Below are 72,089 nucleotides of genomic sequence, written 5' to 3' on the forward strand. Positions count from 1 at the left end.
CCTAGATCCTGAGACATGAATCTCACAAGTTTACTATCATTTACAGTCAGGCAATACTCTGAGCTCCTCAAGCCAGTAAAGTGTTGGTTTTTTTTTCAATGGACCAGATCCTCAGCTGGGGTAAATCACTGCTGTATCTTCAGAGGCCACCTTGTGATGAGGTGCTTTACCTGACCCAGGACAGACGTGAAGTGGAGTAAAGGCAAGGGGGCCAGATTCTCCTCTTATTTATGCTGGTGAAAATCAGGACTGACTCTACTGAAGCACTGGAGTTACACCCAGGTAAAGCTAGCCTTACAGGATAAGGATGAATAAATGATCGCTTCTGAAGCAGGTTTCTCCCATATGGCAGAGTTAATGTTGTTTTGGAGGGGTCTCCTGGGCCTCCTCTGGTTTTCCAAGTCAGCCACACCATCAGAAACCTTGCATTGGATATAGCTTCCTTCGGTGTCTGGCATTTGTGCTTGTTGGTGAGATGAAGTTGTGATGGGTTGGATCACAGAAACTGCCTGGGGGCTGCCATCTGATGTGCCAAAACTACTTCTGCCCCTGCTTTCCCTGCCAGCTTGGGACTCCAGCACCCTGTCTTATTGAACCAGATATGCCAGTCGGCTCCAACACAGATCCAGAGTGCCCCAAAGCTACAGACTTAATTGAAAGCAACTTAAGAGGTGTTCCTGTCTTTAACACTCAGATGCCCAACTCCCAATGGGGTCTAAACCCCAAATAAATTCGTTTTACCTTGTATAAGCTTTACTTCACTGATAAATTGTTCGCCCTCTATAACACTGATAGAGAGATATGCACAGCTGTTTGCCCCCCAGGTATTAATACATGCTCTGGGTTAATGAATAAGTAAAAAGTGATTTTATTAAATACAGACAGTAGGATTTAAGTGGTTCCAAGTAGTGATAGACAGAACAAAGTGAATTACCAAGCAAAACAAAACACACAAGTCTAAGCCTAGTACAGTAATAAAGCTGAGTACAGATACAATCTCACCCTCAGAGATGTTTCAATAAGTTTCTTTCACAGACTGGATGCTTTCCTAGTCTGGGCACAACCCTTTCCCCTGGTACAGCCCTTGTTCCAGCTCAGGTGGTAGCTAGGGGATTTCTCATGATTGCCGCTGCCTTTGTTCTGTTCCACTCACTTATATATCTTTTGCACAAGGCAGAAATCCTTCATCCCTCTGGGTTCCCACCCCTCTTCCTCAATGGAAAATCACCAGGTTAAAGATGGATTCTTGTTCAGGTGACATGATCACACGTCACTGTAAGACCCCAAGCCTTCATTCCTCCCAGCCTGACTCACAGGAAGGCTTGCCTGCAAACAGAGCCATCCACAGTGAATTGTCCTGGTTGATGGGAGCCATCAAGATTCCAAAACACCATTAATGGCCCACACTTTGCATAATTACAATAGGCCCTCAGAGTTATATTTCATATTTCTAGTTTCAGATACAAGAGTGACACACTGATACAAATAGGATGACCACACTCAATAGATTATAAGTTTTGTGATGATACCTTACAAGAGACCTTTTGCATGAAGCATATTTTAGTTACATTATATTCACACTCATCAGCATACTTTCATAAAATCATATGGAGTGCAACATCACAGAAGTGACTTGAGCACAACTTTTTGCTCTGCACCCTCTCCCCTGGAGCTGGACATGCTGCTACAAAGTCCCCAGCCCCTGGTAGTCTGTGAGCACAGGACCACAACCCAAATTCCCCATATGGCAATGAATTGTGTGTAAAGCTGCTTCACTTATTTAATAAAGTGCTCTTTTAAAAAAAGGAAACAGGGCTTCTACCCCAGAAATGCAGCACATGGTGAGTTTCAGCTGGTGGAAGTGAGTGTGATAACGGAGCAAGCACCCAAAGCCCACCTAACAATGGGACCTCATGCTCTTATTCTGGTGTGTTATTCTCTAGCACTCCAGCGCCACTATATGTTCCGCCAGCCTGTGTACAGACCACTGGCTTGTGTTTCCCTAGGCAGAACCTTAAGGAATCATGAGCGCAGATGGTGCCTTTCTATGTTAGGGACTGATCCAAAGCCTAAAGCCATCTCTACACTACAAAGTTTTGCCGACATAAGTTATGTCAGCATATAGCTGCCACAGTTAGTATCTCTCGTGAGTGTGTGTACTTGGATTCTTGTGTCGGCGCAGCGCGTACTCTCCATGAATGCTTGTGTTGATGCACAGTGCAGTGCACCATGGGTAAGTATCCCAGTGTGCAACCTGCTACCATCTAGCATGTTGTCTTTTGGGTAGTTTTGGTGGGGCAGGAATGGCTTGTGCATGGGTGATGGGGAGCAAGAGGTCAACTTCCCATAATGCAATGTTCTCCCTCCCATACTATCATCTCTATCCCATAGTCTCTCCATTGACTTTGGATCATGCCCTGAGTTAGTTGGAGCAACTGAAGTACTGGAGCTACCAGTGACATACTCTGTAGCACTCGAAAGTCAAACATAGGCCCCTCTACACAGACACATGGTGTGGCAGAACTAGAAAGGTGAAGAGAGGGGTGTCTGAAAACTCAGCTGCTAGGTGGGGATTCACAGGTTTGAGAGAAAAATTCTGCTCTCAGCTACACCCTTTATTTCATCAGTCTCCCATGGATGACTGCGAAATCAGGAGCAGGGCATTCACAAGTATCTCTCACCTCACCCTTTCACATTCAGGAGTGGAACTGGAGAAAGGATCAGGTTCCAGGAGGGACCTAAATTGGTGTGGGACTAGAGGCTCAGGAATACAAACGTGGGGTTGGCTGCTGGGAGACAAATAGCGAGCCTCAGTATTAACAGTGGCCTCTTAGAGGGTGAAGTCAATGGGAATTTTGCCATTGACTTCAGTGGGTCCACTATTCACTCCACATGTCTAATAAACCCTGTATCTTACAATTCTGCCTGCTTGCCATGACACTTATTGCTAATGAAACAGCAGGATTCTATGCTCCACTTGTCTCTATCTTCATTTTCTTTCAGGGAGTTCTATCTGTCTCCCCCTCCCATTCTAGTCTGATCACAGACTCTTTCTTCTCCCTCTGTTTCCTTCTCTCTCTCTCTCTCTCACACACACACACACATACTTTGGGAGGAATGTGTCCACAAGAGGTATTTTTACTTGGCAGACCAGGTAAACTTTCTGTTTTGGCTGCAGCCGGTGGAGCAGAGATCTCCTGTGTCAAGGTTTAGCTCTTTCCACCTGATTGAGAAGATTACTTCATCCGCTGAATGAGTCTGAGAGACATGATTACAGGGCCAAGGTGTGACATTATTGACATAAACTGCAACCACTGTGATATATTTGCAGCAAGTATTGTACAAAGGTTGTTGTGTGAGGTGTCTATAAAAAGGTTATGATTTGCTGGTTATGCTGTCCATGTGTGTGTATCATTGTGTAGTTGAAGTTATTAATACTGGCTAGGTACTTGTATCTCAATGTGTTTTGATTCTAAGTAGCCTCAGTGAAGCATTTGGTCAGCTTCTTGAGAAAGGACTATTCTCAGTAGGTGCCCAATCAAGAAACACTTAACTGATAATGAACTTTGGGAGATGCCAATCCACATCTGAGCTTTCCTGGGGACGTTTTAAAACTAACATGTAAAGAATGGCATCAGCCTGTAAAGAACTGAGTCGTGCATGGACATGTGACTTGCCCATGTGACTCCAAACTCCATCTTGCTGTGATTTTGCACAGGAGAACCAAGGGGTTTCCACCCACAAGAGACAGAATGTAAAAGGCCCTAGAAACCCCTCCATTTTGTCTTCAATCGTGCTTCTGACCTCTGGAGGAACCTTGCCACAAACTGAAGTTCTGAACAAAGGACTGAATGATCCATCCCAGCTGTGGATGTACTCTAGAGACTTGATTTGAACCTACAATTTATTCCACCACTGCTACAAGCCTGAACCAAGAACTTTGCCATTACTGTATGTAATTGATTCCATTTAACCAGTTTTAACTCTCATCTATAGTTCTTTCTTTTTATGAATAAACCTTTAGATTTTAGATTCTAAAGGATTGGCAACAGTGTGATTTGTGGGTAATATCTGACTTGTATATTGATTTGGGTCTGAGGTTTGGTCCTTTGGGATTCGGAGAACCTTTTTTCTTTTACTGGGATATTGGTTTTCATAACCATTTGTCCCCATAACGAGTGGCACTGGTGGTGATACTGGGAAACTAGAATGTTTAAGGAAATTGCTTGTGTGACTTACGGTTAGCCAGTGGGGTCAGACCGAAGTCCTTTCTGTTTTGCTGGTTTGGTGTGCCTTAGAAGTAAAGGAAACCCAGATTTGGTCTGTAACTGCCCTGCTCTAAGCAATTTGTCCTGACTTGATCCTCTCAGAAGTGTCCCACCGCAGGCAGCATCATTACACAAGGAATCAAGTGAACCTTGGAAGAAGAAATGCCAAGACAGACTGATGCCTTTGGGCTGAGTTCCTGTACCTTAAACCCATCAGTTTGGACTCAAATGTTAGCTTTATACAAAGGACAGACAAAGATAGTGAGGAATCAAGATACTAGGGTAGCAAATGTGTAGGCCCAGATTCTCTCTTGCCATAAGGCCCCTGTATGTTATTTTGTCAACTTTTAAGTGGCTGGAAAGAGGCTTACCTGGCCCCCACAGAATATCTCAATTGTAGCAAGTACTTCTGTGAGCAGCATGGAGCTGTCATAGTAGTTCTCTGTGGACCCTCCCCCTGACCCCAAAGAAAAGAGAGTGAAGGTGAGCTAGTGGCCTTGCTGGAGTGCAGTACGCTCTGGCTATTCTGTGCCACCATAACAGCATGTAAAGGACCACTACAAGACAGCATAATTTACAGAGATCCAGGGAAAGCTCTAAGTTGTGTCAGGGGTTGGCTGAGTCTCCAGCATGGCCCAGAAGTAAAGAGGCACAAAGGTGACTTAAAGACACTTCTCCACTCTTCTCTGCATTAAGGGACCTGGGCCTTGCTGTTTAGACCTGCTCTGCCTTGAGATTTTTAAAAGACCTGGCAATCTATATGGAAGAAGCGTATCGTGTTTTCAAGACATGTTCTAAAGTTTTACCCAGGACTGGTTCCAGGCACCAGACGAGAAAGCATGTGCCTGGGGCAGCACATTGAAAGGGGCGGCATTCTGGCCAGTCTTGGGGCGGCCAGCCCAGCCCTGCAGGGATGCGGACCCTGGCCCGGGGGGCGGGGCAGGAACTAGCGATCTGCGCTGCTCATCGTGCAGCCGGGCTCCCCGGGAGACACCACTCCCCACCGCCTGCACCAGCCTCCGCCTCTCGTGCCGCTCTGAGCCCAGCCTGGCCGAGCCACCTTTAAAGGAGTGGCTGAGCCACCACCTCCTCCAGCCCCTGGGCACCGGAAGGAGGGAGGCTTCTGTGGCAGCTCAGCGGGCAGCGGAGGGAGGGTTCTGCGGCGGCCGGCAGGCAGTGGTGTTAGGCACGGTTCTGTGGCACTCGGCAGACCCTGGAGGGAGGGTTCTGCGGCGGCCCGGCTGGCAGTGGAGGGGCGGGCCCCACTGATCGCGGCGCCGTTTGCACTGTGCCAAGCCCCGCTGCAATGCCGGCCTCGCGCAGAGGTTGCAGACCCGAGCCAGTGCTGCCTGTGTTAGGCAGTATTGCATCTGTATCAGTCCAGGGAGAGAAGGGCTAACCTCTAGGCGAAACTTTGGTGCTCTATGCACTGTAGTTGCATGATGGGGGGGCCTGCAATTTGTATATTTCTTGGGTCACAAAGGTCTCTCTCCCTTTGTCCATTCATTCATCACTGTGTGTGTCCAGTAAGATGGATTAACTCACTCTTTCCTCTTGTTGTGGAAACAAGTGAAACCTCTATTCCTTCCCAATGACGTGTTTGTATGTGTGCATTTGTCTATGAGACTGTTTCTGGTTTTAGGTGGTGCTAAATATGTTTGTGAATCCTTGCACGTACTAGTGGGTGGAATGTGTGCTAACGCAGCCTAACCACCACATACTGACAACTAGGTTGCACATGTTAAAATAACCCTCCCTACTCTTGCTGTCTCTCTTCTTCTACTCTCTCGCTTTCCCGTCGCTTGACAAAGTTGAAAGGGAACAAGCTCCAGTTATTAAAATAGCTCCAGTCTAGGCTCCTTGGTCTATTTCAGGAATCCTGAGGGCTAGTTCCATCTTGAAACAGATGAAATACAGAATCCTTGTGGAAACTGCAGCCGCAAAGGACTGTCATCCAAAACAAAACCAGTTCCCTGCTAACACAGAGCAACTCATTTTCACCCCATCCCCTCTCACTACTTAAAATAAAGCAGCAAAGAATCCTGTGTCACCTTATAGACTAACAGACGTTTTGGAGCATGAGCTTTCGTAGGTCAATACCCACTTCGTCAGATGCATGTAGTGGAAATTTCCAGGGGCAGGTATATATATGCAAGCAAGCTAAAGATAATGAGGTTAGTTCAATCAGGGAGGATGATGCCCTGTTCTAGCAGTTGAGGTGTGACAACCAAGGGAGGAGAAACTGGTTTTGTAGTTGGCAAGCCATTCACAGTCTTTGTTTAATCCTGAGCTGATGTGTCAATTTGCAGATGAGCTGAAGCTCAGCAGTTTCTCTTTGAAGTCTGGTCCTGAAGTTTTTGCTGCAGGATGGCCACCCTTAAGGTCTGCGTAGTGTGGCCAGGGAGTTGAAGTGTTCTCTACAGGTTTTTGTATATTGCCATTCCTAATATCTGATTTGTGTTCATGTATTCTTTTCCATGGAGACTGTCCAGTTTGGCCGATGTACATAGCAGAGGGCATTGCTGGCATATGATGGCGTATATTACATTAGTGGACATGCAGGTGAATGAACCGGTGATGATGTGGCTGATTCTGGTTAGGTCCTGTGATCGGTGTCGCTGGTGTAGATATGTGGCGAGTTGGCATCAAGGTTTGTTGCATTGATTGGTTCCTGAGCTGGAGTTACTATGGTGCGGTGTGCAGTTACTGGTGAGAATATGTTTCAGTTGGCAGTTGCTGTGGGCAAGGATTGGCCTGCCACCCAAGGCCTGTGAAAGTGTGGTCATTGTCCAGGATGGGTTAGATCCCTGTGATGCGTTGGAGGGATTTTAGCTGGGGACTGTATGTGATGGCCAGTGGAGTCCTGTTGGTTTCTTTCTTGGGTTTGTCTTGCAGTAGGAGGCTTCTGGTATGCGTCTGGCTCTGTTAATCTGTTTCCTTATTCCTCGTGGCGGTATTGTAGTTAGAATGCTTGGGGAGATTTGAGGTATTGGTCTCTGTCTGAGGGTTAGAACAGATCGGTTGCACCTCAGTGCTTAGCTGTAGACAATTGTCATGTGATGGCCCGGATGGAAGCTGTGAGGCATGAAGGTAGGCTAGCAGTCGGTAGGTTTTTGATATAGTGTGTCTTAATGTGACATCAAATATTTGCACCATGGTGTCTAGGAAGTGGACCTCTGTGTAGAATGGTCCAGGCTAGGTGTGGTGGGTGGAAGCAGTTGAAATCGTGTGGAATTTTTCCAGAGTCCTTCCCATGGGTCCAGATGATGAAGATGTCATTCAGTGTAGCGTAGGTGAGAAGGGCGTGAGTCGACAAGAGCTGAAGAAGCATTGTTCCAGGTCAGCCATAAAAATATTGGCATATTGTGGGCCATGCAGGTGGCCCATAGTGGTGCCACTGATCTGCGATAATATATTGTCATCAAATTTGAAATAGTTGTGTGTGAGGATAAAGGCACAGAGCTCAGCAGCCAGTTGTGCTGTAGCATCATCAGTACTGTTCTGATAGCCTTGTATTCCATCTGTGTGTGGGATGTTTGTGTAGAGTGCCTCTACATCCATTGTGGCTAGGATGGTGTTATCTGGAAGGTCACCAATGCAATGTAGTTTCCTCAGGAAATCAGTGGTGTCACGGAGAGATTAGCTGGGAGTGCTGGTGGCATAGCGGTCTGAGTAGAGAGTCACATAGTCAACGTCCTTCATGAGAGTGCCAATGCCCAAGATGATGGGGCATCTACAGACAACCTGCCAACCTGAAACATATTCTCACCAGTAACTGCCACACCACACCATAGTAACTCTAGCTCAGGAAACCAATCCATGCAACAAACCTCATGCTCAACTCTGCCCACATATCTACACCAGCGACACCATCACAGGACTAACCAGATTCAGCCACATCATCACCGGTTCATTCACCTGCATGTCCACTAATGTAATATACGCCATCATATGCCAGCAATGCCCCTCTGCTATGTACATCGGCCAAAACTGGACAGTCTCCATGGAAAAGAATTACATGAACACAAATCAGATATTAGAATGGCAATATACAAAACCTGTAGGAGAACACTTCAACCTCCTGGCCACACTACAGCAGACCTTAAGGTGGCCATCCCTGCAGCAAAAAACTTCAGGACCAGACTTCAAAGAGAAACTGCTGAGCTTCAGCTCATCTGCAAATTTGACACCATCAGCTCAGGTTAAACAAAGACTGTGAATGGCTTGCCAACTACAAAACCAGTTTCTCCTCCCTTGGTTGTCACACCTCAACTGCTAGAACAGGGCATCATCCTCCCTGATTGAACTAACCTCATTATCTTTAGCTTGCTTGCATATATATACCTGCCCCTGGAAATTTCCACTACATGCATCTGACGAAGTGGGTATTGACCTACGAAAGCTCATGCTCCAAAACGTCTGTTAGTCTATAAGGTGACACAGGATTCTTTGTTGCTTTTACAGATCCAGACTAACACGGCTACCCCTCTGATATTTAAAATAAAGTGTGGCTATTGCAGTTTTTTGTGTGTTACATTCTTTTGCTTATTCCGTGGTGAAACTACTGACAGTATTATGATCGCACAGACCCATGACATACTATCTGGAACTACCATCAAAATGACACCACTGCACAGCTTGTGCCTGGATTGATTTTTAAAAGGCCAGGTCCTCAGCTGGTGTAAATTAGCATAGCTTCATTGAAGTCAATGGGCCACATCCACAGCTAGTATAAATCAGTGTAGCTTCACTGATGTCCATGGAGTGAAGCCAATTTATACCAGCTGAGGGTCTGGCCATTGATTTCAGTGCAGCTGTTCTGATGTACACCAGCTGAGTCTCTGGCCCATAATGTTGAAATCAAAACACCCAGCATCCCATTAACTGAACCCTGGCTAGCTACCTGCTTCCGGTGTGCCTTCCCTTTCTTAGCCTTAATTTCTTAGGCCTTGTTCCAAATGCTGCTTCTACCTGAATCTGTCTGCTTTGCTGGAGAGGACTACAAGGAACATCGGACCTATCCACAAATGCCTCAAAATTGGTAGTGTAGTTAAACCCTCATGTTTGGCCTATGCTGTGTCTAAGTTTGTAAATATTTCCAAAAATCTCCATCTTTCTGATGGGAATGTGCTCTTCACCCTTAAGAAAGAGATTCAGTTGTAAATATTAAAGGTGTTTTAGCTCTCAAACCCCTGAAAAAGTACTAGTCACCTTTCCTCAAGAGAAATTTGATTACAGATTGCAAACTGCTTGTTCTCACAGTACTGTGAAAAGTGCCTTTAAGGCCGGATAGTTCAGCTACAAGAAAGATATGCAGACTGATTGCCCATGTGTCTGAACCTTGCTAGTTTGCATGTGAGCTCCCAGGGTTTGATTTGAATTGTATGATGACAGAAATGCTATGATCTGATGTTGTTGTAATGTTCCAGTTTAATGTCACTGTAGGTGGTTTGTTTGTTATAAAGAGACAAGCAGGATTAAGAGAGTGAAATGTGTCAGGATGCAGTAATTGTGAGCTTTGAACTTTCTAAGCAGAAATATCAAATATGTGGATTTCTTAGCATAAAGCCTACAAACCTTTCAAGAATGGTTTAAGGGTATCTTAAGTTACATAAATATCTAAACTGTGAGCCTTCTGCATCAGAGACTGCATTTCTTTTACTGGTCTGTACAATGCCAAGATCCCTGATGAGAAGGCTACTGCAATATATCTATATTAATAATACTAATATCTAAGAACTTGAGGGGTGAAAAAATATTATTTTTGTAAGTTTGTTGCTGTGCAACGGTAGAGCTGAGTGAAAATTGAAATTTCTATCCCAAGGGTGATTCTGGTATTTCAACATTTGTTTTAGTCCTGGATTGGGAGGAAAAGTTGAAATATCAAATCTTTTTGAAGAATGGGACATTCTGAAAAAAAATTCAGTTTGGAAATGACAAAACCGTTTATTAGAGAGACAAGGTGGGTGAGGTCATAACTTTTAGTGGATCAACTTCTGTGAGTGAGAGAGAGACAAGCTTATGCAGCTCTGTATAAGCTTGAAATCTTGTCTCTCTCACTGACAGAAGTTGGTCCACTAAAAGATACCACCTTACCCGCCTTGTTTCTCTCTCATCCTGGGACCAGCAAGGCTACCATGCTGCCTGAAGCAGTTAATTTCAATCAAAAAATGCTAACAAACTGTCAATGTTCCTGAACTGAAGTGTTTGGGTTTGGTCTGAATTTTTTAACTGAATTTTAGTGCTTCATTTTGAGTCAGTTCAACATTAAACTGCCTTTCTCTGTGGTGGCATGTTGCCTTATTGTAGTGTGGGTTGCCTCACACCCCCATACTTCCTATGAGCCAGACTGCCTGGCTGGACTACGTATCACATGATGTACTTGAAACTACGTGACTTCCATGAAGTACCATGCCACTCAGTCAGAGGAAGACTGCCATGCATTAATGATGTAGCAAGTCTAACTCATAGGTGAGAGTAGGGGCCTGGAATACCACATACATGAGGCATTGTGCCTTAGTAGGAAACACAAGTTAATGTTGAACTGACGCCAAGCATATTGAGTCAGTTCAACTACCCAAAATATTTAGATTCAAGTCAAACTGACTGGGAATGAAACATTTGTTTGGGATTTTCCAATGGAAAATTGAAAGATGTAGGTGCAAAATTGAAATTTTCCTGTGGAAAAATTTGATTTTGTGGAAAGTGTATTTTCCATTGGACAATCATTCTGGTGGAAAATTCCCAACAAGCTCAATGCAACCATCTGTTAGAAGGTTCATTTCTAAGTAAGAGGTAACACAGGTTTAATCAAATGCACAAAGGGGCCAGATCCAAAGACCATTGAAGTCAAAGGAAGTCATTCCATTGACCTCAATAGGCTTAGGATCAAGGCCTAAAGTTACTTGTATGTTTAACATGCAAGTATGTTTAACATGCATGTACAGTTTATGTTGTATCCCCTCCTCTACAGGCTAAGCCACATACAGGATACTTTTTCACACTGTTTCTTCACACAACTCATCAAACTTGTTGCCAGGGGATGTTGTGGAGGCCAAAAGTATAACTGGGTTAAAAAAAGAATTAGATAAGTTCATGGATGATAGGTCTATCAATGGCTATTAGCCAAGATGCTCAGGGATGCAACCCCATGCTCTAGGTGTCCCTAAACCTCTGACTGCCAGAAGCTGGGACTGGATGACCGGGCATGGATCACTCAATAATTGCCCTGTTCTGTTCATGCCCTCTGAAGCATCTGGCATTGGCCACTGTCGGAGACAGGTTACAAGGCTAGTGGGACCATTGGTCAGACCCAATATGGGTGTTCCTATGTTCTGCTGTCAGCTAACGGATTTACTCCATTAGCTCAAGTAATAAAGGTCAGTGCTTTGGTGCTGGAAGTCCCCTGTTCCAGTGTGGCTGATGAACTATGGTTGGGAAGTCCTGCCCCATAAAACTTAAATGGAATAATTTGCAATTTTAGAATCTTTGCATATCAGGTTAGTTGTAGAAACAACTCTTTATAGGTATATAAACTGTAAACACTCATTGAGTCAGATTCAAGGCTTCATCTTCCATGAACTGCAGCACAGAAGGTGCAAACCTCAGAGAAGGGGAGGCACAGCAGCCAGTTTTGCATCTCCTTTTCAGCTGGGGTCAACTGATTTGACTAACGTCTTCAGTGGAAGTCACTGAAGTTGATAGAGCCACATTGCTTTACATTCCTGCCCCACCATCACTCTTTCAGCAGCTATCCCCAGTAGACTGACTCTTCCCGAGTTCTCCTAACTTTGCCTTGCTGAGTGATGGAATCTGATCAACGCTAGTGTCACTGACATAAATGGCTCACTTCCCCTCATGCTCACACAATTATCTCCTCATTCCATAGCAACATTTCAGCATGTGGCTAACAACTATGAACTGACTATACAGATGAATTAGGTTGTTGGGCAGATCAGGATGAGCGTCTGATAGGGTGTGTGAGAGTCATCATCAGAATTTATAACATGAAGTTTGTCATCTAATTGGGTATTTAACCAGGCCTATGGGAGTAAAGTAGGATGGGTTGAGAGCTCTCAGTTTATCATTCTTGACACAGACATACAGACAAAACTTTGAGAACTATGTGAAAGGTATCTATAACTAGGGGTCTACCAAATTCATGGCCATGAAAATCACATCACGGACCATGAAATCTGGTCTTTGGTCTCTGGCCTCCCAGTTCTGAAGGCAGAGCGGAGAATGGCAGCTGATGGCTGTATGCCCAGCTCTGAAGGCAGTCCCGCTACCAGCAGCAGCCCAGAAGTAAGAATGGCAATACCATGCCACCCTTACTTCTATGCTGCTGCTGGCCATGGTGCTGCCTTCAGAGCTGGGCACCCAGCCAGCAACCACCATTCTCCTGCCTCCCAGCTTCAGGCAGCGCTGCCACCAGCAGCAATGCAAAAGTAAGGGTGGCAATACCATGACCCGCCTCAACAGGCTTGTAATCCTCTTTGGTCAGGCCCCCCAGTTTGAGAAATGCTGCGGAGAAATCACACACATTTCTTGGGTTTGTTATGGCTTAAATAGCAAATTTTGCAGATGTCTTATACATCCACAAAATTTTCAATCTATGCCATTACCCAGATCTCCTGAGTCTTAGTCCAGCTCCTTAGCCATAAAAGTATTCTGTGGTTCCTGTTCTGTGTGTCACAGACTGCAAATGTGCTCCTCTTAGTTTCCTTCTCCCATTCTTTGGTCCGTCAACAGACTGAAACAGGAAACCCTTGTCATTCAGTGAGTGAGCAGGCTGCTTTTAGATTTCTAACTCAGCATCCCAGACATGGCCCAAAGATACTCAAGATCATGTAATGACTGACATACTTGCACAGTGTGGTCTGGGCAGATTTCTTTGAAACTGGCTGCTTCTTGGGAGACTATCCATAGAGCTCATCAATCCACATATGTTGAGAGAGGTGAGAAAATACCATTCTTCTGATTTCTGTTTTTCAGGGGTAATGATTTACTCCTGTTCTGCAACCCCAATCTCTGGCAGAAGTAAATTATAATAAGGCAACAGATGATTCATTGACGTGACTTTTGGCATCTTAAAAATGCACTGTAGATGTTCTGATAAATTAGGTGTGTCACTGCTAAGGTATGTAAATTAGTCCTGGGATCTTGGGATCTCTGTTGTCATTGCACATGATGTATATTTGTTACTAAGAGAGGCTGGGTTGGAATTGCCAAAGGAAAATAAGCCATTATGAGGGTTTGAGGAGAGGCACTTACAAAATGACTCTAATTTTCCATCTCAGAGAGCCAGAAACATGAATGAGCACAAGCTTTACGGAGGAGGATCAGACCATTGTCACTAGTGGGGTAATGGAATGGAAAGCAGAAGGAGCAGATGAGGAAGCCACTGGAGGGTGAGTAAGGTTGTGACACTCTGCACCCCAGGGGAGCACCCTGTAACCCCCATATTCATCATTTGTATCTGTATGCAATATCACATTTAAAGCATGCTTTCTAAGGTATCATGGGAAAGGTTATGATCTGCTGAAACCCGCTCTTCCATCTAAATATGTGTATCCTTAAAGCATATAAAGTTATGAGATTGTGTTGTATGGTTGTCAATTAAACATGCTGTAAGTTGGGGGAAACAGCTCCCCAGAGACAACAGCAAGGAAAGTAACCAACACCCGGGTGGGTGTCAAATAACCATCAACAGCCATTGTCCAGCAAGGGAGCTACAATTCACTGACTCACATGCATAAGGCCACATCAGCGGGATTGCTCAGCTTTGCTTGGAGACTCAGCAGTGCCTGGACTTGTGTTCTCCAAGGACATGGACTAAGGGTATACATAGTGCACGTGCTTGGCCTTTCTCCTTCCCCCACCTACGCTGCAAGCAACAAGGACACTCAGAAAATTAAAGATTCCAACAGAGGAGACTGGCCCAGGTTTCAAGGGTGAAACCTGTGTACTATGAACTGCAATATCCAGTGGGGTTAGAAAAACTGCTTAATCTAGTTGTTGTCCAGTCTAATAGGGTTGAGAGTTTAGACTGCATCCTTATGTTTTCTTTTCTTTTGGAAACTAACTTCTTTTGGTATCTGACTTTTTGCCTATCACTTATAATCACTTAAACAAATGTATTGACTACAAAAGATAGATTTTAACTGTTTATCTTTACCAATGAGGCTGCCTGAAATGTTTGGTAAATCTGCTCAGGTTTACAAAGGTTGGTGTATATCCACTTTCCATTGACGAAGTAGTGAACCAATTAATACATTTGCATTGCTCATGAAAGGGTCTTGAGCAGTGCAAGACGGTATATCCCTAAGGTACAAAATTGGGAGCTGGAGGGATTTGGCTGGCACCTGTCTCTGCATGATTCATGAGTGGCTCTGGGAGCATCATGCAATTTAGCTGGGTGTGTGATTTCACATGTGGTTGTGCTGAGTGATAACAGCACCTGGATGGGTTTGGTGCTTGTCACTAGCAAAATATTGTGGGAGACAGGCCAGGCTGGAGAGTTAAGGGGGCACAGTGGTCCCATAGTCCCAGGCTGCACCCCACGGATCCCGTCACAAAGGTGACCTGGGTTCTATTCTCTGCTCTGCCACTGACCTGCTATGTGACTTGAGGCACATCACTGCTCCTCTGTTTCCCTTCACACTATTTGTGTATTTAGGCTGTAACCTCTTTTGGGGCAAGGACTGACTTTTCCTGTGTGTTCGCACATTAGGGAGGCCAACCACAAAGGAGCATTGAGCTGAGCTTTCTAGGATCTACTCTAATACAAATAATAGTCATGATTTTATTCTGATAGTGCTCCATGTCTTAATCAATATAAGGTTGAGTGAAGTGAGGGTGTTTACTCCTCTAAGAGTTTTTCCCCTTAAGGTCAGGAGAGTGGAGCAGGAACTCTAGGATCTCCTCTATTTTCCCGTCCTTTACCTTGTCAACCCTCAAAGGCCTTGTGCTGTTGAAATCCTCCTTCAGAAAGACTCAGTTGAACATTGTAGTAACCACAAAGAATTGAATATGCCAATCTACGCTGACGGATTTCCAGGCTACAGGCCTGAGGCCTTGGCTACACTGGCACTTTACAGCGCTGCAACTTTCTCGCTCAGGGGTGTGAAAAAACACACCCCTGAGTGCAGCAAGTTACGGCACTGCAAAGCGCCAGTGTAAACAGTGCCCCAGCGCTGGGAACGTGGCTCTCAGCGCTGCAAGCTGATCCCCACGGGGAGGTGGAGTACGTGCAGCACTGGGAGAGCTCTCCCCCAGTGCTGGCGCCGCGACCACACTCACACTTCAATGCGCTGCTGCGGGAGAGCTCCTGCGGCAGCGCTTTGGAGTTTTGAGTGTAGCTAAGCCCTTTGTGTCCCCTGCCTTGCAATCTGTAGACCCATTTACACCTGGGCAAAAGGAGAATTCACTTGGCATGTAGGTACATGAGATGACCAGGTGTCAGACAGTGGGCTATCAAATGGGGAAGGGAGAAGGAAATGCAGACATTTCAAACTGTGGGAGCAGCAGTGAGGATGCCTTATATGGAAAACTGTCAGGTTGCCTCCTCTGAAATGCTGCCTGGCAAGGACATGCCATTTCCTGCATGGATTTCAATCCAAGAGAAATATTTATTTTAAAAGATAACAAATGAATCCTAGTTGCATTATTGATAGTGACCTGGGAGCACACAGAGTCATTCAGGAAGAGTGTGGCCCATGCCCACATGTATGCCAATATGTGAGCGGTGTCTTCAGGGGAGGTATACACTGAGTGGATAACTTACTTGATTCACGGGAGAAATATAGACAGCAAAACAGGCATCAATCTCCCAATAGACTGCACTAAGATATAGGGCCAGATTTCCTAATGTCTTCAGCATCTACAACACTGCTCTACAGCCAAAATGCTTCTGAAATAAATGTAGTCAAACTTTACTAATTCTGGGTTACTGAGAACGAAAATGATGCTTAAAATTGTTGATTGGCTCTAGTCTAGCTGTTGGGCTCCAGACTACAGCAGTGGAATCTGGCAGGTGATGTTAGGGTTTCCATGTTCCGTGACCGTCAAAAGGATCTTGTCCCACTCTTCTTCATGGAAGGTGATCTTGTAGCCTGCAACAACATCGATGGTGTGATGGCAGCCCTCAACATCGTTCACGATCCAGATGAGTGGAGACTGTTCATTGATTCATCGAAGACGAGTCTTAAAGCTGTTTTGCTGCATAATGGCAATGTTTTGCCATCAATTCCAGTTGGTCATGCAGTCCATATGAAGGAAACCTATGACAACATGAAACAACTTTTGAGGTGCATAAACTATGACCAACATCAGTGGCAGCTTTGTGGCGATTTGAAGGTTGTTGCTCTCTTGCTTGATCTGCAGACTGGATACTCAAAGTACTGCTGTTTTCTCTGCGAATGGGATAGTCGTGCAAGAGATTCCCACTACATCAAGAAAGATTGGCCACTCCGACAGTCATTGGAGCCTGGGAGGAAAAGTGTTCAGCATCCACCACTTGTTGAATCAAGGAAGATTTTGTTACCACCCTTACACATCAAGCTGGGTCTGATGAAGAACTTTGTCAAGGCCATTGACAAAACACAAGCAGCTTTCAAGTACCTCCGTGGAAAATTTCCAAGGTTAAGTGAAGCTAAGATAAAGGAAGGTGTCTTTGTTGGTCCTCAGATTCGTGAACTTCTTCGAGATGATGCATTTGACCATGCACTGCGTGGCAAGGAAAAGACGGCATGGAAAGCCTTCCAGTTAGTGGCAATAAATTTTCTCGGAAACAACAAGGCAGACAACTACAGGTTGTTGGTGGAAAACCTCCTCAAGGCATACAAAAGCCTTGGTTGCAACATGTCACTAAAGATACATTTTTTGCACTCTCATCTAGATTTTTTTCCACCGAACTGCGGAGCAGTGAGCAACAAGCACGGCGAGCAATTTCACCAGGACATTGCAACAATGGAGAAACGCTATCAGGGCAAATGGAGCCCATCAATGCTTGCAGACTATTGCTGGACAGTGACAAGAGATGCTCCATTTAATGAATACAAGAGACAAGCCAAGAAGCGCCGAGTAGACACTGAATAGGACTAAACTATGTACATAATAGTTTTTTGCCTTTTGTTTCATAATAAATTTTATTTATATAACCCTTTTGCTGATTTTTAAAGTGTTACATAAACAGGACAGGTGAAATATTATCATGTAAAGCAACCATAAACACATGAAAAGACCTAGGTTTACAATTTATGATTAAAACTCTACTATCTACACAATATACATAGACATAAAATGTAAAAACTTAAATATCTTAGAAACGGTAGCCAATCAGTTGTTTTAATTGTCATATTTGAATTCAGCACATCAAAATACATAATAAATACCACATTTTATCTCTGAAGCAGATGACTTCTCAAAAATTGTAGACCGGTGAATTGAGTGAGATCCTCATTCTGCATCTCATACACGCCCTTTCTGAAAACATACTGAGCTGAGAAATGCTCCTTTCCTGGCACAAGTCACATGATGGATATTTGGTTTGTCACTGGAGATACAGGCACAGCAGATGGCATGGGTCCATTCAGAAACCAGAGTGCAAATCCCTGCTGTGCAACAGACTCTCTCAGTGACCTTGGGCAAGTCACTTAGTATCTCTGTACTTCAGTTCTCGTCTGTAAAATGGAGCTGGTAACACTGTCCTACCTCACAGGGATGTTGTCAGGGAAGATTTTTGGGGCACTCAGATACCACTAAGGGACGAGGGGCATAGACAGCAGTGGAAGGTTATTCCTTAGTTTACACGGGTGCCTGGCAACATGGGATCAGGGAGCCAACAACTGACTCTTTGTGGCTTGCCATCCTATCTGTGTCTGGTGCATGCATGGACTGAAAAAATCTAGCCCAGGATCTTCAGTAGGAGTTAAATGGCCTAAAGATCCAACAGGCATCTGTACTGCTGTCCCCACTGCCCTTTGGGTTCTGAATGTAGCTTCTCGGGGGCAGGTGAGGGAGCTGGTGTGGCATGCGTTGCTGAGCCAGGGGCTCTTCACAAGTTCTGAAACAAGAACTCTACTGCCTTAACAACTTTGTTCCAGGACCTGGGGCAAATGGGGATGCTCCACTGCCCAGCTGCTTCGTTTTGTGATTGGTGCTGAGTGAGTTTAGCATGTACTTTATATTCCCGTCATAACCATGGTGTCTTATTGACTGTTTGCCACACACCTTTCTAGTAGCACCGGAGGATCTGACTGAAGTCAGTGGGAGCTGTGGATGCTCAGCACCTCTGAAAATTGGGCCCTGAGATTTCAGTCCAGCAAAGCACTCGAGCGTGTGAGTAATCCCATTGACTTGAAACAAGATAAACACACGTTTAAGTGTTTTGCTGAATCAGGACCTTAACGGTCAGGGTGCTGAACTGCATTCCTTTTAGTGTTCTGTAGATGGCACCAGTTCTTCATCTACCTTTCACCGTTCCATTTTTGTCGGAGGAAGAAGTAGCTCAACAGTTTTTGACTTCGCCTGCCTGATAATTTCCAAACCAAATCAATTGAAATGAAAAGGAATTCAACGAAATCAACTTCTCTTAAAAATATTTTTTAAAAATGTTTTAAAGGTTGTCTGTGTTAGATGCCTTTATCATTATGATATTTCATGTAGTCCACATTGCTACAATATAACCTTTAAGAATTCTCTTGTGAAAACAGTTTCTGATATTTCTTCTTTAGGGTGAGATTCTGGTACTCATAGGGTATGTCTACACTGCAATAAAACACCCCTGGCTGGCCTGTGTCAGCTGACTTGGGCTCACAGGACTCGGGCTGTGGTGCTATAAAATTACAGTTATACTGCAATTTCGTACCCGCCGCAACCTGTGCCCTGTAGAGTCAGCTGACACGGGCCAGCTGTGGGTGTGTTATTGCAGTGTAGACATACTATTCAGTGTGACTAAGGGTATCTTACTCATTGAGTATTCCTATCAAAGTGAGTGCGACCACTTGAGGAGTAGGCTGCTACTCAACGTGAGTGAGGGTATCAGAATCTGACATATATTGACTAGATCATTTCCCAAGAGGGAATTATATTTGTGTGTGAGAACAGCATATGGGCGCAATGAGGAGTAACGGTATGCTTTATAATACATAACAAGTTGCATGCTCCAGCAATCTCACCTGTTCTTATACTAAACTAATACAAAATAGGAAACAAAATAAAGGAAGTATGGCTAGCTATGTTTTAAGTACATTTACTGTAAAATTTTGTGACTTAGAAGCCTGCATCCAATTTTCAAGAGTCACTTAGGCTCCTTGTGCCTAAGTCTCATTGAAAGTCAATGAGAGCACTGAAAGTCAATGAGACTTAAGCTCCTAAATCTCATAGGCACTTTTGAAAATTGTTACCCTTCATCTGTAAGGACCACTTTAAGGAATCATACTTTTATGTAGAGTTGATTAGATATGAGGAACAGGAAGGAGTCATGCGAGTTTGTTAAAATAAAGATGGCTCCTACTTTGTGGAGTTTAATCAAAGACAAGTTTTGAGTACCATAGATTCTGCCTAATAGGAATCCCGATATTAACAACTTTTGGTTAATAGCAACATTTTTCCAGGAGCCCAACCCAACCCATTGAGTTTAGTGTTAGTGGGATTTGAACATTGGCAGCAGGCATGACACTTATCAAGTTTTGTTGGAAGAAAGACCCCGGCGGCAGGTGGGTTTGCAGGGCTGCAGGCAGGCAAAGAAGTGTTGGCGCTGCACAGTGTCTCTGTGCTCTCTGGGCTGGGTCCTACCCTGGCACCAGGGGTCCAAGCTCAGCATGTCCCAGTGCTTCCTTCCCTGGTGCAGCAAACCTGCCTGTTGTCAGGGACCTGCCGCCCACACAGGAGGTAACAGGCTGGGGTCTCAATGTTGTGGACTGGGCACCAATAGGGAGTGGGGTTCCTGCCCGGATTCCAGGGCTTTCCATAGGGAGCAGGGACATGGGGGTCTACAGAGCTGTGTGCTCTCCAGGCTGCATCCTGCCCTGACATCAGTGGCTGAGGTTGGCATGTCCGAGTGCTTCTTTCCTTGGCTGCAGCCCTGCAGCCTACCTGCAAACTACCTGCCAAGGAAGGAAGTGCTGGGACACTGCAAACACAGGCCACAGGCATGTTTGCAGGGCTGCAGCCAAGGAAAACACAGCCCGGCTCTTCCCTCCCTGGCTGCAGCCCCACAACTTTGCTTTCCTTTTGTTAGCAACTTCCAGATAATGACAACTTTTGCTGGGAACCGAGAGGTTACTAATAAGCAGAAGCCACCGTAGTGCAATACAAGTCTATGGGTATGGCTACACTTGGAGCTGTACAGCGCTGTCACGGGAGTGCTCCCATGGCAGCGTTTTGAAGTGCGAGTGTGGTCACAGTGCCAGCGCAGGGAGAGAGTTCTCCCAGTACTGCAGGTACTCCACCTCCCCGTGGGGATTAGCTTACAGCACTGGGAGTTGCGCTCCCAGTGCTGGGGCACCGTTTACACTGGCGCTTTACAGCGCTGTAACTTGCTGTGCTCAGGGGGGTGTTTTTTTACACCCCTGAGCGAGAAAGTTGAAGTGCTGTAAAGTGCCAGTGTAGCCAAGGCCTATATGAAGAAAGCACAATTTATAGTTACAGTTTCTAAGCATGTTATTTCTTCTGCCTGAAGTCTGCAGAAGCAGGGTTCCCAAAAGGAAAAGGGGAAAATACACAGCCTTTTGGGGAAGAATGTGATTGCAACCTACCGTTCAGTGTATAATGTATCTAGCTCTGTACCAGTTCACACAATATGACTTGACTACAGTTGCCAGTGAGTGGACTTAGGCCATGACCCTAAGCCCACTGAAGTCAATGGGAGGCTTTCCATAGATTTCAGTAGGTTCTGAGTGAAGCCTTTAGCCCAAAGTATACAGGCTCATCAGGTCCCAGGTTCAATCCCCAGTGATAACCAAGATTACTTTACATAAACTCTCTCTTCCTCCATGACTGACTGACTGTATCAAGGCAGGGGTATATTCTTTCCCAACTGGCTTATTCTTAGAGGTGGCAAGTCTGGCTGGGGTAAACTGGAATGGGTATACTCTACTGGATTTGCCCCAGTGGTGCAAAGATAAGTGAAATGGGTTGCAGTTAAGATGCAAAAGAAGGTGCAAATAGAAATGGAGACAGCTGAATCACTCTTGAGTGGAAAACAAATATTTTTCTCTCTGGTACAAAGCAGTCAACTTGGGAGTTATTTTCAGTGTTCTCCGGGACCTTGAAAGGAACAGTAAGCCAAGTTGCAGTTGTTAAATTATCACAACCCTCTCTGCTCCCCATGATTGCCATGGATTAATCTCACACTTCTAGCACAATGCAGAGTCTCCTCGCTCTGTTCATAGACCAACTCACAGGTTAGGCTCAACTGCCTATATCTGCACTGACTGAAAGGTCGTGATGGTAAACACGACTTCTTGAGGTTGTGTTCTGGCACTGCTAGCACAAGGGGGCCCCAACCTGGTTGGCCTCTAGGTGCTACTGCAGTATAAATAATGAATAACCATCTGCTGCTACCGCTTTTCCGTCTCCTTATCCAATTCAAAGCCTCTTCACTCTGACGCTAAGTGCCGGACAGATCATCCAAGAGTCAATAGTACAGTTAGCCCCAGATTGCTTTGGTTTCTTGGCAGTTTTGGCATTCATTTGAAAATGGAATGAGACTTCCATCTTTTGGAGCCATTGTGACAGAGACGATTTCCTTCCCCTCCAGCCCGTTAACCTTATTTTTCAAAATCTGTGAGAAGCCACACTTTGCCACTGAGTCTTTACCTGCAAACTCTACTACCAAACCATAATGTATAGAAGGCTTGACTCTGTGATTCTAGCGTATCCCTCATCATGGCATCTGGGCACCAACATAGTTACAGTAAATGACATTCAGTCTGAGGCGTGGGTTTTTGTGTATACATTGTTTAGTTATCAAGGCTATTAAGCAACCTAGAGAGCAACTGAAGCCAGTGGGGAAAAAAAATCAATATTCCAAGCCTGGAAAACTGTGACAAACAATTGGAATTCCATCAGAACCTCATGGAAGCATTTCCCTCAGTTACAGAAGCCTCAGATGATGAGACAGCCTGGACATATACTTGAGGCATGACATCAGGACTGGTTTGATGAGAATGGCCCCAAAATATGTTGGCTCTTGAACTCGTTGCATACTACCCATCAAGCCTACACAGCAGACAAGGATTTGGTAGCTAGGAAGGCTGAATATCATCAGGCAAAACAGATGGTTCACGCCAGACTTCAGCAAATGAAAACCCAGTGGTGGGAAAAGAAAGCAGAAGTATTACAATGGGGAGTAGACCACAAAGATACCATAAACTTTTTTTGCAGACCTTCATGCTGTGTCTGGCCCCAGATGCAACAGGATAATTCTTGTATCCATACTGGATGGTATCTGACAAAAGAGAAATACTTGACCAATGGATGGAACATTTCAGTTCACTTCTCAATCACCGCCCACCCCCACAACTCCTTTCCCTCTCATCATATGAGACCATAACAACAATCAAGCAGATGTCACAAGGGAAAGCCCCTGAATTGGACGGCATTCCAGCGGAGATCTATAAGCAGAGTGGCTGCCAGTCTACAAGGCACTTCACATGGCTCTTCTGTGGTATTTGGTAGCAAGAGTTGGTGCCACAAGATTTCAAGGATCCCAGTGTTGTCCCCCTCTATGAACATAAGGGTGATAGGACAAACTTTGATCATCACCACAGCATTTCCCTACTCTCTGTTGCTGGGACCATTCTCGCACAGGTCATGTTGACTAAACTTCATACCTGCCTTGAGGAACTCATCCTGCCCAAGTCTCTATGTGGATTTTGGTCTGGCCAGGGCACTACAGACATGATCTTCACCAGAGCCAGCCCTAGGCACCAGAAGAACCAAGCACGTGCTTGGGGTGGCACAATTTCAGAGGCGGCATTCAGGATACCTTTTTTTTGTGTGCATGTGCTCCTGGAGGATTTTTATTTTTATTTTTTTGCTTGGGGCAGCCAGCACTGATCTTCATAGCCTGTCAGCTTCAGGAAAACTGCTGGGAGCCAAACTGTAGTCTTTATATGGCGTTTGCCAACTTTGCTAAAACTTTTGATTCTGTAAATCATGAGGAGCTCTGGAAATGCGTGTTCCTCTTTGGATGCCTGCAAAGTTTATTTCTGTCATTCAGTCCTTCTGTGATGGGATGATGGCCAAAGTGATGGGAAACAGTGAGATATCAGACCCCTTTCCGGTCACCCATGGCACCAAGCAAGGCTGCATGCTGGCTCCCACACTCTTCTGTCCTTTTTCCAGATATGCTTATGGATGCATTTCATAACACTGACAGAGGAGTACTTATTGAGTTCTACAATGATGAGGAGTTGCTCAGTCTGCAACATTTCTGTGTTTGCATGAAAGTGGCAGATTTACTCACTAAAGTGTTTTTATTGCTTATAACTGATCAGTTCAGGTGTTCACTTGATTGATGACATTCAGTTTATAACAGATCACGTCACTCACACAATCATTTTGGTTTCACAGTCAACCTTAAAGAAACTGAAGTATCACACCAACCTGTGCTGTGGGATGTGAACGCGTACCCAGTTATGATCAACAATGCTCCTCTCAAGTCCAGGAAGAAGTTTTGCCACCTAGGGAGTGTGGTGTCCCAGAATGCCACAATAATGATCAGATTACCCAATGCATAGCCAAGGCCAGCTCTGCATTTGGAATGCTGTCACATCGCCTATGGAACGCTAGGGGTGTCGAAATAAGCACTAAGCTAAATGTCTATTGAGCAGTCCAACGTTTCTATATGGTTGTGAGACATGGACAACCGTGACATTAGGAACCTTGATCAGTTCCACATATGCTGTCTTCAGTTTGTGTGCAGGGTCAAATGGTGGGACAAGATTCTCAATATCAAAATCCTTAATCGTTGTCAGAGGTTTGGCATTCCAAGCAAGCTCATAAAAGCTCATCTTCATTAGTCAGAGCATCTTGTGGGTATGGCCAACTCAAGAATACCTAATACCGTATTTTATGATCAGCTAAAGCACGCATCTGTTCTCATGGTGACCAGTACAAATTATATAAAGACAAATTGAAGTCAAACTTGAAAACCTGTCAGTTGATTTCTGCAACTGGGAAGCAACATCTATGAGAGAGCAAGGTGGTGGCAGACTTGTCATGTCTTCATTAACTGCTTTGAAGCAAGATAAATTAACACCTTGTGTGGAAAATGTATCCTTGCTTCTCAATGTTCACAACAGCCTGCAATGGTCATAGACAATCTTGTCTGTCCCATATATAACTGTGTTTGTGGTTCTCACATTGGTCTGATCTTGCATATACATTTTCACCTAGAGTGTTTGCTGAATCATCCTACGTCAGTATCAATGTGAAACTCCATCATCATATGTTGTTTAGTCCACAAGTGTATTACAGTGCCCACAGACTGTACAGCAGTTAACAGGGTATCAGCTGCAATTGTTTCGTTCAGCTATTGAGAATGATACTTGGGTAAATAGTCCCATGAATCAGTTCCAGGCCACATCTTGTTGAATTTCCTGGTGCACTGTGCTGTGTAAACTGTCTGGGATTTCTGATCGATAAGGAAATATAGCACTGGGAAATTGCAAGGCTTAGCTGTATTTAATTTCTCTCTTATTTACATCAAAATTATCTTGGACCAAATCCAAGAGTCCTTATTCAATATTTTTCTTAGCCTTACTCAGGCAAAACACCTGCTGACTTAAATTGGTCTTGGTGTTACCATGGGGATAGACACCTACAGTGGACAGGTAGGATGTTGTTATGATGATGAGATCCTTGTACTATAGGCAGAGCTAGTAGGTACACCTGTAGATAAGGTTGTCTAACACTTATGTCACTTTTTTCAATTGCTTATAACTTTACCAAACTTTAATAATTTAGGATACAATTCTCCATGCTGGTTGTCTGCCTTAGGTTGATATACAAGTTTCAGTTAAAATAATTCTGCTGTTTCTGACAATGAGGTTAGGGAAATTTATGTTTGTTTTACCATGTTAAATTTTGGTTTATAACATTTTTATTGAGAAGTTCTAGCACCCATGCTTTGGAACAGGACTTCAAATTTACCAGAGGGCTCATCCGAGTGTCCCGGATGTGCCCTTTGCTGCCCTCAGGAAAATCCACCCAAATTTGGCCAAGTTAAAATAAGCTTCTGAAAAATCTCAGTTGGCACATGCTCAGTGGAGAATTGTTAGAGTTTTACTCTGAAATACTCTGAATTCCACCGGCACTGAGCATGCTCTATCCCCTCACAACTCCTACATGAGACTAGACTGGGCATGTACCATCCCCACACAGCAACTGAGCATGCCGCAGTTCAAGGCTCTGAGGCTGAGCAGGACTTTTTCTGGATACCTAGCTTAAGAGATTTGGATTCTGCTTTGCTGAAGTGCTTGGAACTCATTGCTTCAGCTGAGGTCAACTGGAGCTGTATTTTGAAAATATCAAGTGTTATATAATGCCAAATGCTCTGAAAAATCAGACTCTGGGTGTCTACACTGGACACCCAAAATTAGTGATCTCTTTTGACAACTTTTGTTAGCTTTAATCGCTCTGTGTCTTGGTTTACCTGTCTGTAAAACCAGGGATACTTATACAATCCTACTTCACAGAAGTCCTATGAAGATAAATTCATTAATGTTTGTGGAGCACTCAGGGCAAGTATACACTTAAAAAGTTGCAGCTGTGCTGCTGTAGCGCTTCAGTGAAGACACTACTATGCCAGCGCAAGAGCTTCTCCTGTCAGCGTAGTTAATGCACCTCCTCAAGAAGCAGTAGCTATGTCAATGGGAGAAGCGCTCCTATTGACAGAACTCTATCTACACTGGGGGTTAGGTTGATATAACTGCATTGCTCAGAGGTGTGAATTTTTCACACCCTGGAGCAACCTAATATGAATGTATATTTGTAGTGTAAACCTGGCCTCATATACTACATTGAGAGCATGTGATGGGGGGGGGCGCTCACCTCCTGAGTATCTCCTGTCAGCTGGGTGTGGTGCTGCAATCTTTCTTTCCTGCTCTTGGTGTCCCCCGTAGGTTGCTGACCTCACTAGGCAGGTCTTCAGTGACTCAGCCCTCTGACCAAGTCACACAGTCAAAGTGAATGGGGTTGCAAAAGTCCATCCAAACTATCTGAACTTACCAGGGTCTTCATCCCTGTCTCTGGGGCCTTTAAATTCTGCCCTTCACTTGGTCTTCTAAACAAGCCTTGCCCCCTTCTTGGGGCTTATGCCAATGGAACTTATAAACAGCAGCCATATGCCTCTGCTTCCAGTTCACTAATGCTTCCCTGGTCATTTTCCTATGTAGCCCCTTTCTCTTCACTTATACCTCAGGGCTGAAGTTCTCAGAGCCTCTTCCTCCTCACTGAATGTAACTACCATGAGAACCCATTCTCTGCTTCTCTCTTGAGCTCCTGTGATCAGCAAGGAGCACCCTTCCCTGCTCCTCTGGTCCCAGCCAGGAACTGGCCTGGACATTTCACAGAGCTGCCATTTATTAGTATAGCTGGAGCACTACCTTCTTTGTAAGATGTTGTTTCTAGGAATGAGCTCAAGAAACCTCCATGGTAGATGAAAATGTATGCAGCCCACCAACTGGCCAACCTGTGAGTTGCAAGTAACTCCATGTTCCCTGATGCCCAGTTCTTCCTGGTGAGCTTTGTATCTAAGTTCTCTCTTTGATCAAGTTGGGATGAAGCTATGGAAATTAATACAGAAATTTACGCAGAAGTTGAAGTTAAGCCAGCTTAGCTCTTAGAAGTCCAGGGGCTCCAGGCTGCTGGCCCCGTGCTGCCTGGGGTTCCTAGGGACAGCTCTGTCCGCCATTAGGGAATTTTTTCCTGAGAACCCCTTGTAACATTTTGCAAACCCCCAGGGGTTCACGAACCCCAGTTTAGGAACCACTGTCATAGAGGTTGTGGTTTCCTTTCACTCCTCCAGCTGGAGGGGCACTGTCCTGGTTAATAGCAGTGCTGCATATCTTCCCAATGCCTTTTTTAACAAGGCCTTCCCTTCCTTTTGGCGCTATGCCTCGGGGCAATATCTTCAACGTTAAGACAGTTTGCAGAGTGCGTGTGCAATTATTAATCTGCCCCCTGCTGCCCATCCAACCCTTACCCATCCCCCAGGCCACTATCAACCCAGCATTGGTCCAGGGGTCATATGCAAGGGGATAGGTAAGGTGAGAAATATCTGACCATCTCCAAGCTCACCCTAGACTAGGAAGAGCACATGGCAATGGCATCCCAAACTTGAGGAAAAAGCAACAGTTCATCATTATTGACATGGAGACTAGAACTGGGGCCATCGTTACCTGTGCTCTTTTGCCCGCTCCCCAGCACTTGACCTGCCATAGCCCCATTGACAGGAGTGCTGTCATTTTCTGATCAGCTGGCACATCTCTGGCAGAAGAGGACAAGAGAGGACAATGTTCAGTGACCTCAAGGCTGCATCCCAGCAGAGGGAAAAGATGATGGAAGAGTGGCAGGAAGGTTTCATTCTACAGGATACGAAGGCAAGCGGGAAGGACAGGGGACGGTCGGAGAGGCTGTTAAGGGCACACACTGCCAGAGAAAAGGACATGCTGGTACAACTACTGGAGATGATGCAGAGGCAAACGGCCTTGCTGGAGAACTTGGTGGCTCTCTGTTCACAGCCAGCACCAACTCACCATGTCCTGAAGCCCTTTGAGAGCACTGCATGCCAGGAGCACCCCTTTACTTCACCAGCTACAATGGGCAGGCTCTTCCCTCACCATTCGACACCCTAAACTACAGAGAACAGTCACGGACCCCCCACCTGCACTGTGTTGTGACCTCCTCAGCACAAACATGGGCATACTCAGCACTTCAGACACATCTGTCACCGTTCCACTGCTTGTAAGTGTGCGCCGTGCTAGGTTCCACAAAGCTTTAGATTATGTACACCTTGTTTTATTAGTTATTTACAACTCTGCTGACAAATGTCATAAAACTGTTGGACGAAGCATAACAACATCCATCCTTCAGCATAGGTACATTTTTCACCACTGGCCCCCAGCCTCAAAGTAGGAGCACAACTCATCCCTGACCCTGTGTCCTTGATCAGTTGCAGCAGTTAGCAGAGAACACCCATGAAAGCCTCTTCCCCTCTGCATCCCTTCCTGCAGTGAGGCTCTGTCCCTTGCTTCACAGAGGTTGTGCAAACTGCAGTAAGCACCTAGCACAAGAGGCCTGACATTGCTCAGGGGTGTCCAGCCTTGTCATGACAGAGGCATCTCGAGCATCCCTTCTGTCTTCCAAATGCATGCTCCACTGTTTTGCAGCTGCTCAGAATATAGTTAAAGAGTCCAGGAAAAGCCAGGGAAACAGTAAGAATCACAGCGCCACTGATGTCCTCACTGGTCCTGGGAGCAAAAGTTCCATTTCTCATCGCAGAAAACAGGCCAGAGTGTCTAAAGATCCTGGCATCATTAACCTTTCCGGACCATCCCACATTCATATGGGTGAACCTACCGGCCACGTGGCACCCTGGAGAAATACCTCTTTCTGTTGATTAACTCCAACGCCTGGTGTGAGGGGCATATAACAGGCACATGGGTCCCATCTGTGGCCTCCACACAACCGTGCAAATTCATCAATAACATTTTTGTGCATTGCCAAGGTTTCTGACCCCAGGCAGCAGCCCTCGCTTGACAGCAGTGCACATCTCCATGACAACAGCCCTGACTATTATGGGATGTCCAGAGAGGAATCATAGAATTTGTGAGTTGACCCCCCCCACTCTAAGTCCCAGAATTACAGTGGTGTCTAGTAGATTCCCACAAGGCACTGCAAGAAAAATTCCAGAATTCATAAAACCTAGTGGCACAACATTGCACTATGGGCTGTCTTCCCAGAACATCCTGTGGTTATTTCATAAAAGCACAGGGCTGTGTGGACGCAATGATTCAAAAGGGAAGTAGCGTAAGCTGGCACAAAGCAGGGCGGCCGCACTCCTTCAGAACAGTTATAGCTGAATAGTTTAAGTGGAAAAAACATAGGAAAACTGAAACCAAAACCGAAAAACCTCCTATGTAGACAAGCGCTAAGATTCCATTGCAGATAAGATGGAAATATAATTCTGCTTATCCAGCCAATACTATAGACAAGCATGCTGTGGGGAAGCCTGAGCTGGGAATATGATGCTGTAACTGCCCTGTGCACCGGTTTGTTACTGGGAACCAGCACCCCTGCTCCTTGGGAGGCGGAGCTGAGACTGCAGTACCCTTCCTGTCTGCTCTATGACCTTTCCATAGCCTTTTCAGGCCCATTTTGAGTCCTTTCTGGTTGACTTTTGACTCTGTCCCTAGTTAATCTCTGACAGTGCCCTTTCCCTCCCACCCCACATTTTTAGCATGTTTGCTATTCAGCAAGTTCACACCAGGATAAATAATTAACTAGCATAGCTGTTTCTCAATGTGTTATTTAAATACTCTGTGGTTCCTTACTATCCCTTCTACATGCTGTGGAACATACACACAGGGCTTTTGCAAAAGGGCAGAACAAGTCTGGGCCTTGAGCTGAATGCATAGAAATTTATCACAGTGACTTTAGGGAAGAGTGGAGACAAACCTTTCCCTGGTATAACGAGCTCCCTCTGATCCAACAGGCTGAGGATTAGCATGCTGTCCATTCAGGCCCTCTCTCAGAAATCAGACACAACGATAAGTCTGGCAAAGTCTCCAGAGCAGTGCCACTGGGGTGACAGACCCTGGAAAGCCTGTTCTTAGTGGCGAGGTATGGGAAGAGACAGAGTTGACTCACAGCCCCACTCTCGCTCCCATTCTACACTGGCCAAGCGGGTTGAGGTTCTGGCCGTAGCTTGCACCATAGGAATGGTATTGCAATTTACACTGCAGGAAATGGAGAATAACTGATGTGGAAGGGTTCAGCACTGAAGAAGCCCCAGAATGCTGAGAACAGCTGATGATGGATATTGAAGAACACCCCTGAAAAGACTTTCTCCCTACAGTAGCCTGTTAGCAGCTGGCCTGGATAGAAGGGAAGGAGTAACGCTGATGGTGCCGTTGTATCACAGTGGGCTAGGAAGAGATAATAGATGAGAGAAATTCTCCCTGTAGTATCTTCCTCCCTTTAGCAAGGTAAGCATGATGACTTATTTACATAATTAATAGTAACTGAATCATGTTTATACAATGTTATTTAAATGCCAAGGATTATTAAATCAAAAGTGGAAGACAACTCAGGATTCCCTTGTGCACCACCCAGGCAATGCTTAAACTGCAGTGTGGCTTCTGGACAGCTGCGCTTTCTGTCATGGCAGCATTCTCAAAAATCACAAGTGTAAATTTTTGATGAACATTTTTTCCTGATTGTTTTCCAGTGAACGTTTTTCAGCTTCCTCAAGAGCGAGTGGAAATTCTAGCAAAACTTAGCAGTATTGCATGTTAAATCGTACAAGGACTTTCAGACACTAACCAATATGTGCATGGGCCCTCTTTGGGTTATGGAGGTATATATTCAGCCTGCTACGTTGAGGGGTTATGCATAAAATTCCTATTTGTGGGTGCTAGTCATGTTCTGTGCAGAAGGACAGCACAAGGTCTGTGCACTACTTAAGTGCCAACCTTAGCCATTCAAAAAACATGAGTCAGCTCCCAAAAGTCGTGTGTTTGTCTTAAAAATCGTGAGAATTAAAACAACACTTTTTTGTTTTGAGATTCTTTGTCTTCTTGTTTTTGAGCGTTTTGCTTTCATGTTTTCAAGCATTTTTCTGCAGTTGTTTGTGGTGGTGTTGTACTGTGTTGGTCTCAGGATATGAGAGCAACAAGATGGGTGAGGTAATATCTTTTATTGGACCAGCTTCTGTTGCTAAAAGAGACAAGTATACAAGCTTCATTGAGCTCTTCTTCAGGTCTGGGAAAGGCAACAAGAATGTCATAGCTAAATACAATGTGAGAGATTATTAAACATAAGAGTTAACACTTGTTGCAGGAGACCACTTAAAATGAAGCAGGCAGTTAACACCTCTGCAGTCATAGGACAAAGCAGGGTTAGTAGGTTACAAATTGTTGTAATGAGCCATAAAACCAGTGTCTCTGTTGCTAGACACTAAAAAATCATGATCTCAACAGAGACACTGGTTTTATGGTTCATTATGACAATTTGTAACCTACTAACCCTCCTTTGTCCTATGACTGCAGAGATGTTAACTGCCTGCTTTATTTTAAGTGGTCTCCTGCAACTTCTTACTTTTAACTATCTGTCTCATCTGCTATTTAACTAAGACACTGATTACCTTTCCCAGACCTGAAGAACAGATCTGTGTAAGCTCGAAAGCATCTCTCTTTCTCCAACAGAAGCTGGGCCAATAAAAAATATACTGCACCCTCCTTGTCTCTTGAAAAATGGGAACTGAATTTTTCATGTAATGATGACTTAAGGAGCTGTGGCTTAAAGACAAACCACCAAATATTGTGAATTGGAATTTGGCAATGCTACTTACATCACTCTTAAGCCCTTAAGTGATGTGTTGGCCTTGTAGTGGAAAGTCACCCTATGTGTGCAGAAATCCCATAAGTCGCATATCAGAATAGATTACTACCCTGCCTATGTTCTGGCATCTTTAGCAGGTGGCTAGAATCCTGTCCCAGAGCATCTGCTGTTACCAGACAAAACATCTGTTTGAAAAGTTTCTAGGAACAAAAGTGAGCAGCACAACTGCCATTTCCTTAGAGATGCAGCATGGTAGTTGCTTTTCATTCTGAAGACCTCCCTATTTTCCCAAGTGCATTTTCTGTGTCGGGCGACTCCAATAGGGACTGACATAATGGGTGTGAAACAGTGGGTAATACACAATATCATGCATTGGGAGGAATTATCTTATGGAACCCAAATTGCTGGGAGCAAGACCAAGATCCAAGCAGAGCAGGGTATACAGTGGGAAGGCCAACCTGTGACTAGACTGGCCTTTGTCAGTGGCTTGGTTCGGGGTGTACATCCTACTGCCATGGCTTTGGTGTTCTTGGAATTTGCTGGTCTCAGGCTGACAGTGGCTGAACAGGTTGTAGAGGTGGCAGGCTTCGAGGAGGCAGGTGCGTATTGCAGCACTTCTCCCTCACTCCCTCTAGTTGCTGGTTGTGTAGCAGCAGTGCAGCCTGGGAGAGTTTTGTTCACCCTAATATAAAGAGGTTTTTTTCTTAAATCCCTGGGTTAGTCTGGTGTACTCTTCCAGTGAGGCTCTTCCAGGAGAGACAGAGGCCTCCTATCAAGCATCAGAGTTGAAACTATCCAGAGGATGAGGACAGCAACCTAGCATGAGCCTTGGAGACGGAATGGATCTGTTGTTTACATTGTTGCTATAATTATCCATAGTGAATTTTTAATAAGTTAGGAATGAAACACAAGGGCATGGAGATTGTTACAACTGCCATGCCCACCCCACTTAGCCAACTCAGCCGGAGATGGGAATGATTCCTTCTTCTGTTAAAAATTCTGTTGCTTTTTCATTTGGTCTGGTTCACTTAACGTCAGGCACTTACACTAAGCTTTAGATGACTGTTTCAGAGGAAATCATTCTTATTTATTTTGCCTCTGTTCAGTTTGATGAAAATTCAAGATCACGAGTCCCACACTGTGGGATAACTAAAGACTTAGGACGAGATTCACCGGTACACTCTAGCGGCTTGCACTGCTTCTATAGTGCAAAGCTCTCTCTGCCTCCCTTTTATACCCTGGGTTGGCTGACTAAAATTTCTCACTTGATCTGGTATCAGAGTAAGTCAGCGAAAATAACTGCATAGCTATGCATAGTACTATGCCCTGATGACTCAGCAGGAGAGTCCTGCATTCCTGTTCGGTGTACTGGAACCTACAGTCCCTAACCATGTTCTGCTCTCTGCTGGGCACTTGGCAAGTAAAACAAGTATCCTGTTAGGTATATTCCTGGTTTATTGGGTTCTTCATAGGAGAGGCGAGAGGAGGACTTTCTCGGTGTATTCACGAGTTCAGGATGTGGCATGCAAGAGTCACTCCTTTGGCATGATGTGGTTGGTGTTGGGGCATGGAGTACCCTCTTGATGCAGATGCCAGAGAAAGAACACAAGTGTACTCAAAGCAGCTTGAGTGATAGAGCTGATAAACTCAAGTACACAGTAATCTGGGGACCTGAAATGAGGACAAGCTCTCCAGAGATGGAGATTTCATCATCTCAGAAATAGTCCTGGCAGAGCACTCAGCAGATGTTATAGCCAAGTTATTCTGTGGCTTTCATGTGTTTTCATGTGGCTTCTGGACCACTAAAGTCTAACCACGATTATAGTCATCTTATTTTAGGGATGCACACAATGCCGTGGCCATCCACCGAGACTTTTTGGGTGGCCCTGAGAAGGACAAATTGGCGGCATTTTTGGACTCTGGCACCATGGGATGGCAAGCTTCCCGCAGACCCATTGGCTACAGAGCCATCACTTTTTTTAAACACTCATTGTCAAAACTCTGACTTTTTTTTTTTTTTTTTTTTTTTTTTTACTATTTATATCCCCTACTGCAGATTCTTGGCCAATGGTTTGATGAGCTGAGGCTAAAGAACACTTTGGCTGCCAGGAGAGGGTTTCAAGAGATTTCTCGATAACACTGCAAATCTGGGAGGATCAGGCCCCCGGCAAAAGTAGGAATGTATTGAAGAATTTGTCTTTCAGAATGCCCACAAACGGCGCCAGACACACAGCATGTTTTCACTTTGCAACATTTTCCCCAGTTATGCAAACCTGACATCTCTCTGGCCAGTGTCACATTCTTTGCTGTCAAGTTTTGCGAAACAGCCTGTATTTCTTATCAAAACAACAACAAATACCCTTTTTGCTTATGGTAAAAGTTCACACAACTGAACCAGCAAAGACGTCATTTGGACCAGATCCTCAGCTTTTGTAAATTGGCATAACTCCATTGATTTACACTAGGTAGGGATCTGGCCCGTGGACTTCAGTGGAGCTGTGCTGATTTACACTACTTGAGGATCTGTCTCTCCCAACCCTCAATTCCACCACTCCCATGAACTGAATCCTACATTTCCCCTGTTTATGTTGCTGCGGAACGCTGTGCCTCAGTGTATTCCTAATGACCGGCCCAACTCATAACTTACCAACCTGAAGAGTGTTGCCCAAAGAGCAAGATATGTGTTTTTTACAGTCTCTCCTTTGATTGGTCAGATTTATCTTTTGCACATGCTGGCTGACGTCATTCTGGAAAAGCCGATCAGTGAGGCTAGCAATAAGTATGTTACTGAACAGCCTTACATGTAAAAGTGGAGGGAAGCAGCACGGTACACTGGAGTGTATGGGACTGACCCCCAAGTTCCATTCGTGGCTTTACCACTGCCCTGCTGGGTGACCTTGGGCAAGTCATATCACCACTCTGTGCCTCTATCAGGCAGGAGGGCTTGTCAGCCAGGGCAGACTGTCTACCCAGGAGAAGGAAAATTCCAATTTCAAACCAAGAACGCCAGGCTTGGCCAGATGGTCTGCAACAGTCGTGCCAATCACACATGCTCTATGGGTCTGCAGTGCCCACCCCAGCCAATGGGACAGGGTGAAGGCAAAAACCTGCAAGTGAAAGTGGAGGCTGGTAGCTATCTATCCAGCTGGAACACTGATCTCTGGGCTCTGTAACCATCGGTTCCATTAGAAATCTGTGAGGGAGATGGGGAGAGAAATGTTAGGGCCAAAATAAGTGAAATTAATCCTTGTGCAGAGGGACAGCACAAGGGCCATGTACTATTTCGGGCTAGTGACTACTGCGGCCACTGCTGCAGCTAATTTATGCACACCTCCCTGTCACCATTATAACCTTGTCCTACTACTCCTGCCCTTATCCCATTTTCCTGTTTATTCACCTCTTGCATTTTATCTAACAGTGAGCTCTCTGAGGCAGAGACTGTTATTGTCAGTGCCAGGCTGTGGGCGGTCTGTGTGCACTGGTCAGTGACCATGTTGCATCCAGGAGGTTAGTAGCAGGGATCAGGGCCAAGGACACAAGGAAGTCAGGGTCAGGCACCAAATTGCAGATAGAAGGCAAGTAGTGAAGACGGGATCGAGCCAGGTCAGAAGACCAGGAATTCAGGATCAGGAACTAAATTACAGACAGTGGGTAAATAGAAGAGTTGAAGCCCAACCAGGATCAGGAGCCAGTGTCCAGGGTCCACAGCAAAGGAAGGTCTGGAGCAGAAGCAAGTAGACAGTCTGCATTTGTTGTTCAGACAACTCCCCATAATGGCTTCCTGGATTATATACTGGCATAAGCCTATCAGTGGGCTCCGAGGAGCTGTCATTCAGGCCCTGCTGGGCCGTACTACTTGCACTGCCTGATGTCCCAGGATCCTCCAGCGGGAACCCAGCCTAAGCTTCCAGTGGTGATGCCGAAGTATTAGCAGCCCTGAACCCTCACAGTCCCAGCTTCTAGTCCTACAGGTTCTTAAAGTTATTGGTTTGTACAGTTCTTTGCACAAGGGAGCCCTACTCTGAGTGGGATCTCCAAGTGGTACCGCCTTAGAAATGATGATTACTATTAAAGTCCCATTTGAATTCCTAATGGTCTAGAGGGGATTGCATTAGTGTGAATAGGTGAAATTCACTGAAGTGGTGCATAGGCCTCTGCACATGGATGAATTACACTCGGTTATGCCTGTGCAATCCATTTCAGTTACCGTGGGTGACATTTTGCCATTTCCACTAGTGACCATGACTCTTGCAGGGAAGCTGGGTGACATTTTACCCCTTGGGTAGAACTGAATGTTTGTCTTGAGCAAAAACTGGCCAGTTTAGAAAAAAACATGTTGACGTTTTTGCAGCAACACCAGTGTTATTTCTTGGTGAATCAGGCACCAAAATCTCCATTTCCCCTTGCCTGGTGGAATTCTGAAGGCTCTGTGGGTGAGCCCACATCAGAATCCTGTCTCCTAGAGAAGTGGCCCCAGAGGCAGTGGGTGGGAATGTTTTGACTTCAAGAAGGAACTGTGGTGTATGAGTAAGCCCATTAAAAGAAAACGGAGGATTTAAATCACATTTGTTTCAGATTTTTAAAGAAAGCCCTTTTTCCTTTGCTTTATTAAAGACACATCCCCAGTGGGGTTCTGAGATAGGGCAGCGCTAAGCTTAACATTTCCACAGTGGAAAACATGCTTCAGTCCAGTGGTATTTCTTCTCTGCTACACTGGGTAGCTCACCATCGTGTTTTACTTTAGAAGCTTATTGAAAGCACTTTTTGCTCTCCCACTAACCATGACTGTATCTGCTCTGTGGTGAGAGAACCAGAATTAGAAACAGCTGATGACCGTGAACCTTTTCCGTATACAGAATCATAGGCATGTAGGGCTGGAAGGGACGTCAAGAGCTCATCAAGTTCAGCCCCTTGTGCTTAGGTAGGATCAAGTGAACCTAGACCATCGCTGACAGGTGTTTGTGCAACTTATTCTTAAAAACCTCCAATTGCGGGGATTCCACAATCTCTCTTGGAAGCCTATTCCAGAGGTTATTACCATTATATTTAGAGAGTTTCTCCTAATATCTAACCTAAATTTCCCTTGCTACAGATTAAGCCCATTACTTCTTGTTCTACCTTGAGAGGACATGGAGAATAATTGATCACTGTCCTCTTTATAACTGTCCTCAATGAATTTGAAGACTGTTCTCAGGTCCCCATTCACTCTTCTTTTCTCAAGACTAACCACGCCCAGGTTTTTAAACCTTTCCTCATAGGTCAGGTTTTCTAAACCTTTTATCATTTTTGTTGCTCTCCTCTGGACCTTCTCCAATTTATCCGTCTCTTTCCTAAAGTGTAGACACAGTACTCCAGCTGAGACCTCACCAGAGCAGAGTAGAGCAGGACAGTTACCTCCTGTGACTTATGTATGACATGTCTGTTAATACCTCAGAATAATATTAGCCTTTTCCACAATTGCATCACATGGCTGACTCATATTCAGTTTGTGATCCACTATAACCCCAGATCCTTTTTAGCAGTACTAGCACCTAGCCAGTTATTCCTCATTTTGTAGTTGTGCATTTGATTTTTCTTAAAGTCTTTTCTTGCATTTCTCTTTATTGAATTTCGTCTTGTTGATTTCAGACTAATTCTCCAATTTGTCAAAGTCCTTTTGATCATGTAACCCCACCCTGTGAACACATTGCCTTTCTCCCAGGTCAAACCCACTATATACTGGTCCCCAAAGCCTATTTGAATTAATGCATTTTCCATGATACAGAACACCTTTTGTGTGGCCATTATTCTCCCTCTTCAATTGGCAACATGACACGGCAAGCTCCTCAACCTCATGTTTTAGTGTCTCCAGGGCCGGCTCTAACACTTTTGCTGCCCCAAGCAAAAAAAAAGAGCACCCCCCCCAGGCTTCATGCCACCCAAGTCTCCACCCCCCAGAGGTGCAGACACAGAACTCAAGTACCCCCCCCCCAGACACCGCCACGGCCGCCCAGAGTCCCCCGCACCCCAACACATAGCACCGTGCCGCCCAAGTCCCACTCGCCCCCAGCACCGTGCCACCTAAGTCCCCACGCCCCCAGCGCCACCAGGCCAAAACAAAAAAAAACAAAACCAAACCTTGAGCACTGCCGCATCCCAAGTACCGCCCCAAGCACATGCTTGGTAGACTGGTGTCTGGAGCCGGCCCTGAGCGTCTCCCATTGCAGCATCCCAGCTTTTGGAGGGAGCTCATCACTGGTGGCACAAACTCATAGATTTAGTGGCCCTGCCCCTAAAAGCTGCCAATGGGTGGGGGAAGAACTGGCCCCCATGGACCACTATTCCTTCATGTGCAGAGGGTGATACCTGCTGTGAGGAGAATGGCACCAGAATCACCGCATTCTGTGGGTTTGCCCGTTAGCCAGAATCCTGTATCATAAATGCCAACTGCATGGGTGTTCTGGGGCTGGAGCAACCACAAGAAAAAAATGGTGGGTATTGAGCAGCCCCCCTACCAGAACCCTCCCACCCCCCAGCGCCTCCTGCCCGCTGGTGGGCCTGCAAATCAGTGTCTCCCCCTCCCTTCCAGTACCTACCACCTGCCACGAATCAGCTGTTTTGTGGCATCAAGAGGCACTGGGGGGGAGGGAGGAGAAGCGAGGGTGCAGCGTGCTTGGGGAGGGGACGGAACTGGGTGGGGAATGGGGGTGGGAAGAGGCAGCGAAGAGGTGGAGCTGTGGGGGAGCACCCACCCAGCAGATTAGAAACTCGGCACCTATGTCCTGTATCGTAAAAATTGATCTGATTAAATAAAGAACCTCAGAGCAAGCTGTCAAGGACACGGACTGAGATTTAGGTGGGATCCCTTCACTATGCATGTTGGCATCGTCCCAAGAAATGCAAAGTCCAAAAGTGATCGCATCTACTTTTAATCATAGACTAATGTCATCTAAGGGTAACACTTTGGCTTTCTAGAGCAGCCTGCCTTTCTGTTCAGAGCTGCTGCAGTAAATATCTGTGGGTGCTTACACAGTGGATAATCCACGAGCTTCATATCTCTAATCATGTTATTTATGACCACGATTAAAATGTAACTTGCACAGGGATTTCTTGTTTAGGCATCTCAATGAAGAAGAAGAGAAACAGCATGAATTCCTTCCTTAAAGGAACCTATCCTGTCATGGTGATCTACAATGAGCACGGCGAGTGCTGCAGCAGGGAGTCTTTTGAGGTTGGCTGCGGGTATTCTCTATGAATAAAACAGCTGATAATGTGGGTCCCAATCCAAGCAGGAACTCCACACAAGGGGCTACATGGACAGAACTTACTTCAGGGTCGGGGCCTTAGATTTTAGAGGGTAAAGGTTCAGCCCAATGAGTGGGATTTAACAGTGATCTCCATTGACATCATCTAGTGCAGCTAACTCCCTTCTACAAAGCTGATTGTGTCCTCCAAGTGCTATATTATCCCATCAGTGAATAGAAGTTTGCATATGTATTGAGGAACAGAAAATATATCTCTGATGTATAAGTCTGGGTATAATTTCTCTGGTCTTACTGTTTTCACAGAACAGGGGTTAAGGTAGGGACCTGACTGAAACAAGGATCTGGGTGAAAGCAAAGTGGCTGCCACTCAGACAAGCTAAATTGGAAGTGATGTTTGTTGGCACGGGGAAGCATTTAGGGGAGTAGAAGAAGCAGAGTCACCACCGTATCTTGAGGATACCTATCCATCTCCTGCCTCAGTAGAGTTACATATTTAGATGTGCTAATATCCATAGCCATAGGGAGAGGCAACCAAATAAGAAAGCTGAGTGATTAACTTCTGCAGGCAAAAGATCCAGGCAGCAAGAACTCAAGAGTTACTGCTGCTAACAGGGTTAAGGAGAACGTGAAGGGACTTTAGAAACGTAGTTTGGGGAAAGTAGTAGTATTTGGAAGATAATCCATTAATAAATGAGGTGGGGCATGAAATTAAGGATGACTCAAATAATAGCTTCATATACAGACCTTTCTTTTCAAAATGTGTCTTCAGGGAAACTATACATAGTGAGACAGAACAATTAAGAAGGAAGGAAGAGCCTGTAACAATAACTACTGATAATGGGTAGATCAGGAAAATCGGAACATGTGCAAGTCAACTGGCATGGATGATATACCAGCTGAAGTACTGTATTAAAGGAGTAAACTAACATAAAGCCTAATCCCAGGATAATCTAAGCCTCTCCTGTGAGGTGCTGTACATCCTCAATTGTCTACACTGGAGCTGGTGGCACTCAGCCCCCTGCTGGATCAATGTTAGGTTTGGAGTAAAATATGAAGTTCATTTGCAGAACTGACTTAGGCACTGAGGAGCCTACATCTCATTGAAAGTCAACAAGCCATAGGTTCCTGAATCAATTAGGGCCTTTAGACAATGTTACTCCTGTTCTTATTTAATATCTCATTGTTAATCTAGATGAAGAAAGTCAACAGCACTTTAATGGCATTAACAGATAATATTTAACTGGGTTGAATTGCAAACACAATTCTGGACAGGGAAATACTACACAGAGACTTAGCAGAATTAAAAACTCAGCCAAAAGTCCTATAAAATTGCATTTGTCTTGGAAAAACACAAGCTAATAAATCCAAAATACACAGGCTCATGGGAAGGAGAACTCTGAGAAGCTGTGATGCCAAAAGAACATAAGGGTGACAGTAACAAGAGGAGAGCAGTCACAGCAAATGGATGGCATAAATGGACCAATAAATGGAACAAATTATATATGATCTTGCAATGTGATATGGCTACAAAGAAAGCTAGCGCAATTTTGAATTGTAAACACAAAGACATCCCTAGACAGAGTAGAGAAGTAATAGTCTTTCTCCAGAACAGTGGAGTCATGTGTTCAGTTCTGAGCCCCAGACAGGCAGAAAGATATTGAAGGGAATTCAGAGAAGAGCAATACCAATGGTCAAAAGGCTGGAAGGACGGATTGATGAGAATGAATAAATGAGCTAGACCTGTCTGTTTTTGCTAAACGTTGGCTAGATGTGGGGTGGGGATGAGAGGGCTGAGAAAATCTACAGTTCAGTTTTGAACACCAAAAGTGGAGAGCAGTTATTTCATGTGCTGCATAACAAAGCACAATGGGAATGAAATTGTGTTAAGTAAAAATTTAGGCTGAATACTGTGGAACTTTTAAAAACTAGCCAGTAGAATATGTCTTTGTCACATTTTGGGGTGCAATCCAGACCAATAAGGACCTGCTCAGTAACACTGGGTGCCTTAAATGTGCTGCTGCTGTGACTCATGGCCTGTACACCAGCAGCCAGCAGTATCCTCAGTGTCTTTGCAGCCCTGTTTCAGGGCTTTTGACCCCCATCAGTCTGCCACAACACAACAGACACCTCTGGTGTCCGCCAGCTTTGGTCACACCTGGCGAGATGATCTCAGCACACTTCCAGTTCTGAATTTCCCCTGAACCATCTGCCCTGATGTGTCTAGCCCTCTCCTGGGCCACTCAGAGAAAGAATAAGGTTCATTGTACCTTTAAAGAGACAATACTCAGCAGTTTGCCACATTAACTGTAGTTAGCAATTACTTCAATTCAAAACAGCTCTGGGTTGGTTTAGATTACAACAAAACAGGTCTATTTAACAACAGGACCTTGATTAAGTGACACCAAGTAAAAGATATAAAAGTAGCAATGGTGACAAGCAAATAAAAGTAAAAACATGCATCTAGAAGTCTAAAACTTAATCCAGCAAGGCATAGTCTTTCTTTCAGAAAGGTTTCATTCATCAATTACTCTATGTCCAGCGTAGCTGAGTGTCTCTCAGTCAGGACTTTCCTCTGAAGAACAAGGTGGTAGTTTCCCCTGTCTTCTTAGGGTGGGGCTGTTTTGGTGTAGGTAGGCTGCTGAGGGTCAGAAGTGCTGAAGTAAGGCTGCACAGCACATAGACCCTCAGGATACCATGTGCTTGTCTGGTGGCTGTTGGTCCTGTTGGAATCCTGGAAGTGGGTGGGCGGAAGCCCACTGCTAAAGGACTTCCCCCAGCCTAAGGGGAGGATCCACAAAGTCTGGGATCTCAATTAATTATGGGGGAGACTTAAAGATATAACAGGGACAGGAGCGAAGTCACAGGGCTAAACGAAGGGAACCTAATGGGGACACCGAGCAGAGAACCCTGGAGAGCACTCACTGCTCCTCGAAGGTCTGCTGGCTGTTGGTGGCCTGGCTGTGAGCCACAGCACCAGAGCATTTAAGGCTCCCAGGGTGACGGGGCAGGCGGTGACACAACTCCTTACTGGTCTGGATTGCATCCCAAAATGTGACAGTTCTTGTAAAGTACAATCCTGTATTGGCAGGGAGAAGAGCAGGGTGACCCAGTAATGCTTTTCCATCTCTTACTTTTAGGAGCTGTGCTAGTTGCATAAGATCTTAACAGGAAGTGTAATAGCTTTTAAGTTGCTGAAGAATTTACATCTTTATTACATACCAAAACCTATGTTAAGAGAACATTACAGCTGCACAGTAAAGCGCTCAGAAGTGAGGCAATGCCAGCATTAAGACTTACCTTGTCTCTTAAAACTGCCCTTTGGTGCATCCACATTATGATACAGTGTTTAATTCCACAGTCACACACTATTCTTTCCACAGGACCCCTGCCTCATGGAGTGCGCAGGAGAAACAGTGCTTACTGTATGGATTGTTCAATATACCTTTTTATCCTCATCATTCGAACCCAGTCCTTATGTACCGCACACTACTGAAGCCTTGTATGGAATACAGAATCATTAATTTCTGTGGTGCTCTCACTACCGTGTCCAACTGCTTCACAAACATTAATGAATGTATCTTCACAACCCCCCTATGAGGAAGAGTGGTGCAATTCTCCCCAATTTACGGGTAGAGAACTGAGGCACAGAGATTAAAGCCACTCCCGCTAATTCTGGATGCCCAATTTGAGATGCCACAAGCTTGATTTTTTTGAGTGCTCAGCATTTTTCTAGCACTTCCTATGTTCAGAGCACAGCTCCCTCAGTTCAGATGTGACTGCTCAAAACTTTTGCAAATCAGGCCCCAAGTGTTCTCAAGTTTAGCCTCCAAAAAAATGAGGCAGTGACCACCTGTGAAAATGTTGGTTTATACGGACTTGCTCAGCATTCCATAGGAACTCTGTGGCAGAGGCCTTGATAGAATCCAAGTCTCCAGGGCAGCATTCAACTGCTTTAACCATGAGACAGTCATTTCTCTTCCTGCAATCCTGTGTCTCATTCACTATGCACCTTTCAAATTCTGCAACATATGAGGCAGGGTCCTACCGTTCATTGTCTGCGTCTTCGCTACATAACACTTGGTCCTTCCCAGAGAGTCTTAGCCCTGTGCACTGAAGGAGGCCAGGGTGCTGCAGAAAAAGTAGCATGTAATCATGTAATTAAACATTGCATCATAACCCATGTACGCAAGGGAGCTGAATGAATGTTGCGTGGAAGGCCTCCATTATGGCATTTCCTAACTTTGGAGCACTTCACTCTGTGATCTTAAATGTTCTTTAAATGTCATTTTACATATGTTATTTCCTAAGTTTTGTCAAAAGCCATCTGAAAAAAATGGAAATTGTATCATGTGGAAATAAACTGACACCAGCATGGGGCATCAGTAGGACTGGAGCTATTAGATCCCCAGCTTAGACCTCTGCCACTTGAGCTAACAGAGTAAGGGACAGTGGCGGTTTAGCCTCTATTTGGGCCAGCCATTAAAGGAGGTTGGGACACACTCTGTGCCAGTGGGTTCCAAGGCTATTTGTTAGACAGAAGAGGAGTGTTGAGACTGAGAAGCCTAGGTTCCATTCCAGCTTCTGCAAGGAAGTGCGCTTTAAAGTTAGAAATCTTTCTGCTCCTGTCTGCCACTCCTGTCTTCTGTAGCCTCGACTGTCTTTGTTCCTACTTCAGTCTCTCCTGGTTCTGCTCTTATTTCTCTCTCCAGCCCCTGCCCCCTCACCATTCTACCCAATCCTATTCTCCCCCTGTCTCTTGCCCCAGCTCTGACTTCAGCTCCTGTCTCCCCTCATCTTTCTACATTTGAATCAGAGGTCTTCCTCCTTCTCCTCCAGGCCGACTAGGTGCCAGCAGGAGGGCACTGGGAATACAAGACACACAGCCTCCTGGCTTTCAGTACCATGCCCAGAATCACAGTGGTCCCTTGCAGCAAGGAGGAGCCACTTCTGGGAAACTCATGCTCAGCTCTGGGGTGCAGCATGGTTGGTCACTCTGTGGGGATGGTGCATGACTAGTCCCTTTGGCACCCAGGAGCTATGTGGGGATGGAGCACACCCAGTACAGAAGATATCTCCAGAGAATTTAGCTGGCAGCTTCCAATGAACATTTACTGAACAAGTGAGAGCTGAAGAGGATGTAATTTTGTAATGTGGAAAAAACAGTCTGTTTTTCTAGCCTTGTTCTCAGACATGGTTCAACCAACCAACCAACCAACGATAAAAAAATCATCTGTAGGCAGACTCTCCATCATGGGAAATGTCAGTCGAAATGGTTGGATTGACAGTTAGAGACAACAGAAATCACTTATAATGAAAAGCTTTAGGCAATGTTAACTATCATGTGTGACATACTGGGGTACAATTAAGACCAGGGGTTGGGATACTGTGTCACCCCTGCCCTGCAGCCTTAGGTGCTTTACAATGCCTTGCTATAGTAGCTCCCACCAGGGCCACTCAAAAAGCCTTCCAGCATAAAAGCCACACCCTAAGTGTCTGTGTGTAACTGCAGCCTGCCAGCTACACCCTAGCTCTCAGCCTTGGTTATACTGAAGGGTGACCACAACACCCCCTCTCCCAGTTCCAGATCTTCCCCCAGAAATGTAAGACCTGTATTGCGCAGCCGTCTCATGGACAGTCCAAGTATGTTAAGTCTGTTATTCCTTTAAGGGAATAATATGCCATCTTATTATCTTAAAGAGTTGCCCAGACACTTCAATTTATATGCACTAGATTAGATAAAACAGTAATACAAGTTTATTAACTACAAAGAGATAGATTTTAAATGAGTATAAGTAATGAGGCATGAACATCAGAAATGGTTACAAGAAAAATAAAGATAAAATGGTTACTGGTATCGACATAAGAAACTATCTTAGTTACAAAGCAAACTTTCACACCACATGTTTCCAGCAAAGTTATTGACCACACTCTACAGGTCAGGATCCCTCCCCTAGTGTCCAACAGCTGGTTCCTTTCATCTTCTCCGGTGCAGAGAATGAGATGGGCATGGGGAGAGAGAAGGATGCTATCAGGTATTTGTCCCGCCTTTTAATAGTTTCAGTCCCCTTTTTGAAAAACATTTCCAGCTGAGACCCAGGTGCCAAAGAACCTATGTGGAAGGATATTCCTTATTGATTTTTCACCTGTTTTAGCTTCCTTTGTTTTCTTTTCCTGCCTGATGACTCTATTTACTGCTCAAATGCAAATTAAGGCATGCCCACATTCCTTTACTTAGGACAGATTTATTTGCCAATTTCTGTTTGGGCAGGGCTGTGGGGTTTGGAACATATGTTAATACCACCAGACAGGGAAATCTTGTAACTTCACATACAATGTTGTCACATACATTTTATCAGGACAGTACTGACAAGCAGATTAAGAGTTTTCAAATGATATCTTACAAGGCACACCTTGTACAAAGATTATTACAATAGTGCGTAAGGTATTCCATCACAGCTTGGCGCAACCAGCTCTGCCTTTAATAACACCACTTCCTTTTTTAGAAGTTTGTCTTCTAAATTGAATACACTGATAAATTAGTCTAACAATTACAATGTTTGAACTTGGAAAATGCCCCCTCCCTTTTTTTTAGTTGCTATCATTGCAACATGAATATATCTCAATTGGTCTTTTTGGACAATTCTTCTGTCTTTCACATTAACTATAAAACAAATTGGTCTAGAATGTCAGCTGCTGTAAATCGATGTGTTCCATTGACTTCAATAGATATATGTCGATTTATCCAGCTGAGAATCTGACCCATTGCCTTCAGTGGAATTACCTTGATTTACACTAGTTGAATATCAGGCTTTGACGTGAGTGGAGTTATGCTGATTTATACCAGCTGAGGATCTAGCTCACTGGAGCTATGCAGATTTCAGTGGAGCTATGCTAATTTACACTAGCTGAGGATTCGACCCACTGACTTCAATTGATATATGGATGGTTAGATACAATGCTACACCCCGGACCTCTTCAGCTTAGTCTATCTTCTGTGGCCCCTCTGCAAACTAGTGAATTTCACCCTGAAAACTCATTTATATAGGGTGTATGCGAAGTCCTGGTTTCTCTGTCTTTCACTTATAGCTTGTATTGGTCCTTGTATAGCTATTTTCTCTGGAGATAGCGCACACAGTGCTTTTATCATGTTCGCATGAACTGTTGCTGATGATGTGGAACAAGCAGTAACTGCTTTATCCCTGATGGTGCTTACAACCATTGAAAAAATGATCAAACCCAGTGAAGGCGAGAAGAGGGGATTCAGGAAAGAATTCTTTCAGGTTGCTGTCTCCGTCAAGTATGGGCTGTAATTGTTTAAGGATCCTCTGTAGCGGGATATTGTTGACAGCTAAGAGTGTGCAGTTGGTGAGTGTCTGAAAGGTGGAACATTTCCCTTTTAATGATTCTGTTCAGCTGCAGGGCTCATTCCAAGTCTATGTCTACTTCCTTTTTCCTCTACAGTTCCAAAGGAGAGAACCTTGTCGGATATCACTTCTATTCTGCAAATGAAGCCATTTGCTGCCAGTCACCATTTCACAGCCCTTCTGTTGGTGGAAAACTGTGAGTCGTACGATTTAAGTTTCTTTGTCAGTATCATTTTTGTATTAAAGACGTGCCCACAGGTCCCAACCAAGACTGGGGCCTTGTTGGCTAATCACTGTACAAAATCATAGAATGAGATTGTTCCTGCCCCAAAGAACTTACAGTCGAAGTAAACAAAGAGAGGGGTGACTATTTCCATTTTACAAATGACGAACACAGTGATTTGGCCAAAGTCACACAGGAAGTCTATAGCAGAGGAAAGGATCAAACCTAAGTCTCCTAAATGCTAGTATGATCGCTTAGCCACAAGATCGTCCTTCCTATCTACTTCCCCTTCCCCTGTGTTACTGGAACACACAACTTTCTTTCTGTGATAAAATTGCCACCTTAATTTCAGGATTCATGCATGTCACCAGAGCTGTCTACTCTACATCCTTTAGAGAAGGCAAGAGAAAAAAGCTTATAAAGCACAGAACAGTGGCAGAGCCTCTCTGCTGGAGGAATCTCTGTATCTTGCCTGTAGCTCATTGCACCACTTGCACATTATTGCATAATGGTTGGGCTTATGACATGCCCAAGTATTAATGGATGGGCTTATGACATGCCCAAGTATTAGGGATTTTCAGTGGCGTGCTGTCTACTTATGCCCTGCATGGCTGATCAGCAGCACGCCAGCCAATTGCCGGCCCATGGAACAATTCCATCCACCTCCCATAGAGGACACCATTTTGTGGTGAGCATGACCTTACATGCTCCACAGGTGTGTGGTCACGCCACATGAAGAATTCCATTTTGGACCATCTAAGGCAGGCAGGTGAGATGTTGCGTGCCCTACTAGAACTGTCACGGCAGGATTTTATTTATGTTTCTTTTAAATGTTCTGTAAACAGTTTTTTTGCTTTTTTAGCAGTGGTATTTGCAGTCATGTTTTAATAGCCTCTTTCTAAGGCCTTTTTTTTTTTTTTGCATTTGATTTGTCTGCTGTTTGGCAAATACAGATGGGACCAAACTCTCCTCATTGCTGAAGTCAGTGGAGTTACTCCAGTTTTACACTGGTGTAATTTGGAGCAGAATTGGAGCCAATACCTTTTCCAGTATCAGCTCCACACTCCTGGGTAACCTCTCACACCTTATTATTTTCACACCCCATCAACATACAGGATCAAATCCTCAGCTGGCATAAAGCAGGGTATCTCCAGTGTAGTCAACGGAACTGAGTCTATTTACACTAACTGAGGCTCTGCTCCTCAGTCTTCAGGGAGAGAATCTGTCTTATTTTGAGGACTTATTTTCAAGCCTGTAGAAAATTCCTCTTTTATTTTCCTTTATGTGGATCATCTCTCTCTTGTACAGTAGATGATATTTCATTCTAGGGACACGACACTCCTCTTATGTTTTCATTACTTCTAGAAAGCTTTCTTCTCTTCTCCATCAGTAGACAATATATTTTACATCTCCAGCAGTGAAACCTCCACCATTGACAGAACCAGAGCCAGTTTTAGCTCATCCTCCCACTTCAGTTGCCTCCCTTGTTTTCGTGTGCAGTACAAATGGCCGATTTAACCTTCTCCTGCTCGTTTCTGTATTGCTCGTTAGACTCGGAGCCAGCCAGGGAGCTATTAGCCACAGCCACACCAACTTCATGGAAGTCATTTCAACTGTACCTCTTGCTGCTGTATGTATCAGTCAGGGCCATGAGAGTCACCATCTATTTTCCCTCTTCCTGGTACAATGGGTTATTTCCAACGAGGGATGAAGGCTGGTTTCAGGATAACCCATTTGCTAAGAAATGAGCTCAGTGGTTTATTGCCTGCTGTTCTAAGATCTGGCCTAGCTGCCCAAACTAACTCAAATGTTCTATGCCTGAGCAGAAGTGGAAGGCAACAGGAAATATAGCCCACCTTTTAACTAGATCTGCCTGTGCCTTAGCTTAACTCTTGTAGCATGTCTGTGTGTCTGGCTATGGTGGGGAGCTGTAGCTGTCCCTCAGGCCACCATGAGAGATGAGAGGACCTAGCCAGAATAAAAGCAACCACAGGGAAAAATGCAGTGTGTTAGTTGTGAGTTAGATTCCATTTGATTCTTGGCAACCTCCCTAGTATTAATATACTCACTGGCCCATCTCCCCTAGTCTGTGGCAGGTCTGTGCCTTTATACACCTGGTAAGATAGGCACACAGACAGACTTATTGAGCTAGGACACCAAGGCTCAACTTGGAAAGGACCAAAGACAGGAATGATGCTTAAGCAGATGTCTGTTAATTGCTATGGGTATGTCTTCACTGCAGAGTTTGCCTGAGTATGGGCACCTGGTTAGCCAAGCCTAGGTGTGAGCATCCACACTGCTAAGCAACACTTGACTCACTCATGTAGTTGTGTCAACTCTAGCACTGAATTAATCTGGATTAGGCACTAGGAGTTCTGGGGCATATCTCATAGTTCTTCAAGCTGCAGAGTTTTATTACTCATTTTGCAGTATATAGTGGGAGAACTTGTCTGTCCTTCCTGGGCCCCAGTGTGGAAGTGCAGAGGAGGGTTTCTGTTCCCCTCTGGAAGCCAATTACTCCAGGCTAATCTGTTCAGTGTTGGCAAATCAACTGTTGGTAATGTGGTGGCAGAGGTTTGCGACGTCTTATTGCTGTAGTTTACCCATAGGTGGTGGAGATTGCTAATGCCCCCAAAATAGCAGCGAATTTGAGAGAATGGGGTTTCTGAACTGTGCTGGGTCCATCAATACCACACGTGCCTTTTGTCTGCCCCCACAAGGTGCATATGAATATGTCAACCAGAAAGGAGATTTACTACTCTCTCATTATGCATGTCTTGGTTGACCACGGAGTTTACAAAAACCAACGTGCAATGCACCAGCATGGTGCATGACACCAGGGTGCTCCGGAGATCTGGTGTTTACCTATTTGAATAAGAAGAGCCCAGGTTAACTCTGCCGTGAAGACATATCCTTAAGGTTTAGTTGAAACATTTCCTAAAAAAGAAATATCAACCCATTCCACCTTAAATGTTCATAATGAGTGAAATTTACCCCCTGCGCAGAAAGACAGCACAAAACTTATGCCCAATCGAAGTTCTGTACTGGCCCTTCACCTAGTGGTGAATTTCACCCAGTCTGTTGGGGATCTCCAAAATGCTCTTAGCGTACAAAAAGCCAGGGAAGTAAAGAGATGTGCTAGAGTTAAAGATACAACAGAGGAGTTAACATTGCATCCTAACACCACATATTTACCACCTTCTGAATCAACATTCCCCACCCTGGCTCCAAAATTAATCCACAACTTTAGACTCAGAATGTTTGAAAAAAACGGGGTGGAGGGGCGAAATAAGTCACTGGTCTATTCTTCAAAATCTCAGTGTAAACATTGAGTGACCTATTCCCTTGTTCTGTTCCTAACCTCGCTGAACTCTGGAAGCAAGCAATAAACAGCAAGGTTAATTAAATCCATTTCTAAGTATAACATCCCCACTTCCCCTCTCCGTGCTAGCCAGACTTTTAGAGCTGTGTGTGATGGGAAAATATAACCCTGTTAGAATTTAAAAACATGATCTTGGGTTCCTTCAGATACAAAGGAATCTGGATTTCTTTGAGCTGAAGTGAGTCATTCAAAACAGGAAAGCAGCAGGCATTATAATTGTATGGCCCCTCTCACTAAAGTGGCTGAGTGCCTCCCAAGAACTGATGGCTGTACTGTGAAGCATTGTCCCCATTTTACAGATAAGGAATGGAGAAACAGAGAGAGGTGACTTGCCTAAGATCATGCCGTAAGTCTGTGGCAGAACTGAACTCAGATTTCCTAGGTCCCAGTACAATGCAGTGCTTTAACCACACACTATTGGGGGTCTAGGAACTTGTGGTACCAAATTCAGCCAAATGCAGGTTGGACTAGGTAGGTGCAACTACTGTGGCCACCTCTGAAGTTGTAATATTGGTGTCAGTCACACTTGAGATGTATACTGGGAAGGCTATGTGAATATTTGCCCATGCAACAGAGCAAGCTATCCCAAAGAACATAGAGGGGTAGGGTTAGGAACAGGTTAAAAGGGTAATATATGTTCCTCCTAGTAACATTTCTTATTGAGTCCCCAAGAGAGATAGGAATGTAGAACCAAGCTGCAGGGTGTGCACTATAGAACTGCTTTCTCTTTTCCTCTTTATTACCTTATTTGAAAGAAAAAAAGAGACAACTGAGGTACTTTTACTTTGGGGTGATGTATGAATGACATTTTCTTTGAAGCTGGGAGAAGCCAGGGTTTGCTGCTGTCTATGGGACTCCATTTTGGATCAGATGAAGGGGCTGATTGGCCAAAACATTTTAGGGGTGGAGCTAAAGGATTATGAAGCTATAAATGACACTTGGCCTAAACTACTGACTCCAGTTTGGGAGTGTAGTTGATTTGAAGTCTAGTGTAGCCTTGGAGACCTCATTCTTACTAGTATGTTTAGCCTAGCTCAGAAGCTTGCTCTAGTTTGGGAGTACAGTATAGCTCACAGGCTTGCTCTAGTCTAACAGTTTACTTCTGCTTGGGATCTTGCTCCAGTGTTGAGATCTTATTCCAGTTTCAATAGCTTAATTTGGGTTAGGAGATTAGGCCAGGCTAGTGCTGGTAGGTTTCAGTTAAACACTCCTTTGAGGCAAAAAGACATCTATTTCTTGGGAAGCTGCTACTAGAATCTTGTAAGTCCAAATTAACATGTTTACTACAGGATCTTAAAACTAAAAATCCCTTATTTAACGTAATCTCACCACATTTAACATGAAGGCCAGGCTCACTGAACCACCAGTCTACAGTGATATGACCCTATATCTTGTGACCTTTATTACAGTAAAGGCCCCCTACTGAGATCCGGGGTCCCACTTTTCTAGGCACAGCACAAATTCACAGGAAGAGTTAGTCCCTAACCCAAAGAGCTTAATCCCTAAATAGACAAAACAGCCCAAGGGTGGGAGGGTAAACTGAGGCACATTGCTCAATAATAGAACTAGTAAAAGAACCGACGTCTCTTGACTCCAAGTCTTGTGTGCTCCCTATTAGCCCATGTTGTCTCTCATAAAGCTTTCTGGTTTTCCTGACTGCCTGGCTTGGTTCTATTTCTAGCTGTCCGCTGAGACCAGAATCAGCAACAGATGCTAGTAGTTTCCCCTAATGGTTCCTAGGTCATGAAGCAGTTTACACCACCTGCAGATAACTAATTGTGTCAGTGTATGTAAATTGGATAGGTCCAGCTGAACATAATTGTGGTTTCATGGGAAGGGTGGGGAAGTACCACCTCATCTGTCTGTTAATAATAATGAAATAGGAGCTTATTTTTCAGTTCCTCAGCTTGCACATATATATATAACCACAGCAATATAAATTAAGAACACAAGACAGGACCAGCTCACCCCCTACATAGAAAATATACCTCAATCACCACATAAGGCAAGCACGTGGTGAGCTTTGCAGGGGGCTCCAAAGCTTAACAGAGTCTGACTCTCTTTCAGTCAGATGAACAGATAGCCACTGCAATCTCTAGAACATGGGCATAATATGACCCTTCTCAGACTAACACCATTAAGCAAAAAGGCCATTGTACTCTACACTGGGTGCAGCTTACAAGTGGGTGGCTTACAAGTGTTCCCCTAGATGGAGTATTATGGTATCCAATCTAGGGGGAGTCTGGGGTTAGGGTTACATCTCAGAGAAAAGATCACAGCAGCTGTGCCAAACGTAGAGGAAATAGAGCACCCCTAACCACTTAGGGATCCAGGAATTATTGAGGCTCAGAGATACCCCTAGATGGCAAATCCTTTTGGTGAGGAATGGGGACAGCCTGTCGATAGTATGGCAGATACGAACAGAATGTGGCAGGGTTAGTATCCCCCAACCAGTCAGCATCATAGCTGTGTTAGGTGGAATGAGTCACAACCAGGGATCCTGTTTTGGCTGGGCCCTGGGAGAACACTGATGCCACATCATTCTAGTGAGATAGAAGAGTTCTAGAGCTGGGGGTCTGCTCATGTCAGGGAAGCCCAAACGGCCTCACTATCTCCCCCGGTGGCCTCACAGGGTTCTGTAGAATGGATCCCCTCTGTAGAGCCCTCGGGGTGGGTGAGGCCAGCCCCGCTCCCACTTGGACTATATGAAAGCAGAGAGCTTTTGTTTTAGGTGAGGGTTGGGGAAGGGGCAAAGGTTCCTTTCCTCCTCCCAGGTATGTGTCCAAGCCTTGTTTGTTGTTTGCTTCCTCATTCTAAAATCATTTTTCTTTGCCCCTCGCTCCCTTCCCTAACTCTAATAAATGTCAGGCCAATCTCACTTCAAATGTATATCTATTTAATGAAAAGTCCACGCTGATCCCCTGCATTGAAATCCAGCTGCAACACAAACCGATACAGTGTTCACCATGCCATTGGGTTATGCATACAAGGTGCTTAGGAGACTTCCAATTTTTTTTTAAACCCACTAGAATACTAGCTCATAGCTCCTGACAGGACCCCTATGATGTTATTCAATACTCAGAGCCATCCAGTTTATTTGTGATTCCTAAACACTAGCCAAAGGCAACATAGCATGGTAGGTATTTACAACCTATCCATTATCTTATCAGAACTTCAGGTACAGCTGTAAATAGTTTGTTCCAGCTGGATGATTTGCTGATTTAAATCTAATTTTAGAAGCAGGAAATGGAGAATATGTTCTAGTTAAATTCACTTGCACCCCAGGGATGGAAACTTAACTGCAGAACCTGGTCATTTAAGAGGTGGAATATTGTGTGAATGTGGCTTCTTCAGTTTGAGGCAATAGGGCTGGGTACTCAAAGATCCTATCGCTAAGATGTTCACTCTGCACTAAAGTCCACCAGAGGGCTCATGGAGTGTGATGGGAGTTGTCACCCTTTCTCTTTCTCTTCCCCTTGGCCCCCACAATGGACTGTGAAAAAGTCAGAAAGGATTACACTGCAGGCAGAAAGAAGCAAGGCCAGCTTGGAGTTGGTAAGAGAGACATCTGGGAGTTAAGAGCCAAAAGTTAATATTAAAAAAAGCAAGCTTGTTTCATATAGCAGACACAGAAACAGTCCACATGGCAAACCTATACTGACATGTTAGTACAAAGACAAAATACCACCTCAAGAATTTGAAATAGTGGAACATGAAACCCTATGTGTGCTTGAGTTGAAATGAAGTCTGCAAATACAGGTGTATATTTTGTGTAATGAATAAGATGCAAAAGTTCTTAAAGAACTTGTGGGTTTTTTTAATGTGCTGGGCTGGATTAAGAATATAATACATCTCATTGATATGAATTTCAGTGTACATCACATATATAAATTTGTGTGTACATGTGACCAAGTAAAATCCCATTAGCACTGTAAGATAAAGTCAAAATTGAACTTGACCAGATTATAAAATTAGATGTTACTGAGTGAATGCAAACATCCAGTGCCTGAGTTAACATCAAGCTCACAGTACCCAAACCAATCAGTTAAAGATCTGTGTAGATCCAAAAGACTTAGATAGGACCTTCAAATGCTAATGCCTATCCTCTGAAAACAGTTGAGGGTATGTCTAGACTGCAAAATGCAAGAGTATTTTCAGATTCTGATGCAAGCCAATGGCTTTGTCAGGTCCAGGTTGATACAGAAACGGCACCTTCATGTCCCCTTTTGATAGAAGTAAGTTTAAGCAATTTTCTTTGGGGATTATCTTGGGGCCTGAGCTGCAGCAGGATCTTACCCCAATCTTTGTAGATTTGAATGTAGTGGACCTGAGTATTGACGCCATGCTGATCTGGGGTGGAAATGAACAACAGCACAATAAGAGACTGTGCAATAGGCTACTGCTGGCCTAAGAAAACTGAAGAAGGTAGGAGTAAATGAAGAACCACAGGCAGAACTACCCTTGCAAGACATGAACAATTTATGGAATAAGTTACTACAAGTATCAATTGAAGAAGAGAGCTCAAGAAATATCTAGATCTATTTCTAGAAGAGGGAAAAGAGGGTTGTCTTTGACATGCAGGACAATGAGAATAAGAATTTTTAAAAATAACATATTTAGGGATAGATGGCCTTTTGCTTTTCCTACTATTGATTATATAAGGTAGAACAACTAGTACTCCATAGAGACAGGAGCCCATTATTCCCTGAGGCAATATTACTTAAGTGGATGATACCTAGAGCCCAGATCAGACACTGAGGATTTGAATTCGTGGCAGCTAGTGAATGGAGAGCATTTAGGATGATAAGTATCAGGGGGTAGCTGTGTTGGTCTGTATCTTCAAAAACAACAAGGAGTCTGGTGGCATCTTCAAGGCTAGCAGATTTATTTGGGCATAAGCTTTCGTAGGTGAAAAGCCCACTTCTTCAGATGCATGGAGTAAAAATTACAGATACAGGCATTATTATACTGACACATGAAGAGAAGGGAGTTACCTCACAAGTGAAGAACCAGTGTTGACAGGGACAGTTAACAAGGAGTGGAAGATGGGAGTGATTAGCAGGGAAAGCTACCTTATTGAGATCAGAACATGCAGTGATAAAATGAGAAAGGCCAAAAGCCATGTAGAGTTGGACCTTGCAAAGGGAATTAAAACCAATAGTAAAAGGTTCTGTAGCCATATAAATAAGAAGAAAACAAAGAAAGAAGTGGGACCGCTAAACACTGAGGATGGAGTGGAGGTTAAGGATAATCTAGGCATGGCCCAATATCTAATTATTTAAGGAATACGTTAGCAGTTCTCAGTCATACGAGTACAAACCCCTGAGTTACAGATTCATTAAAATTCTTGCTAATGGCGCTTGCAATTTTCATGTGCCAGTTCCTTAATATTCTTGGATGAAGTTATCTGGGCCCCTCAATTTAGTCCCTTTAAGTTGTTCATAGTCTGGCTTCTTACTCGGAATGTGTATATCTACTTCCCATATCCTCCTTCCATTTGTTATCTACCATTATCCCTAAACTCCTCATTAGCCTCATTTAAAGGACTGAGGCAAAGTATTTGTTAGAAGAGAAAGGGAAAAAAGTGATCCAGGTAACTACAGGCCTTAGTTTGACATCTGTAGTATGCAAGGTCTTGGAAAAAATTTGAAGGAGAAAAGTAGTCAAGGACATTGAGGTCAATGGTAATTGGGACAAAATACAACATGGTTTTACAAAAGGTAGATCATGCCAAACCAACCTGATCTCCTTCTTTGAGAAGTAACAGATTTTTTTTAGACAAAGGAAATGCAGTGGATCTAATTTACCTCAATTTCAGTAAGGCATTTGATACGGTTCCACATGGGGAATTATTAGTTAAATTGGAAAAGATGGGGATCAATATGAAAATTGAAAGGTGGATAAGGAACTGGTTAAAGGGGAGACTACAACGGGTCATACTGAAAGGTGAACTGTCAGGCTGGAGGGAGGTTACTAGTGGAGTTCCTCAGGGATCAGTTTTGGGACCAATCTTATTTAATCTTTTTATTACTGACCTTGGCACAAAAAGTGGGAATGTGCTAATAAAGTTTGCGGATGACACAAAGCTGGGAGGTATTGCTACAGAGAAGGACCGGATATATCATACAGGAAGATCTGGATGACCTTGTAAACTGGAGTAATAGTAATAGGATGAAATTAATAGTGAAAAGTGCAAGGTCATGCATTTAGGGATTAATAACAAGAATTTTTGTTATAAATTGGGGACACATCAGTTGGAAGTAACAGAGGAGGAGAAGGACCTCGGAGTATTGGTTGATCACAGGATGACTATGAGCCACCAATGTGATATGGCTGTGAAAAAAGCTAATGCGGTCTTGGGATGCATCAGGCGAGGTATTTCCAGTAGAGATAAGGAGGTGTTAGTACCGTTATACAAGGCACTGGTGAGACCTCATCTGGAATACTGTGTGCAGTTCTGGTCTCCCATGTTTAAGAAGGATGAATTCAAACTGGAACAGGTACAGAGAAGGGCTACTAGGATGATCCGAGGAATGGAAAACCTGTCTTATGAAAGGAGACTCAAAGAGCTTGGCTTGTTTAGCCTAACCAAAAGAAGGCTGAGGGGATATGATTGCTCTCTATAAATATATCAGAGGAATAAATACCAGGGAGGGAGAGGAATTATTTAAGCTCAGTACCAATGTGGACACAAGAACAAATGGATATAAACTGGCTATCAGGAAGTTTAGACTTGAAATTAGACAAAGGTTTCTAACCATCAGAGGAGTGAAGTTCTGGAACAGCCTTCCAAGGGAGTAGTGGGGGCAAAAGACATATCTGGCTTCAAGACTAAGCTTGATAAGTTTATGAGGGGGTGGTATGATGGGATAGCTTAATTTTGGCAATTAACTGATCTTTGACTATTAGTGGTAAATATGCCCAATGGCCTGTGATGGGATGTTAGATGGATTGGGATCTGAGTTACTATAGAGAATTCTTTCCTGAGTGTCTGGCTTGTGAGTCTTACCCACATGCTCAAGGTTTAGCTGATCGCCATATTTGGGTTTGGGAAGGAATTTTCCTCCAGAGCAGATTGGCAGCGGCCCTGGGGGGTTTTCACCTTCCTCTGCAGTGTGAGGCATGGGTCACTTGCCAGAGGATTCTCTGCACCTGGAAATCTTTAAACCATTATTTGAGGACTTCAGTAGCTAGACATAGGTTAGGGGTTTGATACAGGAGTGGGTGGGTGAGATTCTGTGGCCAGTGTGACGCAGGAGGTCAGACTAGATGATCATAATGGTCCCTTCTGACCTTAAAGTCTATGATTCTATGAAGTCAATCAGGGTGGCTGTAGTCCACCCCCAATAACTGATGAGGAGGTGTTAATTCCAGGAGAGGGAAAGTTGCTTTTGTAGTGAGCCAGCCACTCCCAGTCCCTATTCAAGTCCAAATTAATGGTGTTAAATTTGCAAATTAATTTTAGTTCTGCAGTTTCTCTTTGAAGTCTGTTTTCGAAGTTTTTTTGTTCAAGTATAGCTAGTTTTAAATCTGTTATAGAATGTTCAGGAAGATTGAGGTGTTCTCCTACTGGCTTTTGTATGTTATCATTCCTGATGTCTGATTTGTGTCCATTTATTCTTTTACATAGAGACTGTCCGGCTTGGCCAATGTACATGGCAGAGGGGCATTGCTGGCACATGATGGCATATATCACATTAGTAGATGTGCAGGTGAATGAGTCCCTGTTGGAGTGACTGATATGGTTGGATTCTCTTATGCTAGTTGGGTTGGGTCCTTTAGGATGCTAGTTTTCCAAGCCTCTCTTACAGAACACAAAAAGCTACGTCCTTCCCATGACAGAAGTTCTGACCCAGTGATTTTCCTTTTGCAATGGCTCACATTGGTGACTGGGTCTCCAGGACTGGCCATGGAACGTGGCCAGATGGTTAGAGAGAAGCGCCTTTATAAACCTCTCAGGCACTGCCAGCCCTTCTCTGATTCCCCTTCTGTGGCTGTTTGTAGGAATCATTGGATACCCTAGATTTTATTAAATGGAGCCAAAATCCTAGGCTTGCCACTTTGTAAGAGGTTAAAATAAGGCGCATGTTGGGACATACAGAGAACAGAATCTAGACTATGGGAAATGGTGGTTACTTGGTTGGATAAACAATGTGCTACCGTTATCATACATTTGAAGAGAGGTGTCTTGGGCTGCTGGTGTCAATACTTCCCTTTGGAATTGTATTTGGGATGAAGGTAGACCCCTCTGGTGGAGCCAGAGAACAGTTTTATGGTGGATATGTGAAAAAGGCATGAAGGCACTTCACAAGGGGCGGCCAAAGTATCAAAAGGGAATTGTGTGGAGAAACCAGAGTGAAGTGAGGGTAAACAGCAGACGTCAGCATATCAAACAGTCAAGCCCTTCATGGGGTAACACAGGGAGTCCTTTTACCCCCACGCACACAAAAAATGAACAATTTATGGTTGTGTCAGTCACACGTCTGGGTGTCTCATTAAGATGAATGAGGTAACGTTTCCAAGGCCTTCTGACACGGATGCTGCCCCAGAGGGAGAGGCCTCTATCACATTGAACTTAAAAACACAGCTAAACCAATTGCAATTTTTATACAGTCACCCGCTGTGCATCAAATTCATGCTAAGATTGTCAGCTACCGTTAAAACATCAAGCAAATGCAGGGCACCTTCCTATATTATTGCATAGACTCTCTTGGAGTGACAGGAGGTCAGCTATTGGACCCATGTGGAAAAAGGTGTATAATGTGCCACATTTGTGACATTTACTAAACTGGTTCCATCTGATATCACTCAAACACATGCACAGATGGGATCTTAGTGTTCTTTACACTAAGGATCCTTTCAAATGGTCTGAATAGTGGAGAGGTGGGGGAGGAGGAGGCAGGAGTTGGGATCTATAGGAGAAGGAGGAACAGACTGGCTAGGGGCACAGGGGCAGACTGATGTACGATCACTACAGCATACTTCTTTACAGGATCTGAAATTTAATTCATGGGTCCTTAGTTTCCATATGCCTGTGCTGTCAAATAGCTGTGAAATCCACTGTCCGTCTCACAGTCCCTTCCTCACCTTACTGCTACTACTTACTCAATTATCTTAAGAGGCACAGATCTGTACTGTGGCTCTAAGGGACTTATTGATGACTCAAGTTGGGGGTCAATATGATGGAATTTCTATTTTTTCCATTTTTAATTAGTTTGTTTATGTAATTTCCTGTGCTAAATGAATGTGAAGCTTGCAAAGTTTAGCACTGAACAGTTAGGAAATGCAAGAATTAAGGTTGTCTGTACAAATAGAGAACAACCGTCTACTGCTATCAGTTACTTTGTTAGCTTCAGGGACAGTGGTCTATGCTGTGGATCTTATGGTTTCAGTCCTGCTGATGACCCATGATATGGTCAATATGTTTCTATATTATACAGTTTGGGTTTTTTTCAGTTTGCTTTTGACAAAACTTAAGAAAGCACATATGAAAAAGCTACATTAAAGGAACATTAAGGTTGCAAAGTGATGTAGAAAATGCCCAAAGTGCGATTTTTCCATTCAACATTAATTCAGCTCCCGTGTGTGAGCATTATGACACGGTCTTTAGTTACATTATCGTAAACTATATTTTCTACAGGACCCCTGCCTCATTCAGTGTAGAGGGCAGGCCATGCTCTGGGAATGAATCAGGCTGTGCAGTGAAGAAGTCTATTTTCTGTAGGACTCCTATCTTGTGTGTTGCAGAAGTTGGAAGGGGTGTGCTCTTTGTAGTACTTGGACAAGCATGTCTAGGCCCAAACATAACTAAAGGGCTATGCCCCCAACTAAGGGGGAGGAACCCCTAAGCCCCAGTCACAATTGATTGCTAGGGACCGCAAAGGAGAAAACAAGAAGGGGAGTAAAAGTTGAAGATAAGACATCCAGAAGAGGACACCGAGCAGAGATCCTCAGACAGTGCCCACTGCCCGTCAAAGCTGTCTAGAGAGTCAGTGGATACGGCTGAGAGGAGCTCTGCTCAGAGATGTGATTGAACAATGGAATAGGAATAGGTCCCGCAGTCACAGAGCATCTCACTGCCCACCTTCTTCCTCTTGGTGTGAAGGATACTGTCTTGGCTAGCACCAGAAGGAGGTTGACAAGGAGGTCTCGTAACTTTTGTGGGGCCACAGATGGGGTGTGAGTGGATCAGGAAGTGTGGGAAGAAGTGAAACCAGCACCTAAATAAGATGTTCTGGAGAAGCTGGAAGAGGGGCTACAACCTGACACACTCCCCACATCGATGTGTGCCAGGGTCTCCCTCTCACTGCAGAAGGAACAAGTGTAGGGGAGTTCATGAACCATGCCAACTACACACCTGTGCTTATGGCTCCATGAAGGAGCTGCCAGCTGATCTCCTCAGTGGGCCGTGGGACCAGAGTGAAGTACACACTAGCGCACTGAGGTTCCTCACCTTTGCAGGTGGCAATAGGTCCCACCACTTGGTGTTGGGGTGAGACTCCAGGGTGAGGAAGTGGACGGTATGAAGGATGAGCTCATACAGATGTTTCCTGGATGTGGTTTGGAGGTAGACTTGCTGGATGTAATTCAGCCAAGTTAGGTTGCCTGTTGGAGGCAGCCAGAGAGGCTCACAGGGCAGGGGACTGATGACAAGATCTGGAGGACCTGGGGTGAGAAGTGGATGGGGAGCATCCTTCTGCAGGACCGGCCCAAAGAAGGCCAGAGAAGCAGGATGCAAGGTTGCCCTCACCTTCTGGGCACATTACCGGGGACATATGGGATGTACAGCCCCATGCTCAGGCTAAGTGTCATAGGGTTCACCAAGTCCCCCCAGTTGTAGTCCAGGAGGTCTCTGACTCTGGTGGTGAAGGACTGACCAAACTGCAGCACACTAAGGGGGACTCCTCCACCTTCATACACTGACGGAGATTGTGTAGCAGGGGTTCGGTTAGGAGGCCCTACCCCTCAGTAGCTGCTACTGACCTGGTCACTGAAACTAGCTTTCAGGTCCTGAAGAGATCATGGTAGAAGACTGGCAGCTCAGAGTGGTCTTGGTTGGAAGGTGTGTATTGACTAAGGCGCAGGGGACTGCAGGAAGAGAAAGGAAGGTTAACTCATGGTTAACTCAGCTGAATGTTACTCCAGAGAACTGGATTCTATCCCTGCTTCTGCCACAGAGTCCCTGTGTAATGCTGGGCAATTCGCCAGAACCAGACTATCCCCGGTGGCTGTTAGCTTTGTGTTCCTCATTGTCTGGATTCTCAGTGTAAGACACCTACGGCCAGGCTTGCAGAACTGTTGAGCCTCTCAGCTGTAACTGAAGTCAATGGGAGACGTACTTGGAACATATAAAGTGCTATAAAAATGCTAGGTACTCGGGAAAACCAGGCCCAAACATCTCAAATTGGGGACTCCAAATTAGTGGGCAGTTTGACAGTTTTGATCTCGGTCTCTCAGTGGCTGTATTTCCCAGCTATAACAGGGTGTAGCAACACCACTTAATCTTATAGGTGTGTTGTGAAGATAAATTAGCCAATTTTTTCACAAACATAGATTATTACTGTGACAACACCATAGAAATGCACACGAGAACGTTTAATAATTCTGTTTTCAGTGCAGAGTTTGAATGGCGTGTGGAAAATAGGCCTGAGGCCACACATTGAATGCAGAGGTTGAAAGGGAGACATTGAATAGCTATCCTTTCACTGAATGAGGCAGAAGTCCTATGGAAAAATAGTATGTGATCATTGCACAGGCAACTTATTCTGGCATTTCCTAACTTCTGAGTGCTTGACTTTGCAACCTTAACGTTCTTTCAGTGTAGTATTTTGGATTTTATATGTATAATGCTGAATACATACATATTCTGTGTGTAAGTTTTACTGTAACATCTCTTTTCACACCAACTGAATGTTTTTCACAAACACTTTGTCCGTATTTTAAATGCTGCTTGCTCTGTCCAGTGTTGCTTCAATCCCACAAGGAATATACCCCATCAAATAAAAGTTCATAATTAAATTCCAAATACTGTGGTATATGTCCTAAACTCTGTCTCATATCCATGGATTGACTCGCTGGTCACTCTTTATTTTGTTCCCTATGGTTCATTCTCACCCACTCTTTTTTTGCCTTAATGTACTGAAGAATCAGGCCCGGTACTTTAGCAACTTTTCCAATCTGCAGTTTGTGGTAGACTAGAGACAATCTCTGCATAGCCTCCAGAGTTGGCATGGAGTTCCTTGAATGTGTAGTATCAGTAATCAAGGTTAAACAGGAGTTTTATCATAGGGATATATTGTATTTATTATACTTGAGTTTCATGTTATATCAAACCATTTTATAATACTAAAATGGACCTGTTTTGTGTGTGTGAGCCCCAGATATGTCACATACTATCTATATTTGCAGCACTTGTTATATTTAAAGAAAGGGTGAAACTACTACTGTAGTTTGAATGTTATTGGACTTTACTCCCTTCATTCTGTTACTCCCAAGGCTCTGAACAGCTTAGTAGTATTAGACAAATGAGAGACCAGAATCAAGTTTTATTAATACCTCATAAAAGTACAGTAATGTTGGAATGGGCCAAACCTTTCCTATTTCCCTAGCCAAAGTCAATACTGGTGCTCAGACACTATGGTGATAGGAACCATAAAAGTAGCTAGATAAATAGTATGGTATGATGAATACAAGCTAAAAATGACCATAAATCCAAATTAATGCCTGCCCAAGCTACATAACCTACCCGTTGAACCACATCTAGTCATGATCCACCTCTCTTCCAATCTGTGCTTACATAAGACCAAGTTCTTAAGAAGATCTCGGTCATCAGTGCAAAGCGGGACTGCCAAGGATTAACTTCAACAGGAGCTTTCTATTAAAAATTTATGAAGAGAAACTAAGCAAAAAAGACACAGAAAATTCAAAGGGCATAACAGCTAAACCTGTGTGTAAGCTGACGTGCATCTTATTTTACCACACTAGGAATTTATGCCTCCTTTCTTAAACTCATTGTGGCATGCAAGCTTAACTGCAGCACTGGTACCTGGTACCTTTGTAATGACTGAAGTCCCGTGGGATTCCCGACAGCAAAGGCTACCTGGGGAAGCACTGAAACAATTTCCTCTCTGGGCACCCAAGCCATGCCCACCTCTCTGCCAGGACCGGCGCCAGTGTTTTTGGCACCCTAGGCGCACGGCCATTTCGCTGCCCCGTGCGCTGGTTCCGCGGCTCTGGTGGAGCTGCCTCAGGCGTGCCTGCGAGAGGTCCACCAGAGCTCCAGGACCAGCGGACCGTCCGCAGGAACGCCTGCGGCAGGTCAACCGGAGCCGCCTGCCGCCCCCCCGGCAAAATGCCGCCCCCCAATAATCCTGGCGCCCTAAGCGATTGCCTAGGTTGCCTAAATGGAAGCACCAGCCCTGCTCTCTGCCACACTACCCACTCTGGGGATGAGCTGGCTGGTGCAGCTTTCTTTCCCCTCTGCCCCCAGAGGAGGCAGGAGATTTCATTCCTGCTCACTCTAATTGTGATTAGAATTCTTCAACTGTACCAGCAAAGCACCATGTGCAATGGCGCCATCCCAGAATCCATGCAAGATCGTTTTCTATTTGAATAAGTGTCCAGGGAATCAAAGGAGGCAGGGGCTGACTGCAAATACAGCTGGAGAATGAAATCAGCAGCCCAGATTCCTAGAGAGAAAAATATGTGGATTGCAGTGAGACAAAAATGGGAGGTATATAGATTGTTGGAAACCCACAGCTTTGATTCATAAATGCCCAAGGCAAAGAGACTGGAAGAGGAGTTCAGACTGAAATTTTAACAGGTGAGGTCAGATGGAAAATGAAATAAGGATGAAACTGGAGGTTTGTTCTGTTCTAGCACATCACACCCAGGGCATCTAAGTGCCTATTGCATTGTAATAAAATTGTAAGTGGAGGATAAAAGGGAATTATCAGGAGGAACGGACACCTGCCCTAAGGATGGTGAAGGCAATGTGGTCTGTTGATAAAGATGCAAAAAAATCCCTGCTCTTCTAAATATAGCAGAGATGTATCCTGCTGTGGGGATACATCTAGCCAGGCTTCCCACTGTGAGTATTACTTTTAAGGAAGAAAGAAAGGATGCAGTCTGGAGTGCATACACATGCTTTTGTAATTACACAGGTCTCTAAGGGGTGCAGCCTGCTTCTCACAGGTTGTACTTGCCTTTCAGGCATACCTAGAGCAGCTAGCTCATGCTGATGTGCTCCCCTGCACCAGCATCTCAGATGGTCCTTCCACCCCCAGCATTAGAGAAACACTCAACTGCGACGAGAGCATTCCCCAATTGCCCACTGGAAGGCCTTGCTGGAGAAATGATTACACAACACACCTGGAGAGGCCTCATCCCCAGCTGCTCTCAGGGATGCAGCATCTGGGAGGGTTTAATGGGGATACACACTGTCCACAGAAAGAACATCCATCTCCTCTGCTCTCTTTGAGGTGACATACAAATGCACACTCAATGATCAATCAAATCCTTCTGTGTTGAGACTCTCCAGCCAGAATAATGAAGCCATACTGGGTGAGTGACTTTCTCAGACCAACATCTGGGAGATGTCCAAGGAATGCAATGGGAATATGATTCTGCTGACACACTGCCAAGGACTTAGGATCACATGCCTACGTAATGCTTAATATGTCATGCACTTCTTCTAGGCATCTGTTGCCAAGCAAGGCCTTCACCCAGGGGCCTAGAAAGTGTGGAGGAAAGAGGACACATTGATTTGGGGTGTGGAGAGGCTTCCCAGAATTCTGAGTTAGCTGGTTTGGCTCATGCTGTCCTCCATACACCAGGTACAGAAAGCCGGGCTCATGGTTGGGCTGCTAGTCCCCTGTACTGCCGTGGAGACAGCCAAACGCTGCGGGGGGGGCTGACCTTTGCCATTATTCTAGTTCCTTACAGTTCAGTTCAGGCGTGGGAGGGATTTCGGGGGGGAGTGGGGGGGATTTTTTGGCTCTGTCCCTTGTTCTCATCCATACACTGCTGGCTGCTTTGCCAAAACTGGCACCCCCAGTACAGTTCTCACATGCCCTCAGCAAAGCTGCAGACCCAGCTCCGACTGCTGAGCATATAAAGGACCATTGGCAAGGAATATTTATCATTCTGGAATGTCAGCCTTTCACTCCCCTTTTCTTTTTCCCCAAGTGTCATTCTAGAGTGACACTCGCAGTACACAGGGAAGTGACAGGGCTGTAGAACAAGTTGGAGCTGGGCTATTGAGGACAGGTATTTTTTTTCCACACAGCTTTGTCAAATATACTCACTGAAAACCTGCAGCAACCTCCCCCAGCTGTGGGTCCCTGGCTGTACAGCTCTGCAAACACACTTCAGTTCTGCTGTACTTCTGCTGTTCCCATTGAGTTCTCAACGGCCCTGACAATTCACCTCTACCCTGACCAGAAGCAGCTCTTGTTATTCTAGTCCTAAACTCCCCACAGAGCTCTGCTATCACACTTCTGTCCTGACCCGCAGCTCCACAAAACCCTCCTGCCTCTGCTATCCCAGTCCTAAATTACTCTCACAGCTTTGTGGCACATCCCTCAATTCACTCCTGAGCTCCCTCCGCAGCTCTGTCAATTCACACCTATCCTGGCCCACAGAACTCTCTGCCAGTTCAAATCCTGGGCTTGGCACTGTTCTACCAATGCACCTTAGTCTTGCTATTCTAGTTCGGAGTCTTTCCTGAAGGGGAGTCTTCTAGTCACTCTGACCATACCACACTGAATGGTGGTTGGATCTGTGGCCCAGTGTCGGGCTAATGTTAGTGAATATGGCCCTAGCACAGACCTGGCTCCCCTGAAATACAGAGAGAAAATAAAGACCGAGGAAGCCACACTGAGGCAGGGACAAGTATGACCATTTTGATATATTTTAAGTAAGGGGATTGTGCTTCAGATCCTGGCGAACTTCTCTAGCTCTTTGCAAACTGGGGACAACAGCTTCCTGGGCATTGTGGGGAAGAATTTAAACCCTGTGTGATATTTATTTTGGATCACTGCTACGACACTCAGGGTACATCTACACTATGGGATTATTCCGATTTTACATAAACCGGTTTTATAAAACAGATTGTATAAAGTCGAGTGCACACGGCCACAAAGCACATTAATTCGGTGGTGTGCGTCCATGGTCCGAGGCTAGCGTCAATTTCCGGAGCGTTGCACTGTGGGTAGCTATTCCATAACTATCCCATAGTTCCCGCAGTCTCCCCTGCCCCTTAGAATTCTGGGTTGAGATCCCAGTGGCTGATGGGGCAAAAATCATTGTCGGGGTGGTTCTGGGTAAATGTCGTCAGTCATTCCTTCCTCCAGGGAAAGCAACGGCAGACAATCATTTCGCGCCCTTTTTCCCTGGATTGCCCTGGCAGACGCCATAGCACGGCAACCATGGAGCCCGTTCAGCTTTTTTTTTTTTTTTTTGTCACCGTATGTGTACTGGATGCCGCGGACAGAGGCGATACTCCAGCGCTACACAGCAGCATTCATTTGCTTTTGCATGATAGCAGAGACGGTTATCAGTCGTTCTGTACCGTCTGCTGCCGGGTAAATTGGCAATGAGATGACGGTTATCTGTCCCTCTGTACTGTCTGCTGCTATCATGGGTGCCCCTGGCTGAGATCGCCGGGGGCGCAAAAGCAAAACTGGGAATGACTCCCTGAGTCAATCCCTCCTTATGGTTTCTAAAAATAGAGTCAGTCCTGCCTAGAATATGGGGCAAGTGTACTAGAGAACCAGTGTATCAGAGAGCACAGCTGCTCCGTGTCAGATCCTGCAGAAATGATGAGCTACATGCCATTCACGGGGGTGCCCCTGCAACAACCCCACCCGTTGCTTCCTCCTCCCCCAACCTTCCTGGGCTACCGTGGCAGTGTCCCCCCCATTTGTGTCATGAAGTATAAAGAATGCAGGAATAAGAAACAGTGACTTGTTAGTGAGATAAAATGAGGGGAGGCAGCCTCCGGTGCTATGACAGTCCAGGCAGGACATTAAGCGGTGTGGGGGAGAGAGCCCAGCATCCCACTGCTATGATAGTCCAGGCAGTACAGAATCTTTTCTTTACACATGAAAGGGAGGGGGCTGATTGAGCTCAGCCCCCAGTTGCTATGATGAAGACGGTTACCAGCCGTTCTGTACCATCTACTGGGAATGACCAGGAATCATTCCTATTTTTACCCCAGGCGCCCCCCGGCCAGCCTCACCTGAGGCCAGCCAGGATTCACAGTTATCAAGCATGGAAGCACTCACGGGTTGATAAGGACGGTTACCAGTCCTACTGCACCATCTGCCACCGGGGAGGGGAGAGGAGCGAATACTGCTCTTCACTGCTGCAGCATCGCGTCTACCAGCAGCATTCAGTAGACATAGGGTGACATTGAAAGAAGTCAAGAAATGATTTCTTTCCCTTTTCTTTCACGTGGTGGTGGGGGGGAGTAAATTGAGGAGCTATTCCCTGAACCACGCCGGACAATGTGTTTGAACCTACAGGCATTGGGAGCTCAGCCAAGAATGCAAATACTTTTCGGAGACTGCTGTGGACTGTGGGATAGCTGGAGTCCTCAGTACCCCCTCCCTCCATGAGCGTCCATTTGAGTCTCTGGCTTCCCGTTACGCTTGTCACGCAGCACTGTGTAGCCTGGAGATTTTTTTTCAAACGCTTTGGCATTTCGTCTTCTGTAACAGAGCTTTGATAGAACAGATTTGTTCCCCATACAGCGATCAGATCCAGTATCTCCTGTACGGTCCATGCTGGAGCTCTTTTTGGATTTGGGACTGCATTGCCACCCGTGCTGATCAGAGCTCCACGCTGGGCAAACAGGAAATGAAAATCTAAATTTCGCGGGGCTTTTCCTGTTTACCTGGCCACAGCATCCGAGTTCAGATTGCTGTCCAGAGCGGTCACAGTGGTGCACTGTGGGATACCGCCCGGAGGCCAATACCGTCGATTTGCGGCCACACTAACCCTAATCCGATATGGTAATACCGATTTTAGCGCTACTCCTCTCGTTGGGGAGGAAGTACAGAAACCGATTTAAAGAGCCCTTTATATCGATATAAAGGGCCTCGTACTGTGGACGGGTACAGCGTTAAATCGGTTTAATGCTGCTAAAATCAGTTTAAACGCGTAGTGTAGACCACGCCTCATATGTGAAGTCAGAAGGAAGCTGGGCTGATAGGAGAAACATTTGCGATTAGCACTGGGTTGTCTAGCAGCCTCAAAATGTTGGAGAAATAGTAGCTTTTCTCTGCACTGATTGTGACGTTGTACTCCAGATTCTTTATGAAAATATGCTTATCATATGAATATGATATAACTGAGATCTACTTTATGCTAGATGGGTTTTGTAAGATATCATTGGAAAGGTTATAATTTACTGAATGTGATTATCCAATCTCTATGCCTGTATCATTTCTGTATCTGAAGTTAGGAATAGTGGCTATGTATCTGTAAATCAACTCTGCTACTTTGGGTGATGCTCACTGCCAACACTTCAGGTACAACAATGGAAAAGCCAGACAGGGCTGATGGCCCATCAACAAGGACAATGGACTGTGAAAAAGCTTGGCCTTCCTGTGGACTCTCCATACTGTCACTGACTCATGGACGCTGTGATACTAGATTCAGGTGACCTGGTCAGCTGATATAATTTTTTTTTTTAACGTTAGCTTTAATAAATTATATAATACATAGGTTGGGAAAAGAGTGTACATCTGGGTATAGTGCTTAGATTATCCACAAATATAAAGTTAGTTTTTAAAAGTCATAGAGTACATAATCAGCATTAACCCAAATTTAGGTGAATAGATTTAACGATACAGTTTAGATATTAGAATCTGAATACTTGGGTACATCACTCATGAAAAGTTGTACAAAGATTTGGTTGTGGAAAGCAAAATATATCAATGAGTAGAGATTGTCCTTCAGTAATTGAGAATTAGGTTGGTTGTCTATATTTCAGTTACTTTCCTGACTGCGCTTCTCATTGGCACTCCAGCTCATCCCTTCTGGTATTGCCGATGTCTGGTGATGTGTTCTATGTAGATGTCCCTCAACTGCCTGATGGCGTCCAACACCATGAATTACCACATCAGCCGAGCGTAGCGTTGACCAATTCCGCATTCTCTCAGCACTCGCTTGTTACTGGGGTCCCATGTGCCTAAGGCTCCGACTATCAGTGGATGTGTCTAAACCTGGTAACCCTTAGTTCTCAAGGTTTTGGCCAGAGGGGCGTATTTCTCTACCTTAGCGTAGTTTGTGTGCTTTGTTTTATTTGCTTGGTAACCTGCTTTGTTCTGTTTGCTACCTCTTTACCACTGAAAATTCACCTTTTGTAGTTAATAAACTTATTTCCAGTTTATAATATAACCCAGTTTATATAATTTCTAACTGCGGGGCCGGGGTGGTGGTGGAAAGAAGTTGTGCATATGTCCCTTCACATTGAGGGAGGGGAAAATTTTCATAAAACCTTTGGGTTTGTATCCCTTAAAGGGAGTGGGTACCAGAGTGCTGGGTTAAGCCCATAAGGCTGAATCTTTCCACAATGGATCTTGGTCTCTCTGTGCAGCTGGGTGCAGCCCTGTCTGTGTGCTTGGCTGGAAGAGGCTTGTGAGCCTAGCCCAGCAAGACCAGATAAAGGGGGCCCAGGCTGGCAGAATAGGTACCATCAGTACCATCCCAGCACATCCGGTGGCATTCGGGGAGCAGGGGGAGGGCAAACTGTCACACTGATCTAAAGGTGTTTTCATTGTGAGTGACACATCAGTTGGTATTTTTCTTAAAGCCTTGGCCACTGGAATCACATGGTTATGTGAGCATCTCAACTTGCATTTTTTAAAAAGCAAGTTTCTAGCCTTTGTGGTTGCTGAGAAAAACTTGAAAGTTTGAATCCTAACAGTTCCAACACCAGAACACACACAAAACTAACCCCAATGTTTTATTTCAAATACCATGATTTGTAAGCCGGTATCATAATTATTTTAGGTCCTGACTCATGATTTCCAGCTGCATGAAACTGGCAATACTGTGTACTCAACACATGGATTAGCCAGTGAGGACATGTCAGAAGCAGACAAATTAGACCCTGTTCAATTATTTGTGCATTCTGGAAAATACTTCAAGCCACCTTGCCCCTGGAAAGCATCGCATAAAGTTGCCAGGGTGAGAGGAAATCTGGGTCATTCATGTTAGACAGATTGCTCTTCTGACACTTGATAAGACACAATAAAAGACCAAATTCTAATGATGGCAAAACACAGTGTGAAGAGGTACAAGGAAAATGCATCTAGTGGAAGTTTTAGATCTGGACTGTTCTAAATATAACAAGAACTTCAAGACATGCAAATACTAGCAGGCAAATCAGATTTGTAAGCTCTTTGGGGAAGGAGGCCATCATTTTATTCTGTGTTTGTTCAGCACCTAGCACAATCGGGTCCTGGTCCATGGCTGGGGATCCTAGATGCTATGGCAACACAATTAATATTTAAAAATAATGCTGTGAGAACACACAACTCCAAAGAACTATTCTTCCGCAAAGCAAAAGCCTTCAGTGGCATGATCAGAACTGCTGTGGTACCAGTCAGAAAAATCAGAGTGGCAGACTGGACAAGATGCTGGGTGTAGGGCTTACAACACCCCATGAGCCTTGCGGCAAGAGAAGCCGCTGTGCCAGCGAAGATGAGCTACAACACAAAGGGTTAAATAAGCCATACCATACTGGCAGGGTGTACTGGGAACAGTGAAGGAGAAAATGATGATTTTTGTTGCAGTAGTCAACATGTCCTTTAAATATTAGGGGTAAATATTTGTAAAATTACAAATGACAGAAAGCCACATGTGTCAATGTAAAACAGGCTCAAGCAAACTGCCCAGTGGTAACAGAGTTCATGCAAAGTAAATGGAATAATATCCTATTGCACAATAGAAGGCTATCGAGAAAGAGCTGTTCTGTCAAACCACCAATAGATGTGAATTCTTGGTAAATTACAAAGAAGCCATGTCCCATAGACACTTATGTCATGGATGATACTACCCTGTGAGTACTAAGTTACCAAACAAGCAAAGAAATGAGCATAATTAAAGTAACAAAAGGGGGGAAAAAGCTTGACAAAAACACTATTGTAACAGAGAATCAACAAGTTTTCTCAGGTCCTGGGGGATTACTACGTATAATTGCAAAAGAATACCCATGCAGTAATGCGGGAAAGTAGAAAAGTTCCATTAACAATGATAGCAGAACAAAATGTGAAGCAGAGCTCGGGCAAGAATGAGAAGTTATAACACTAATAGCCTTGCTGAACCATGGAGAAGTAATTATTACAAAGAACCCAAGAAAATTGAGGCTTTGCTTAAACCCAAGAGGTTTAATGCAGTAATAGCTTGGAGTCATAGGCCAGATCCTCGGCCAGTGTAAATTGGTATAGTTCTATTAACTTTCATTGGGTCGGCTTGTATAACTATTCACAAAAGGATTCACAATGTGGCTCTTAAAGGGACACCACAAGCTTGAAAATGACATCTGTAAGATATTGTACATTTGATAGCCTATTTAAGTGTTACTTTTAAATATTATCGAAAGAAATTAGACAAATAATTGCTGTTCAATATCTTTTTCCCACTTTGTTCATTTCTTGCATTTGACAGCACTTTGCAAATAGTTAGTGTCACTGTTGCTTTTGTATACTCTCTCTCCTTCCAGGAGAAGACCCTTATAAACATTAATAGTGAAGCAGCAAAACCTTTATCGGTTTCTTTTTCAAGTAATTAAAAAAAATTCAGGACATGTTAAAGAGGGATCTGTCAAAGTGGAATTTTTAAAAATTAGCACCAAAATACAATTCAAGTTGACAGCCTCTAATGTTTGTAAAGTGATTTGAGATCCTTAGATGGAAGTAACACAATGCAAAGTATTATATATATATATATATATATATATATATATATATAAAATTAAATGATATAAAGCAGTGGTGTTCAACCTTTGTTCATTTGTGGACCCCT

This window comes from Chelonoidis abingdonii, chromosome 3 (genome assembly GCF_003597395.2).
Source record: "Chelonoidis abingdonii isolate Lonesome George chromosome 3, CheloAbing_2.0, whole genome shotgun sequence".
NCBI lineage: Eukaryota > Metazoa > Chordata > Testudines > Testudinidae > Chelonoidis > Chelonoidis abingdonii.